The 72,089-nt window shown below is 37.1% G+C and overlaps 3 protein-coding genes across 3 annotated transcripts; 1 reads left to right on the forward strand and 2 right to left on the reverse strand.

Moving 5' to 3' along the window:
• Nucleotides 1-5,711: 5,711 nt before the first annotated feature.
• Nucleotides 5,712-17,869, reverse strand: LOC139726082 (glycine N-methyltransferase-like). The gene is made up of 5 exons (XM_071637164.1): nt 17,850-17,869; nt 13,406-13,524; nt 12,187-12,437; nt 9,260-9,375; nt 5,712-5,880 (listed from the first exon to the last, which is right to left on the reverse strand). Exons 1-5 carry the CDS (start codon nt 17,867-17,869, stop codon nt 5,712-5,714), a joined length of 675 nt encoding a protein of 224 aa, XP_071493265.1.
• Nucleotides 17,870-24,323: 6,454 nt separating this feature from the next.
• On the reverse strand, nt 24,324-49,302 carry LOC139726083 (glycine N-methyltransferase-like). The gene is made up of 6 exons (XM_071637165.1): nt 49,297-49,302; nt 47,901-48,049; nt 45,987-46,114; nt 44,300-44,532; nt 27,870-28,006; nt 24,324-24,483 (listed from the first exon to the last, which is right to left on the reverse strand). Exons 1-6 carry the CDS (start codon nt 49,300-49,302, stop codon nt 24,324-24,326), a joined length of 813 nt encoding a protein of 270 aa, XP_071493266.1.
• A 10,045-nt stretch (nt 49,303-59,347) lies between these two features.
• LOC139726084 (lactadherin-like) lies at nt 59,348-70,156 on the forward strand. The gene is made up of 7 exons (XM_071637166.1): nt 59,348-59,393; nt 60,931-61,035; nt 61,354-61,683; nt 62,568-62,890; nt 63,282-63,438; nt 64,737-64,951; nt 70,013-70,156. Exons 1-7 carry the CDS (start codon nt 59,348-59,350, stop codon nt 70,154-70,156), a joined length of 1,320 nt encoding a protein of 439 aa, XP_071493267.1.
• The last annotated feature ends 1,933 nt before the right edge of the window (nt 70,157-72,089 follow it).

A 72,089-nucleotide genomic window follows, 5' to 3' on the forward strand; every position in this document is an offset into this window, starting at 1 on the left:
GAGTGGTGGCGAATTTGAATGAACGTAGACTACCAGCCAATTTGAATGCCCTTTTTACGAATTTGAAAGTCACATGTGTAAATTTCATTGATCGAAATGCTAAACTGAACGCACAAGTTGCATTTTTGAATGACAGACTGTGCGATAACAAGATGTTTTTGCTGAATTGAATGAACTTTCTATCAAATGGACTGACAAAAGTGCGAAATTGGCAGGGAAAACCTATATTAAGGGTCAAAAGTAGGAAATGTTTCTTGTGACACCTATACAGTAGAAGAATACGTTTAATGGCCTAGTAATTCCAAATCCATATGCCAAAGGATGTTATTATCTTGTGGAAGAAATTCTCGTTGAAATGGCAGTTTCTGACTATATCTGACACACATGTGAAAGGAGAAATCCGGTAATTCTGCCAGAAATCAGGAGCAAAATCATGAAAAATTATACTGCCATCCCTAAAGACTACATATATATAAAATTAAGTGATTTAGATACTTTTGCCAGCGATGGAAAATAAAATGGTCTATTGGGAAGTACCCCTTTGAATGCGTGTGTGCACGTATACCTCTCCCTATAGGTGAAACCTCCGGTCGACTGCAGTTATGGCTGCGGTTCGATATGTTTGCCTATCTGTCTGTTCGTTTGATTACAAGATAAATGGAGGTCACTTTTCACAAAATTTCCAGGGTGTATTTGAAATGAGGCAAGAACGAAACAATTACATTTGGGGTCATGAGGTAAGAGGTCAAAAGTCACATGGGTCATAAAGTACTATTGATCAGTTTAATATTACAATAACTCAAGAATGATCGGATTTGTTTTGTTTTCTTTTGTTTTTGTTTTTGTTCTTTTGCCAAACTCGCTGGGTGTGTTCATGATATGAAGTAAAAAAAAAAACAAGAGTTAACTTGGGAGATCCCACGGTCAAATGTCATAGGTCAAAGCGGTCACAGAGAACATAAGATAATCTTAGTCTCCCAATACCTCAAGAATAGATGATCGGAGATCCACCAGATTTGCAGGATTTTAAATGAAGTGAGAAATACATGATTGTCTTTAGGGGAAAATGAAGTCAAAGGTAAAAGGTCATTAGGGTCATTAGCGAACATAAACTATCTAAAGCTTCACGTCCCAATAACTCCACGAAGTTTGATCGGATTTTCACCAAATGTGTTATGTAAAAGTCCCTTTACCTTTTATGGCTGTCTTGCAGATGCTGCCTGCAAAATGCAATATTCTAATCATAAATGGCTGCTTTGTAGATCAGGTCTGCTCTCTTGCAATGACCATCTAGTTGTTGTTGTTTTTTGTGCAGTTTGAAATTTTTGCAGCAAACATTAAAAAAAAACAAATAAAGAGAAACAACAACAAAACTCAAGAATTTTTTTCCTAATAATTGATGGCTCAACATAGCTTTTGAAACTGAATGGAATAACCGTTAATCGTTTAATTCGAAAATGAGATAGACTTTCTTACTCTGAATGAATGTTAAGGTCAATGAATGTTAAATATCATAGGATTTGAAAGTTGAGATTTGAGTGGCCTTTTGGAATTTTGATATTCATTGCATAGTTTGTCAAAAACATCACGATGAACAACTGTGCCCGACCAAAATTAAGTAGAATAATGTTAATTAAAGTCAAAGGAAATGATTTATAGAGTACCTACAATACAGAATCTCTGTCAGGGGCAGGCACATCGATTATCTCTGAAAAGATATGTTTGTAAGTTTTGTTTCCTTCGAAAGGGATTATTATCTTATCATGTTTATAGAGATACACTTCAATTCATACTATGAGGTAGTTTGTCTTTCTCTTTCTGATATTTGGGAGCATACTGTATACTGCTGGGCTCTGATACCTCAGAATGAAAATGAAAGAGAGAGAGCAGAAAGTACAACATATCGCATACGTTTCAGCTGAAAAAAAATCTCAATCGTTTAATCAGAAAACATATAGGCATGATTTGATAGCAGCATGATTTCATTGCAGCATATTTCGTGACAATAACAGAGTATGATCATGGTTATCCGAAATCATAGAGGAAATTGAACTAAAAGAGTTGCATCGTAAGAAAGTCAGATTTCGTTGATAAGTGCATAAAATTGTCTTTGTGCTTCTGCCATCGCGAAATGGAAATGAATATCTTTAACAGAGGAATATCTAATAATAATGACTTAACTACGTCTAGTGCTTGTACATTGTATGCGTATGAAGATTTTTTTTTTTCTTTATCCTCCTTCGAGGGACTTCATTTTCATATCAAATATTCAAAAAGGTTCACAGAAAACATACAGAGAGCAAGATGTACGAACATAGAAGATAAGAGTACGAACAATAAATTGTCAAAATCATAATCATCACATGAATTACGATTCCTCTGGAAAAATATTTTATACTTCAAATATATCCAAGATACTTCATAAGTGTGACATTACCTCAACATATTAATTTCCGCATCCACAGTTAATCAAATATAATTTATGTGATTCAACTTCTGCTCTAATTCATAAAGTTGCCTTTTCGTGAAATCAAAAGATTTTTTTTTAACTAGAAATTTTGAATTCATAATGGGCTCTGTTCTAAAGTCTGTCAATAATGCGTATACATTCGTTGCTTTTGCGGTATAATTGCTAAGATATACAAACGAAAATCGTACATTGGGCAAAAAATAATACCAAATTCAACAACATCAAAGATTTATCTCTAACATTTATTCCTCTTACTATCATTCGCTCATTTACAGTGACATCAATATGAAAATAAGCGCATATAAAATGTGATATTTATTCCCAATATAACTTCGTATCTGGGCAATGTAACAAAACATGCCAAATCGATTCAACTTCGTTGCATTTCTTACAAATCATATCAGACATAATTCTCCATTTCACTAAATTTTCTTTAAATGGTAAAATTCTATGTAATAACTTAAAACTATATTGCTTTATTTTATCATTGAATAATTTTCCAAACTTGAAATCAAGCAACACCTTCCAATCAAATTCTGGAGGTATATGTAATATCTTTGTCCAAAAGTATATTACACTTTGCTCGGATTTCTTTTCATCCAGCAGTAACGAATAAAACTGTTTTGCCTTTAAAACTATCAATTCAATTATATCCCCAGTATTTATTTGAAACAATTCTTTATGAAACAAAACATCTCTGGTACATTGCCTTTTACACAAATAATCAAACCACAGCTGTGGCATTTTTTAATTCTTTCATATTGAAATAATATTAATAAAGAATTAGAATTCATTGTCTCATATATTTGTTCATGATTTTCCATGATTCATTTTCTATCAACTGTTTGACATAAATGATACCTTTTCAACCCAGTATCTGTTAAATAAAACATCATTCATATACTTGCTGTTCGTATTATTCCAAATAGTTTCATTTGATATATCAGTCACCTGTAATATATTTGTATAATGTGTTTTTGCCCATGTAGAAAGAAGATCAGAATAAGATACCGGTAATTTGTATCTTTTACACAATAACATCATATCTGTAGCTGAACATTTATAATGTAAGCATAAATAAACCCCTCCGATTTTATTTAATGAAAATTTACATATACATTTCCCGGATTTATCACTAGTATCTAATAATTTCGGCAACCAAGAAAGCCTAAGTGACTTCATTTTTGCATCTAAATCAATCATTCCTAAACCACCTTTTAGAATTCCACAAATATAAAAATAATATCTTATTCAATTCTTTTACATTTTTCTGAGGAATTGTATAACAAGTTGAAAGATAAATCAACTGAGATACAAGTAAAGATTTAATTACAACTACTTTCCCCTAATACGTTAAATTTCTCATTCTCCACATTCTTATTATTCGCTTAATTTTTTTTTTCAATTTTTACTATCAATTCAAACGAGTAAATTCATTTTCTGTCTGACACAAAACAACACCAAGATATATAACCGGCTCTTCTGTCCATTCTAAATTTTCTAAACAATTTACTTCATTAATATCAATATTCAATTGTAATATTTTTATTTTTTGAAAATTTAACTGTAACTCCGCATATTCACCAAAAATTAATACCTCTTGCATTGCAATAGTACCTGACTCTATCGACTCAATGATTAATGTAGCATCGTCGGCTAACTGTGAAATATGTATGTTATAAGCATCGTGGGACGGGTCATCATAAACTGGTATACTAATACCGTGTATATTCATATTAGACCGTATACATGTTGCCATTACCTCTACTACTAAAACAAATAACAACGCTGATAGGGGGCAACCCTGTCTAATACCCCTTTTAATCTTGAATGCATTTGTAACCCATCCATTATTAATAACCTTTGCCATTACATCCGTATATAAAACATCTTTCCACTGAATAATAAATGATTCCTTAAAATCAAACCTTCTTAAAACCTTGAGATACACTTCAATTCATACTATGAAGTAGTTTGTCTTTCTCTTTCTGATATTTGGGAGTATACTGTATACTGCTGGGCTCTGATACCTCAGAATGAAAATTAAAGAGTGAGCAAAAGGTACAACATATCGCATACGTTTCAGCTGAAAAAATCTCAATCGTTTAATCAGAAAACATATAGGCATGATTTGATAGCAGCATGATTTCATTGCAGCATATTTCGTGACAATAACAGTACACATAATCATGGTTATCCGAAATCATAGAGGAATTGAACTAAAAGAGTCGCATCGTAAGAAAGTCATAGATTTCGTTAATAAGAGCCAATTGTCTATGTGCTTCTGCCATCGCGAAAAGGAAATGAATATTTTAAGTTTAACAGAGGAATATCTAATCCTAGGGCTTGTACATTGTATGCGTATGATGATGTTATACGTGTGCACACATAATATGCAAAATATTATTATATAGGAAATCATGTTTGCATCCAATTTCAATTCCAATCACTTTTTTAATGGAATAGATACTTAAACAAAATAAGATAATACATAATGTCCAGCTGGGATTAAAGAAAAAAACCCACAAACGTTGAACATAGCGGTCTTTGTGTAAGTTTTAACCAAAGTGAAAGAATAATACACAGAAATACGATGAATCTATTTAAAAGCAAGCTTGTTGAGTGTAGGTCTCAACTGAAACCTAGTGTGAAGCACAGGATGAGGAGCAGCAACTAAACCCCAAACAGCAAAAAAGTTTATTGATACTTGGGGTATAGAAGATTCCATGGGATAAGGAAAAACGAGGATGGATTTTGTTTAACTTATATTTAAATGCATCTTTGAACATGTTGAATGATTTCTAATACCCCTTCATCTATGAATACAACTGTCAGTATCATGTTCAGCGCTGACAGGTTCATGGTTGTCACATATACGATGGAAGTTAAACTAATTTTCAGTCACCTCCGTATGATAGCCTTTGATCTATCTGTGTGGTAATTCAGTTCAGTTCAGTTCAGTTTTTATTTCTGCATTTCAAAATCAATACAAATCAACAAATCAACAAAATACTTACATAGTCATTTACACAGCTAATATTCGTAACGTTTGGATCTTACATACATTTTCTTTTTTTCAAGAACGAATATCATATATGAAAGGAAGCAATAGGAAATGATAAAAATGAAATGCCCTCTTCACTATAAAATGGTCTACCAAGTCTACCAACAGATAAATTCAACCTCGGGAGAGGAAAAAAAAATAACTTCTTTGAACATAATATGTTGATTAAATCTCACATCAAATGTTTTCCACGGAATGCTGAAAGTATGCTATTTCCGTTTCTCCGTCAAAAGGCCGTAGGTCGCCATAGAGAGAATATTTGCACTTTTCTCCAAAGACATCTTTCAACAGGTCCCCGAATTTGTGCACCCGTAGTGGTGTCAGTGGCATTGTAACCATGTGGATCAGGAGAAGAGGGAGGAAATTCGTGCTAATCTTGTATACCACTGAATGTGAGTACACGTTACGAGCTAAACACCCACGACTCTTACAGCCCAAGACTTACACAGCGCAAGAGTCACACAGCCCAAATGCCCATCACAACTTCAATTCAATTCAATTCAATTCAATTCAATTCAATTCAAATTTAAAAAAAAAATTCCGTATAAAGTAATACAAACTAACATATATAACGATTACATGAGTACATAGTATTCAAAGGAACTTTGAATCACGTGCGTTTTCAACAAAACATGAATACAATTTTTAAAATGATATCAACTTTGGTTTGGATAACAAGTAAGCAATTCAATCTTAATTTATAGCTCTACATGGAAAAGAGGAACTCACAAGAAAAGTATAGCTAATTGTAAAATTTGTGAATTACTCTGGAAGGTGCGGGCATCTCAAGATCCGTCAAGGACTCCATGTATAAATGTTGATATTCCGATGTCAGGGGAAATAATCAGAAAATAAAAAAGGGACTATGACAAGGACAAGAACGAAAGCAGGGACGGAACAGGCAGAAAATAGAGCTAGGGATAGGCATGACAAAGAAAGGGAGTGAAACAAAACAAGATAATTTCTATATTCAGTTATCTGGAAAGATCACCAAGGCATGAGGAAGAACTTAAAGATTATACAAATGTGGCTTAAAACCCAAACTCTTGATAAATTTAAAGAATACTTATCATTAATCTATTTGTTCCATTTCATGAAAATAACCACACACACACACAAAAAAAACGTTTCTTTAATCTATTTGTTTGTTTTCATGAGGATGACAAAAGCTTCTTCTTTTTTAATTTTGATTGAAAGGAAGGAAAAGTCAGAGCATCTTTTAGAGTATTATTATCAAGGCTGTCTCAGAACCTCGGACCAGTGAAAAAGAATGCATTTTGGGCGAGAATTGTACGTAGTAATGGTAAATGATATTCATTGGAACGTCGAGTAGGATAATCGAAGACCTGAATATAAAAACGACCCAAGTCCAATTTTTGGCCAAATTCAGTTTGACATGGGAAATTGTAGCTTATGCATGGACTCATCTTGTGTATAAATGATAAATCCCAATTACCCCCGGAAGTGCCTGAAATGAACGAGTTAAATCTTATATCAATGTTAGAATGAAGGACTTGGGTCATTCTTACATTCATATTATAGCGCCCTCTATCATCCTTCTCTTATCTCTATAGCAGAATATCATGTATAAGAATCAAGGAACGACCCGAGTCCATATGATTCAAAGAACGACCCAAGTCCATCACACAAAATGGCCTCTCCACAATTAATGTAAATGTTAATTGTCATAATAATGTATGTTCTAATTTGTATATACAATGTTGCCTTCCCATCACAGTTAAACAGAACATTTTTGGAGAAAAAATATGATTTTTTTTTAAAGTTTACTCGAAATGGTCTTCCATGGACTTGGGTCGTTCTTACATTCATGTACTCGATTGTGTACCGCATCATTGCGACGAAAGATTTGATCAAATATTTGTGTTAAACTTTTATTATTATATTTGAACATAAATTGACCCAACTGAAATGAATATAAATCATTTATCTTGCATAATTTATTATCACAAAACAAATTATTAGAATGAGCACGCGGATTTAAGTTAGAGATTACTGTCAACGACTTTTTTTTTTTTGCAATAAACATTTTTTTGCCAAAAGGAATTGATACGTGTTGCCCTACACTAAAATTCCATAATTCAAATACGGTAAAATAAAACTGGAGTAAAGCACAGTTTATGTGGAAGATAGTAATGAAATATTTCAGTCCATTTATCATACCTATATATATTTCGTAAAATTGTTTTACAGAGAATATTGACATAATCTCTCCGTGTAAGTTTAGGATTGTCAACACAAATACCAAGACATTTTATACTATTGACTTGTTCAAGAGGAATATTTTCGATAAATATGTCCCCAGGCAGTATTTCTGTTGAATTACTAAAAATCATAAACTTGGATTTAGCAATATTAAGGGAAAGTTCATTAGCCTCAATCCAATGTGAAACTTCTATTAATTCTGAATTCAGAGTATGCAGAAGAGTATGAGGATCTGGGTAGGCGAAAAAAAATTAGAATTATCTGCAAACAGGATAAACGATCATAATTTCGAATATCTGTGCAAATCATTAATGTAAATCATAAAGAGCAGCGGGCCTCATAAACTACCTTGTGGAACACCACACCTTATAATAGATTATCTAACATCTGAGAGTTAATGTTATTAAAAACCACAAATTGTTTTCTGTTAGATAGGTAGCTCCTGAACCACTCCAAGGCCTTCCCACTAATTCCATAATGATATGATTTGCTGAGTAGTATTTCATGATTGATAGTGTCGAAGGCCTCGGAGAAGTCCAGGAAGATACCTACCATATGACAAAAACCTATCTACACAGTCATGATCTAATGCTTGTGTCGGCATCATGCAGAATATAAATTACGCCTGGAGCTGTACGGTCCACGAGCTATACGGTAGACAATAGGCCTTAACTCTCAGAGTATCTACCTTGTGTAACCGTTTTTTATACATAGTGTCTAGCACGTGGGCTTTATTGTGACTCGTTGGTGCATGACTCATGAACTTTTATTTTTCCAATGTTCAGCTCTGGAACCGTATGACTTGAGAGACCCCATTCAAATTTGCCGCTGAAGGTTGATTATTTTGCAAAGTATACTACCTTCACTCCTTCCAATTTTCGCCAATTTGTACATAATTGTTTCAACTTTGACACTCGATGCCAGCCTATTGAGGGGTAATCTATCACTTGGTCTACACCCACTTCGTCTAATAGCCTTTAGTCTCATCCCGCATGGTCTAATCCCGTTTCGTCTACAACCAGTTCGTCAAATGACTATTTAGTCCAGTAGCCACTTAGCCTCATTACCACTTGGTTAACTTCAGATGAGCTATGCCCATTTCGTCTACTACCCACAGTGTATTAGACCAGATGGGCTATGCCAATTTCGTCTAATACCCACAGTGTATAAAACAAAGTGGAAAAATCCAAGGAGTCAAAATTGCAATTAGACCATCTAGTCATTAGACATACTGATAATTAGCCAAACTGGACATTAGACCAAGTGATGATTAGACCAAACGGACGTCAGACGAAATTGACAGTAGACCAAATGACTTTAGCTGTCGTGGTGTTTGACGAACTAGGAAGTAGACCATCTGATATCAGACTAAGTGGCAATAAACCTATTCCAAACCTTTTGAGGTAGACCCTATGCCTGGTACACAACCCAACTTTATATCCTACTTTGTAAATGAGACTAAATGAAGTTAATGAACTTACTGTACTTCTTGCTCATCCTTGCTATTTGTCGTGGAACCTCCAGTGTTGTCAACGATCATGTCATAAGTCATTTCGACTAAGGCGGGTGAGCCATCCTTTTCTATTATGTTTGTTGATATGCTCTTTACCGTGTCAATCTGTATTGTATGAGAAACATACTTGAAGTTCATTCTCAGTTCATGAAAAGAATACTTTTTTTTTCGTTGTTTGTGCTCTTTCGCAAATCATTTTGTTATAACATGTGCCTTTTATATTCCAATGGGTTAAAAAGACTTGCTCTTCTCTTTAACAGATGATGGTCTGGTACAGTGTGTAGAACATAATATTTAGTGTGTAGAACATAATATTTAGATCTGCTCATATGTTTCCCTTATCACTATCAAAGGAACAAAAATAATGAATGGTGCGTATACCAAGTGATTAAATCCCGTAACTGGGACAATTCTTTCAAAGTCATTTGACTTCACATGGTGGATGATTTTCTTTTCAACTTTCTTATCAAATTCAAATGGATTCAAATAGTAGTTCCTTTTTGAGATTTTGAGACGACAGATGTATTGATTCAGATATAGATTAACAGCCTTTGTTGGCCACATACGTGATAGTTTATAGTGTTGGTTGTCTGTACCCAGTACTATACACTCTAAAATGAAATGGTAAATCTATTTTTTTGTTTATGTTGTCACTCCTTCAACCTTTGGGTAAATGTCACACAATGTTAGATTGAACATTCCAAAATAATCGACTTGTCATTTAAAGAGGTTCGAGGAGCGACAACATTTAAAGTATCGGATTTATCATTTGATTTTAGAGTGTATGCATTACAATATAATTCCGCAAACTAATAATGATGGAAACACAGACAACAGTAACGTATTAGCGGTGAAACATGAAAAATTGAACTACAATAACTCGTACCGGTACAGTGTAGCAATAGAGAGAAAATACTAACATCTATACTTAATACTACATACTTTTATCAAAGAGCGTAATACGGATTTCAAACGTTGTATCTTTTTGTTCAACCTAGCCTCAAAGACAAACGTTTATGAATTATGTCTACAGGATATTCAATGAGTGGAACTTCGTTTCTTCGTTTAGATAGTGTACATCGATTAAAAGATAACCGCATTAAGACAAAACAGAAAAAAAAGTTCATATCTAGAGAATGTACAGTGTGTACTGTGTCATGATGATGTTCGTTATTCCGAAGTTTCCTTATTCCTAAATAGAAATTAGGTACCTCATTCCGACGGCTCATCATTCGGAACTACACAAGTTCCGAATACCTATGAAATCCTAGTTGTAATCCGAAAATGAAATGGGGCGTTTATCAGAGCATTTGTGGCATTATTAACAAGTTTCGTTGAAATGAAATGAGGTTTGTTATTCCGAACGTACGGATGGACGCTCTCTAGGAGGATAGGCCTTAATATTACATCCTTTACTTCCTGAAATAGCTGATATTTGTTTGTTGTAAAGTGCCTTTGCAATAAACCTTCGGATGTTCGGATTAACGAACTTTTGGAAAAACAAACTTTCGCCAACATGAACTATATAATATAAGAGTGGGTTCAGGAATATAGCCAATCACATGAATGTAGCCAATCAGAAGGACTGGAATGAATTACATTCATGTGCGCTCGTTACTTTCTTACCAATATGACAGGCGTTTAAATGTGTGCAGCAAGAAAGCATTTTGATAACTGCACGCTCACTGAAGTCGGTACCTATACATTCCACAGAAGCGACATGTACGAGCTCGTGCTCAATCATTTCTTTACCGTAGTTCATGTTCAATGTGTTCGGAACCTTGCGTTTGAGAAAGTATTCTACATGAAGCTGACTGGTATTCATAGATAGAGTTAAATGAAAAAAAAAAGGTTCATAGACCCCTTTCATAACGCAAGTAATGCACAGGTCTACATGTAAGATCGTGACATGAAAGTGAAGATGCAGCTCACTCTCGGGTATTCACAACGTCGTGCAACATGCACTCAGTTGCTCCTCGTGCATGTTGCACGTTGCACCATTGTAACGATTAATACAAGTTTGTACCGCTTTATTATTTCTTATTTGCATAATATTACAAATGGAGGACACAACCATCAGACAGCTTACGCATGAGCAGCCACGTATGAACATTTCTTTATTGTCTGGGAAGCTGTCCTTGACTCTCTGAAATATTAGTTAGCATTTCGTTCGTTGCAAAGTGCGAGAATCGACCTCAGTTATTTTGATTGTAACAATCTGTACATCCAACGGTTCGTGGTCTTTCAGATCTACCCTTTTGTTCGTTTGTTTTGTTCACAAAAGCACTGGTTGTGCATTGCCTTCATGAAGTCAATGTGCATATCTGTATAGAAGCAGCTGTTGAGAGCACACTTTACAACGCCCTTGTAAAGTAGTGATAATTAGGTGCCTTGTATAGGGACGTTATGTGCATATTGGTGTTGAAACAAAAGCGTATGGGGGATTCGTGAGACAACATTTGCTTATATTATGAGATTAAGAAGAATGGATGGTAACGCGCAATATGGCGGAAGCAGCTGTCATTAAAACTGATCGTACCGACTGAGATTTTACTTGGTATGCAAGTGTTCACATTGTTTGACATAACCAATTGGTTCGTTCTTTTCTCGTTGATGATTAATCATTTTGCCATATTAATAGTAAGCATGTGAATAACCAATAACGAATTTTGTTTATACTGAATAGAGTGGAAGAACATAAAGTCAGTTCAAGATTCATGCAAACATTGTTAAGCCACGTGGTAAATACGTATAGAAGCATCTTGTGATGGGAATACAATGCATATACATACATACTGTATAAGACTACATACATGTGTATATATAGGCACTTTGTCATATAGTTTACACGTATGCGACCATTAATTCACAAGAGAGAGAGAGGGGGAGGGATAGAGGGATTATGGGTGTTGTTACCTCGTGATAAACATTTTTGTTCACTGCAAAACCACGATCAAGTATCGAATCCATGTTCCTATGATCAATCAGGAGAAGTCCGCCTGGCTTCAAGAAGTGCTTGAAATTTGTCAGACACTGACGATACAAGGGTAGCTCGGGAAGAGAATCAATCTGATGGAAAATGGAGCTTCCAAGACAGAGCACAGCGTCAAAGTCACGGTAACCCGGAAGATCTTCTTGCAAGGTCAGCCAGTTGGCACGTATTATGTCTGTGAAGAAAGTCCTGGCCGATTAGTCATGATTGCAGTCGTTGTTCGTTGACTGAGCAGTATGAAGTCTTAAATCGAACGTCAAAGTCCGACACATCCAAGTATCCTACCTTAATTCTGAATAATTTGAACACTTTTAAACTCTGGCAAAGCACTGTGATACAACAACTCCTATAGAAGGGTGTCGTGAAATAAATAGGCACGAATATTTAATTCAGAAACTGAAATGAAAATGTTAAAGGAAAGTTTGTACATAGAACAAAAAACAACAAACAATCCTATAAAACGTCAATATTCTTGATATCAAGTTGTGACTTTATACACTTATCAAATACATACATTCGTTATCTACCGCTTTATGCCTGCGTGAACTGACTTGGGCCTAAAACATCAGAGAAGAGAAATGATAATGGCGCGTTTTTTCGGAAATTCAGAGACAGTGTATATTTTTCACATTTACATTAGCTGAGAGCATTGCTTGATAGTTCTCTCATTCTATTGATAGCTCATGCAAAAAAAAAATGATAATAATAATCTTCAAATCAGTTTATGGCTGTTAATCACAACAAAATATTCAGATAGCAAATCATTTAGATTCATCCAAAAGTTCTGATTAGAGCTATATTTATTTCCCTATCAAAAAAAATCACACATTTATGTAATGTGACTACCGTTCGTATCAAGAGTTTGCAGAAATGTACATAAATATACATATATGTATACATACGTATACATAATGTATGTTGCGTGTTTGTGCGTGTGGTGTACGAAAATATCACACGTCTATCTTTGTATAAAGAAAGTGATCAACGCGAACTCTTCAATGATTATTTTCTTTTAGTCCTTCTTGAAGTCCATACATTTCAGATAAAGATATGTCCTCTCCTTCGATAATCCCGATCGATAAAATATGAGCTGCTAAGAATTACATCTCTGAAACTATCATCAAAACAATAATCATTACTGACCCCAGCTGGTAACATTTTTCATGCGAGTTCGTTCCTTCCTGGCATGGTAGAGCATCGCCTCAGCGTCGTCACAGCTCACTACTTCCATTTTGTTGTTGAGGAGAGTAATAGAATCCTTCCTATCAAAATTTGTATGACAAAATTATGTGGAGATAGTTTTAACATTTTTTTTTTTGTTAGCACTTAACGGTCATGAACACGAGAGCAACACATATCTTAAACTGTACACATAAAGATAGTAAACATGGATGATATTTCATAAAATGACAAAAACATGGATGATATTTCATAATATGACAAAAAGATTTAAGCCAGCCCCAGTTATAACAATTGAAAAGAATCTTGGAAATGGTAATTTCCTCCATCATCCTCAATGAGCAGTCAATATTTGTATAACATGTTCAGGGCCCCGTTTTATCAAAAGATAAAAAATCGATCTTAAAATTCCTTACCAGATAGGCTCCCATAGACTTGGAGTTTAAATCAGCTATATAATCAATTTTAACTTCATAAAACAGGTCCCTGGGATGGTATTCTGAAATCCTTCCTTGGAAGAAATTTCTTCCTATATATCAGGATTTTTTCCTAAGTGGCTTCCTAAGTTTCTTTCGAAGGCTTTTCCTGAGTTTTTTTTCCCCTATATGTAGGAAAGAACTTTGAAGGGGGCGGGAGTACGCATATTTCTGACTTTATAGGACGAAGTTGGTATTCTAAAATGCACTTAGGAAAGAATTTTAGGAAATATTTAGGAAAGCCCCACCACTGTCCTAAGTACGTTGTTAAGAAGAGCAAGCTACAAAACACCGTGATAGGCGCGCTTGTCATTCATGCGCGCAACAAGTACCAAAGATAGTAGAGATAAGTTAAGCGTCTTTGCAAGTACTTTGATGATGGGCGTGAGAAAAGGGACATGCAGCGCACACGTGTATTTAACCCACCCTATGCGATTGTCATTGGTTGATACGGCATTTCGTATTGGCTTAAGAAAGGACGTGGGCGGGGAAAAGGATGGCCTAATTTGCATAGATAAGTTCCTAGGAAGAAATTGCAGAATACCAATTCTGTCTTTCCTGGGTACTTTCTAAGTTTCTGACTTTACTAGGAAGAAACTTAAAAAGATTTTCAGAAAACCACCCCTCGTAATCATCCTTGCTAACAGAACTCTTTTGTTCACGTCATCAGCTTGCAGCTACGCGGCGCCTCGCCTGAGCAGAGCTTTAAGAGCAGCTTGAACTCTCAAGTCATTTACCCTACCCTCAAAGAGATAAAAATTCCTTCAAAAATCCATTAAAAATCTCCGATCACTGCTAAAATTCCCTGTTGTACGCGCGCCGCGTACCATGAGCTGGACTGTGTATACAGGGATGTAGCGCGCAATGTGGTGTGAAGCTCTAGCTGGCGCCGAGTGGAAAATTGTTGCCGTGAATTGGAAAGTTGCACAAAGTTTACATTGTTATGATTTAATTTACTCCTCAAGATGCCTGAAATGGGTAATAATAATGATAATATGTATCATGGACTGTCTACTTTCGGGGGATACGACATTAATTGCCCTCGTCTTCGTTTCGGGCACTTTGATTCTATTTCAGGCAATAAATGTTGTATCCCCTCAAGGCCAAACTTAAATTCACAGCAATGTATATGATATTCGCTAATAGCTATGACACGTCGTCTGCTGCTGTTAGATTGGCCCATTGGTATGCATTTCTGTTTGCTCTTGTTGCATTCTTCATTGTGGAACGAGAAAAAAAAATTGTCATTTCCAAGATTCTATCATAAACACAAACATATAGTGTGTGCGAAAATGTAATGTTCTTTGAATTTCCACTGTAGAAAAAGAAAAAAAAAATCCTGTATTGGCAAGTAAATTAAATATTCAATGTAGTAACGGAACAACGCTTTATAGACGATGATGATATCAAAGATTAGGTAAAGCATAAAGATGTGGATAATGGTGGCATGCAGCCACAAAAAAGGATATCAATAATGTAGGGCCTCTGAGAATGACAGTGTTTAGCCACTGACAGAGCTACCCTACTGAAACAAAACAAACAAATAAAAAATAAATAGATGAATAAATACATAAATAAATGAATAAATAAAAAATAAATAAATGAATAACGGCCAGTACACCTCAAATTCCCAACTCTTGCTCACAGGCGCAGGAGGGGTGATACACTGTCGAAGTTTTTGAATATTCAACCAAAAGTTAAAAGCCCAATCCTCATCTCCACCAATACTATACCATCCCTTTGACATGTTATCTTGACATCCATGTGTAAATATATGAGACAATACTGGTCTAAAAACCACGATCTTGTATGCACTAGTATAGACTGCATAATTTTCTCAGATAATGTATTTTCCCACACACTTAACTATAGAGAGAAGTTCCTAGATAAATGTTGAATATTGAGATGGATGCTTTGATCAATGAAGATGAATTGTTCGATATCATCTTTATACTTTTTCTACGTAAAGTATAGAGTAAGTGAAGCAAAAGCAGGCTAGCTAGGGTATGATCGCAGCAGCTTGCGAATCTAGTCTAGACAGCTAGACTGGCCTAGGTGGTGTGCTTGCATCCCCCATCATACTTTGCGCTATAAGGCTATTTAATACCCCTATATAATAGGAATGTTGCGATATATTGATCGTGATGGTTGTCGGGTATTTTCTGCCCCTTTGCATGTTATGATATCCATACTCAGAGTCTGTGGTGGTGACAATGTATGGGTTCAAGGAGGTAATGGTTACCAAACTTCTAACCTGAAAACCAATTAAATACTTTTCACATATTTCCATAACATGAAGAAGACAATAGAAAATAGTTATGATATTGATGAATACATGTACCTCATATTCTTCACGCAAACTTAAATAACTTACAATACACGCGCGCATGTACCGCACACTTACTCACTTTTTTTTTTCAATGATATTTTATTGATTTCATTCAAATCAATCATAAATCAACCCATTCTGGGTGTAACATGAACATAAAAACGGTACAAATGCCATTCAAAAGATAAATCCATTACCAACTTATACTGCCCATCATCCCCCTTCAAACATAACAACTCGATTATAAATCAATCCTACTGACCATTTCTTCACGAGAAAGTATTGACATGTACAAAAAAAATGTATATATATCTTTGACTATGGTATACTTATACTGCCAATCATCTCTCTTCAACATAACAACTCGATTATAAATCGAGTATGTAAGGGTATATATATACAAGGGTATATACATAAAAAAGCAACAAAAATACGTTATACAAAACTAGAATGAAATCATTTCATCGAAATCAAATCCCCATCCCCCACAACCCCGATGCACTCAAACCTATCCCACACCCCCACCACAACCCCAAACACATACATCCACAACCACCACACACATACACCCCAAACACCAACACACATACACACCAACACCAAAAACGCACATACACACATACACCCCACACACAAAACACACCCGAAGCGATACCACCTTCCTTCCTAATGAAAACGACTTCTGATATATAGTTTTTGAAATATCAAGAATCAAAAGTGGGATTTTTTTTTTTAACACTTAGTACCTCTGGTTCCTTAAACCAATCCGTTGGGCCTCATTTACCTCAACTGCAATTTGTGATTTTTTTAGAGTACTTTCAAAATATTGATGATTTTTTTTTGAAGATCCAAACAAACAAAAAAAGAAAAAAAAATCATCATTGACTTTAGAGAGCAAGAGGTACATGCGTTTATTCCATAAAGTGTGTCAAATTTGTTATTTCCTGCTTATCATTTACTTTATTGCAGATGTTAAATACATTTGCATCGTCAGGCCTCAATCAGTCACGCGCAAGATGCGTATTGCAGTATCGCACAGCAGGATATAATGACATCCCCATGACCTCAGCAGCCGGAGTTCTTTTGCGGAGGCGATAATTTCATAAACGATCCATGGTTGTATACAGATAAAACTAGCTATACAATGTGTCCATCTATACAATGGTAAACTACATGATAATTTTAGTGCAATTTTGAAAAACGTGAATGCAGGAGACATTCGAAAGTAAGAATTAGGCACCTTATTTTCAGTATGATCCAATTTTGCCGGAATGTGGAACTACCCAAACTCGAGTCCCAAGCGAAATTCTAAGAGCAGACTATCTAATTTGCATAAAAAAAGACTCCATCCAAGAACATCTCTTTTGTGAAGCTCATAAAGTGACGTAAAGTTCATGATAGCACAATACAATAATTTGACGTTAGTTCTGGCTATCACAAACTCACGATATTGGTAAATATGTGTATTCATATATTTAAAAAAAATGTATTTCATTTGCAATTCAACTTGAAGTGTACGACGGCATATTTAAAGCCTTTAACACCGTACAAAAGCTTTTGTCAGAAAAGTTTGGAAGTGTAATTCTTCACTTGTGATACCTACCTCGCATTTCTATCTGTCATGTTTGTGCCAAAAGTTTAATTCAAAGAAAATATACCGTACAGATTAGATTTTCCGCAACCGCTCCGCATATAGCACGCAAAATTATATTACGTCAAACCCAATTCACTTTACTTTCAAAATGTACTTCTCAAAAGTTCACGGTAACTGAAATTTCATGATAACCAGATCAAGGGAAATGGTGAATTTACACCAGTATAACTGATTAGGGGACACTCTCACTGAATTGCCATTACCCAGCACATTGTCACTGCAACCTTGCTATCATCCAGCCAATTGTCACTGCAGCCTTTCCCGGTCTATTGTTGAAAAAAAAAAAAAAAAAAAAACTTGAAGAGACAGATTGATGCAACAGGATACAACCACAGCCTTTTTCCTTCTAGCCTAATTTGTTTGTTTGTTTGTTTGTTGTTGTTTTTTGTTCTCTCGGCAATATTTACAGACAGGGATAGATTCGTACAACGGGTTAAAACCAGATAGGTTCTCCTTAAGTTTTATTTTGTTTCTCTCTCTCAGCATCAACAGAGTTTATCAAAATTCCTTTTGTAATCATGAAGGATAATTCAGGTTCTGAAGTGAGCATTGAACCTCCATGAAAAAAAAAAATCTGCTTTAGAAAGGTATCTTTTCATTTTCCGGCTTAAAGTAGCATAACACTCGTTACCATTGCAATAACAATTGTATATTTTATCGCATAGGGACTTAGACACCATGAATTTCGTTCTACAAAGATGCTGATTCTTTTCATTTTTCTTTTCATAATCATTAAATAAAGAAAAATGAAGATACATTGTCATACAGTAAACCATATAAATAATGCCATAATAGGCTTTAATAGTATCCCTACCTCCATTCCAGGGGCTTATAAGGTGTGTGGTTTTCACTGTTGAACTAAACCAAATTCAGTGGTAAAAGCCAGCTGCCTCCCCCTTTCAAGTTACTTCTTCACACTATCGAAACGTTGCCTGCACGACTGCTGTCCGAACAAAAGTCTCGGAAAGGAAATCCTGAATTGATCATCACTGTATCTTGTATGACAAATACGTTGATATGATCGAGAACCGCACTTGCCAACCAGCACAACGCCGTGTGTCCATGAACTTACTATGGTACGTCATTAATTGTCACGAGCCATCCATAGTACAGTCAAGGTCGAAACAAACAATTAGCCTTTGGTCAAGGCCCTCTTGCTGTAACGGGCGAGTGAAGCGAGCCCAGCCGCGCGCCCGGCTGGGCTCTCATCACCATACTGCGAGAGGGCTTTGACAAAAGGCTAATGAAGAACGCCATTCAGAGTATCGATAATGGATTTCGATATAAGCGGTTATTTTTTTTTCTATCATAACGAGAGCTATATTGCACTATCATTGCAAACTGAGGTAAGGTCTCATCTTTTGAATGCCATTAAGTTTTAATGTTCATATATATTTACATTTGCGGTTGTCTAATTGTAATACAGTCAAACCAGGAAAGATTGTCATGAAGACGCGTAAGCTTCGTGACATATTTGGAGGCATTTCGCTGTGGCATTACAAATTCATTACAAATCATTGTTTCTTGCCCCATCTTCTGATATAGCCGAATTAGTAGAAGAGTACGAGGATTTTCTTATGTGTTCTGCTGAACAAGCATTCACCTGAGATACTAACAATTACTGCTCGTCCACATCCACCTTGGTATGATTCTATTCGTGCGACAAAGAAGGAACTTCGGAGATGATGGGAACGTCTTAAAAATTGTCAGAATCTTGAAGTGTACCAACAAGTTTTTCGAGATCGGCGAGCTAGATTTAAGCCTTCGTTAGAAGAAAACAAACAAGATGTGGAATACCACAAGAAATCCTTCGAGGATTGCAACACTCGGCAAATGTTTCAAAAGTTCACCAAACTCTCCTCGTCACCGTCTGACAGGGTTCTGCCATCCAAGTATGGTGGGTATTCTCACTTGGTAAACCAGTTTGTGCAGTTCTTCTCTGAGAAAATTCAAAACATAAAGAATGAATCGGCAAATTTATCAAACAACCAGTCATCACTTTCACTTCCTTGCACGTCACCACGGCCAAACCTTTGCAGAATTTCAACCCGTCACCGGGACAGCGGTAAGGAAGCTAATGTTGACTTCACCATCTTCGTCCTGCAACCAGGGTCCAATACCCACATGACTGTTGAAGAAATATGTTAATGAGCTGACTCCGGTATACTCACACGCATTATCAACCTTTCTCTGGTGAGCGGCTGTTTTCCAGATTCCTTCAAACATGCACAAGTTGATCCTCTTAGGAAGCCATAGTGTAGATTCAAAATTATTGGGAATTATAAACCAATAGCAAGGCTTAAATTTGTTGCAAAGTTGGTAGAGCCAGCATGTGCCAATCAGATACAATCATATCTGGAATCAAATAAGATGAATGGCAGAACACAATCAGCACACAGGAGAAATCACAGTGTTGAGACAGGTATGATATACGTGTTTTAATGACCTACTTCTCGCAGCAGACAGGGGCCAGGAGACACTGTTGGTGGTGCTAGATTACTCGTCTGCATTTGACACTATTGACTATAATTATCATCATGCTCCATCGTCTATCATCAACTTATGAATTGTTGGTACTGTATTTGATTGATTTCAGTATTATTTTAAGCAACCGTTACAGACGGTTCGGTTGTGAATAATTAGCACATGATCATGAGCTTGCCTGACCATGCAGCTAACTACAGAGCAAAGGGTGTTCATCAGCGGAATGTTTAGGAGGGTGGGGTGGGAGAAACGGACCGAAAAAAAACACCTTCCGAGCCCCCCCCCCCCGAAAAAAGACGACTTTCTGCCCTGCACTTGCACCTTTGAAATGTTAGAAGCGCAAGTTCAGTGATAAATAAAGTGATGTACCCTTCTCTTTCTGCTTCACCTCCCCCTTCAAAAACTTCAAAACTCTGTCAGTGATGAAGGACCAACCACGCGTGAGGGAAATGTAGAGAGGAATGAAAACAGTGAAATAAGTTTGAGGTACAAAATCATCAAAATGTGTATCATTGTTGTAATATTGTTTCCCATAGCCATTGGACTGCGTGCAGCCTGAGCATACTCACGATATTAGTCTTCAATAATTTTGGTTATGTCTCATAGCTTATAAATGACATTAAAATGTGGATTATATTATAATAACTCTGGTACATTATATACTTTTTTGATAATAGAAATTAATATCAAAAAGCTTACATTTGTGTTTCTCCTTAGGAATGCATTATAACAACGTATGTAATGCGGTAGTATACATTTCAATAACTTTTCGGTAATTCTATTTTTGTCTCTTAACAATGTCACCAACCCCATTAGTATTTTGATAGTTGCCATTGGCACGCAATTCGTCAAAAACACAAACAAACAAACAAACAAACACACAATCTGATATGTCGATGAATTGAAGGTAAAGAGCACAGTGCTTCAGTCTCACACTATCCGCACGTCGGATCTGATAAAAGAACGGCGCCCGTTTGCAGATGGGAGATTTATTGTGCAGAACCCACCTATTCACAGCATAAAAGTCATGCACTGTAGATATGAATCCATGACAATAACTATTTTGATAACGATGAGTCCATACAAAATAGCGAGTACGTTTAGTAATTCAAAAAAACAACCTCAGTAAACAACAAAGAATCAGCATGGGTTTAGCAGTACGTGCATACAAGACCAGCATCACTAACGTTGTGTATGGGTGTGTGTGTGTTTTGTTCAGATATTCTCATTCGCACAATTAGTTATGAAATTCAGTTCCATGTTGCATATGCATCCCAACTCACTCAAACAGGAGCAAGTCACAGATTTTTAAATGGTTTTCCTCTCTCATTCATTACTGACCCAACCTTTGAAATCTTTGCGACATTTCTCCTCATAAACAGTTGACTGTTATGTTGTAGAGTTAAAACAATCACAAAGTTACTTTCAACGGAGTTCACAAGTGGAATGTGAATGTTTATAGATATTTGTTATGGCACTATGGTGATAATGCATCCATTGGAAGTTTCGTGCATTATCGAAGCGACACTGCCGTAACGTGCTCTGACGAATTGAATCAACACTAAAACAACTCGGTTTATTTGATGTGCTTCCTTCCGAAAAGGCTTTGGAATTCCACATCCCATTTTTATCTCTGAGAAAGAGGAGCAATTCGCGAAGAAAACTGACACTTCTTTTTTTATCGATTTTGAACATTGTTATATATTCCATTTACTCCATGAAAAAGGCAATAACTTCCATTAAAACGTAATACATTTGTGGTTACGTTGTATCTTGTAGTCGTATAATTATGCATCTCAAGCACTGTGCAAAAGACAGGCCAGTGCCGAGTACGAACGTTCATACAAAGAATATCTACTCGACCATAGTCGACCATAGTATGGTGGTATTGAATCAGACTGGATGACAACAGGGTGAATACTACAGACTCACTGAATAACTTATCAACTGAAATCAATGAGTACAGTTGATACCTCTAAATGAGTACCAAATGGATTAAATGAAGAATGATTTAAATTTGTTTGCATTAATCATGTAAAGGCCGTCACACCTTTCCGGGCAAGCCTTGCGTGTGACTTGCGGAGAGTAATTTCTGCTACCCGGAGATCCCCGCAGATGACACGCACATGATAGTACCTAGCACGTATCTCGCCCGCAGTTGCCCGGAGGTGCGCACACAAATCGTATTTACCCGCAGCCACTATGTTTAGGCCCTGTCACACCTTTCCGGGCAAGCTACGCTTGTTGCGTGTGGGGATTTCTCCAGGATACGGGACAATTTTTGCGGGCGGACAAGGATTTGGCATGTCTCTTACCTACTGGACGCGTGCTACTTAAGTTTTACTTGCGGGTATTCTGTGTGACCTGCGTGTCAGGCGCGTGGGGCTTGACAACTCAGTGAAGGAATCCCTGTGAAGGACTATTGATTTGGCAGAGGTTCCACAGATTGTCATTATCTTGGTCGCAGCCGACTCTCAACTAAGCAGCAGCAAGGCTATAACTGACCCTATGAATAATTATGCATCCACGCAATGATTATTTACTCGTGTCTCGTTCCACGCCCGCAGAACTGCCCAGCTACACGAGCGTTGGTAGCATCGACACCATTCCTTGCCGGTAAAACACCCGTATTATGCTCGTAGAATGCCCGCAGATTAAACGTGTATCTGACGCATATAGGCATAGATCCAAGAGCAACCTTCGTACTTCAAGTATGTTTACTGCCTGTGACTTGCGGCAGCTGTACGGGCCTCGCAGAGATGCCAATTTCAAAAAAAAAAAATTATGAGTGAGACTTTCATGACTGGGCGTCTCGGCGCTCACTCGCATGCGCGCGCGAGGGAGCGAAGCGACCGAGCAGGGGAAGGGTGGAGTCCCCCCTCCAGCGGTAGGGACTTTTTTCAATTTTTAGCTCTTAATGGTGCGATTTGGTGCATACTTGAGTGACTATTTTTTTATTATTTTGAAAGACGAAAGGGAAATACCTTCAATTGCAACTATCACTTCAATCCTTTGAGCTATGTCCCGATGCGTGAGAAAAATGGGTACCATGCGTGAGATCGTGAGACGGACCCTAAATTCGTGAGTCTCACGCAGAATGCGTGAGACTTGGTAGCTCTGGCCTCGATCCTACTGGTGTTCCGCGTGGACCTCTGCTGGCAACTCCCGCGAATCACCCGGAATTAGTTTTGAGATGCTCAAACTTGGCTGCGGCTGAATAGGACATGCATGCACACCTCCGGGCAACTACGGGCGAGATACGTGCTAGGTACTGTCAGGTGCAGACCCTCTGCGGGGACCTCCGGGTAGCAAAAGTAACTGTTCCCCTCAAGTCACAAGCAAGGCTTGCCCGCAAAGGTGTGAGAGCAGGCCCTTGAGCATGCTCAAAACCTGTTCCAGGTGATTCGCGGGGATTGTCTGCAGAGGTCCACGCAGAAAACTAATAGGAGGTCCGCAGCGGCAGTATTTAGCAGCAACTCCCACGCAACTTGCCCGTACATTGTAACTAGAACGTTAGTAGAACGTATTGTAGCACAAGTCCAGCAGGTAAGACGCACGCGAAACTCGCCCAATCTTTGTCCGCCCGCAAAAAAAAAAAAAAATAATAATAATAATAATGAATAAAAAATTATGCTGGAAAATTCAAACACGCAACAAGCCCGAATAGCTTGCCCGGAAAAATGTGACAGGGCCTGTAGAGTTGCAGAAACATATACTACACTACAATGCAGTGTGCATGTTTAGTAAAGTGAGTAATGGTATGGACAGCAAGAAGAGTGCGTCATTAGTGATGATCAATAACATTCACAAAAATGACAAAATGAAAGCTAAAAGAAAAGGACAGAAGTCCTTGAGGAAAGTTCGACCAACAGATAAATTCAACCTCGAGAGAGGAAAACATTTTAACTTCTTTGAACACATGTCGATCCGAATCTCACATCAAATGTTTTCCACGGAATGTTGAAAGTATGCTATTTCCTTTTCTCCGTCAAAAGGCCGTAGGTCGCCATAGAGAGAATATTCGCACTTTTCTCCGAAGACTTCTTTCAGCAGGTCCCCGAACTTGTGCACGCGGAGCGGTGTCAGTGGCATTGTAACCCTGTGGATCAGGAGAACAGGAAGAAATTCTTGTATACCCCTGAATGTGAGTGCACGTCACGAGCTAGACACCCACTACTCCTACAACCCACGACTTACACAGCGCAAGAGTCACACAGCCCAAATGCCCATCATGACTTCGGCATCATGCACCATGTTCGTAGCCGGGCAATTACCCCCAGAGGGCAATTACCCCCGGCTAAATATTGTTAGTGGTAAGGTTAGAGTTAAGATTAGGGTTAGGGTTAGGTTTAGGGATAGCAGTTTGGGTTAGGGTCAGGTTCAGGATTAGAATTAGGATTAGGGCCAGGGGAAGGGTCTGGGGTACTTGCCCAGGGGGTAATTGCCCTAGACCCCAATGTTAATTACGCCTGGAGCTGTACGGTCCACGTGCTGTGATACGGTAGACAATAGGCGCCTTAATGTCTTCAAGTATCTACCTGATGGTGTAACCGTTTTTCATACACGGTGTCTAGCACGTTGGCTTTCTCTGACTCGTTAGTGTATTGATGACTCATGAACTTTTATTTTTCCAATGTCCAGCTCTGTGACCGTACGACTTGGGAGACCCCATTCAAATTTGCTGAAGGTATTTTGCAAAGTATACTACCTTCACTCCTTCCAATTTTCGCCAATTTGTGCATAACTGTTTCAACTTTGACACTCGATGCCGGGCTATTAATTGAAAGATGGCATATCACTTGGTGTATACATCCACTTCGTCTTATAGCCTTTAGTCTCATCCCGCATGGTCTAATCCCGTTTCGTCTACAACCAGTTCGTCTAATGACTATTTAGTTTTGTAGCCACTTAGCCTCATTACCAGTTGGAGTCAAAAGGGGCCTGAGCTTTCGATCCTAGCAGAATCTTCGTCCGAGGCAAATGACAAACAGGCAGGGAAAGCAATCACATTAGGACTTCTCACAACAAGAACAGTCAGGGACAGGCTAGGGACACAATTAAAGAAAACAAAAGGAGAGGGTAGGAGGTCATGGGCAAGGAGCCCAACAGGTAAAGAGAGGGGATTAGAGCGGGAGGGTGGACAGACAAAAGGTGGAATAAAGCATCAGTAATGACCCTGCATGAAGACCATGGGGGCAACCATTGAAGGAAAAGGATGAATAGGGAGGCAACATCAAACAAGATAAGGAACAACAGAGGGATAAAGAAAGGAGAAGAGTGAAATAGCAACAGCAAGGGGAAGGGGGGGGGGGGGGGGGGTGTCTGAACAAACAGCAATCACCATATCCTCACACCTCTGATCGTCTTTTACAGGCCGTTCCAGATACTCCCATCCTGGCATACCGACGCCCCCACAACCTCAAGGATCTCATCGTTCGTACTGAAGTACCCTCCCTCACTGACAATTCTTCTCCTTTATAGCATGGCACATTCAAATGTTGAGGCAGTAGGTGCATCATTTGTAATATACACATCCATGAGAGTGACTCTTTCACCAGCAACTCTACCGGCCTCTCTCACCACACCAAAGGCAACATGACTTGTACTACCACTAATGTCGTGTATCTCATCACTTGCAGAGTTTGTGTAAGGATCCAGTATATTGGGGAAACCAAGACAACACTCAAAAGACGCTTCTATGGACAGAGATCTACTGTCAACACAGCCAAGCTCGATACTCCAGTGGGCTACCATTTCAATCCTGCCAATCATTCCATCACTGATATATAATGACTATACAGGGCATTGAATCTTTTAGGCACTCGTCCAGACACAGTCCGAACCAGCAGAGAGAAGCTCTGGATGAAACGACTTCACACCATCCAACCCCATGGCCTCAATATCCAGGAGAGAAATTATTTAATATCTATATATATATATATATATATATATATATATATATATATATATATATCGAAAACTTTGCTCAAAGTTTTCGGTATTTATTATTACAATTGTTTCTGGTCAGTTTTTCCTTCCTTGTTTCAATATATATATATATATATATATATATATATATATATATATATATATACATATATACATATATATATATATATATATATATAACTTTTTTCGTTATTTTCTTTTCTTTTCTATTTTTAGGTGGGGTTTTTTTTTTGTTCTTCCTCTGCGCCTTTTCCAATTGCAGACCCTTCTATTCCCGATTGATTCCTTCCTCTTATTAGAGTCTCTTTTATACAGCCTGTTTTTTTCACCTACACATACACACACTTGTTTTGATTTGTGTTTATACATATTTGTGCTCACCATGCCCACTTATGCTTGCTTATCAACATATACATTTTTCTCTCCCTTGGATTTGTGTCCTCTGCCTTTTTCATATGTGCTTTATTTATTATTAGTTTTTTAATTTCTTTTACCAATATCCTTATCATTATTGCTACTACTATTATTATTATGATAATTGTGTGTATATATACTTTGATATGTTTGATTACTTGCATTTGTTGGTTGACTCTCACTTTCATTTTGCCTCCTCTTGGAACACCTTTTTAGGGCTTGCTGTTTGCTCAGACCCCCCCCCCCCCTTCCCCTTGCTGTTGATATTTCACTCTTTTCCTTTCTTTATCCCTCTGTTGTTCCTTATCTTGTTTGATGTTGCCTCCCTATTCATCCTTTTCCTTCAATGGTTGCCCCCATGGTCTTCATGCAGGGTCATTACTGATGCTTTATTCCACCTTTTGTCTGCCCACCCTCCCGCTCTAATCCCCCTCTCTTTACCTGTTGGGCTCCTTGCCCATGACCTCCTACCCTCTCCTTTTGTTTGCTTATATTGTTCTGTGTCCCTAGCCTGTCCCTGACTGGTCTTGTTGTGTGAAGTCCTTATATGTAATTGCTTTCCCTGCTTGTTTATCATTTTGCCTCTGACGAAGATTCTGCTAGGATCGAAAGCTCAGTCCCCTTTTGACTCCATTTTACTCCATTGGCTCGCTACTATTGCATAAGCAGTTTTCAGCTGCTTTTTTTGCTGCACTCATTACCAGTTGGTTAACTTCCTGATGGGCTATGCCCATTTCGTCTACTACCCACAGAGTATTAGACCGGATGGGCTATGCCCATTTCGTCTAATACCCATAGTGTATAAAACAAAATGGAAAAAATCAAAGGAGTCTAAATGGCAATTAGACCATCTGGTTATTAGACATAATGATAATTAGCCAAACTGGACATTAGACCAAGTGATGATTAGACCAAACGGACGTCAGACGAAATTGATAGTCTACTGGTAGACCAAATGAGTTTAGCCGTAGTGGTGTTGACGAACTGGGAAGTAGACCATCTGATATTAGACCAAGGGGCAATACGCATATTCCGAACCTATTGAGGTACCAGATACACAACTCAACTTGGCACATTATATTCCACTTTGTAAATGAAACTAAATGAAGTTAATGAACTTACGGTACTTCTTGCTCATCCTTGCGATTTGTCGTGGACCCTCCAGTGTTGTCTACGATCATGTCATAAGTTATTTCGACTAAGGCGGGTGAGCCATCCTTTTCTTTGATGTTTGTTGATATGCTCTTTACCGTGTCAATCTGTATTGTATGAGAAATATACTTGAAGTTCATTCTCAGTTCATGAAAAGAATACTGTTTTTTCCGTTGTTTATGCTCCTTCGCAAATCATTTTGTCATAACATGTGCCTTTTATATTCCGATGTGCTAAAAAGACTTGCTCTTCTCTTTAACAGATGATGGTCTGTTACAGTGTGTAGATAACATGTTTAGATTTGCTCATGTCTTTCCCTTATCACTATCAAAGGAACAAAAATAATGGATGGTGCGGATACCAGGTGATTAAATTCCGTAACTGGGACAATTCTTTCAAAATCATTTGACTATGGTGGATGCATTTTTTTTAAACTCTCTTATCAAATTCAAATGTATTCAAAAAGTAATTCCTTTTTGAGATTTTGTGACTAAAGACGTAATGATTCAGATTCAGATTAACAGCCTTTGTTGGGGACATACGTGATAGTTTACAGTGTTGGTTGCCTGTACCCAGTACTAAACACTCTAAAATGAAATGGTAAATCTCATTTTTTTTTTATGTTGTCACTCCTTCAACCTTTGGTAGGTATAAAACAATTTTAGACTGAACACTCTAAAATGTTCGACTTAACATTTATAAGAGGTTCGAGGAGTGACAACATTTAGAATATTGGATTTATCGTTTGATTTTAGAGTGTATGCATTACAATACAATGCCGCAAACTGATAATGATGGAAAACACAGACAAGAGTAACGTATTAGCGGTGAAACATAAAAAATTGAATTACAATAACTCGTACCGGTAGCAATATAAGGCATGAGAGAAAATACTAAATATCTATAATTAATACTAAATACTTTTATCAAAGAACGTAATACGTACTTCAAACATTGTACCTTTTTGTTCAACCTAGCCTCAAAGACAAACGTTTACAAATTATGCCTACAGGATATTTAATGAGTGGAAGATCGTTTCTTCGTTTAGATGATAGTGTACATCGATTAAAAGATAACCGCATTAAGAAAAAACAAGAAAAACAGTTCATATCTAGAGAATGTATACTGTGTAATGATGATATTCGTTATTCCGAAGTTTCATTATTCCTAAATTGAAAGTAGGTACCTCATTCCGACGGCTCATCCTTCGGAACTACACAAGTTCCGAATACCTATGAAATCCTAGTTGTAATCCAAAAATGAAATGGGGCGTTTATCAGAGCATTTGGGCGTTATTAAGATGTTTCGTTGAAATGAAATGAGGTTTGTTATTCCGAATGATGAGCGTTCTCTAGAAGGATAGGCCTTAATAACATATCCTTTACTTTCTGAAATAGCTGATATTTGTTTGTTGTAAAGTGCCTTTATACATTAAACCCTCTTAATAACAAATCTTCGGATCAACGAACTTTTGGAAAAAACAAACCCTCGGCAAAATGAACAATAAGATATTATAATAAGAATGGGTTCAAGAATATAGCCAATCACAAGAATGTAGCCAGTCAGAAGGACTGGAATGAATTACATTCATGTTCGCTCGCTACTTTCTTACCAATATGACAGGTTTTTAAAATGTGTGCAGCAAGAAAGCATTTTGGTATTAAACTGCACGCTCACTGAAGTCGGTACCTATACATTCTTCAGAAGCGGCATACAAACAACCAGTTGTACGAGCTCGTGCTCAATCACTTCTTTACTGTAGAAAAATCTAAGTTCATGTTCAATGTGTTTGGAACCTTGCGTATGAGAATGTATTCTACATGAAGCTGACTGGTATTCATAGATAGAGTTAAATGAAAAGAAATGTTGAAAAAACAGTTCATAGACCCCTTTCATAACACAAGTAATGCACAGGTCTGCATGTAATATCGTGACATGAAAGTGGAGATACAGCTCACTCTCGGGTATTCACAACGTCGAGCAACATGCACTCAGCTGCTCCTCGTGCATGTTGCACGTTGCACCATTGTAACGATTAATTCAAGTTTATACCGCTTTATCATTTCTTATTTGCATAATATTACAAATGTGACCGTGCATCACAAAACAAACAAAAAGTCGCACCCCTTGATTTTACGTGAGGACTCAAGAAAGGTGAAACGTGTCAACAAAGTCAATTTTTAGTTTTTCTTATTTTCTTAAAGAGCTATTCTTCTTCTACATTATTCTTGAGTTTGGAATCATAAACTGAATGGGAAGGTGGGTTTTCAACAGTTTTTCTACAACCCTTTTTCGGTAGAGTAGTGTGATCAGGGTTTTTCTTTAGAGGCCCCTTTTCATTTCTTGAAAATCCTTTGTGCACACTTCACTTTCAACTCTAATAACTTTCTAAAAGATGGTGCTACTGCTTTGAGAATTGAAATCTATCATGCACAGAATGTGTTAATAGAGCATGCTCAATTATAGTTTGATTTGATAATTCCTTCATTGTTGTTGCTACAGTGGTTTACATCATTTTTTGTCCCATTCACGGCACAGGTAGCACGGCTTAGTAAAGGTTAAGTACTTGAATAAACCCTGTACTTCAGAGCTTCTTTTCTCAGTTCAAACTTTTCCAGAGTGTGGGCTTTCTTTCCAATATTTATATGAGTTAGGAGAATCCATTTTGAGTTGAATTATACATCATTTTAAAGCTTAGAGTGTGCTCTTTCAGAATCTGCCCTTAACTAAAAATCCATATCTGGCGACTTTTTGTTCGTTTTGTGGTGCAGGGTCACAACTGGAGGACACAACCATCACACAGCTTACGCATGAGCAGCCACGTATGAACATTTCTTTATTGCCTGGGAAGTTGTCTTTGACTCTCTGAAATATTAGTTAGCATTTCGTTCGTTGTAAAGTGCGAGAATCGACTTCAATTATTTTGATTGTACCACTCTGTACATCCAACGGTTCGTGGTCTTTCAGATCTACCCTTTTGTTCGTTGGTTTGTTCACAAAAGCACTGGTTGTGCGTTGCCTTCATGAAGTCGATGTGCATATCTGTAGTCAGAAGCAGCTGTTGATAGCACACTTTACAACGCCCTTGTAAAAGAAGTGATAATTAGGTGCAAGGAAAAAATGAGCAGCCTTGTATAAGGACGTTATGTGCATATTGAAATAAAAGCGCATGGGGGATTCGTGAGACATTTGTTCATAATGAGATTAAGAAGAATGGATGGTAATGCGCAATATGCGGAAGCAGCTGTCATTAAAACTGATTTTACCGATTGAGATTTTGCTTGGTATGCAAGTGTTCACATTGGGTGACATAACCAATTTGGTTCGTTCTTTTCTCGTTGATGATTAATCATTTTGCCATATTAATGGTAAGCATGGGAATAACCAACAACAAATTTTGTGTATACTGAGTAGAGTGGAAGAACATAAAATTAGTGTTAGACCCCGTTTACAGTGCGAGGCTCGGCCTCGGCCGATCAGCACACCTTCATTTCAGTGTAAACGCGCAAAAGGCCAAATGCGAGGCAAAAATTGGCCTCGCATTTGGCCACGCTCTGGAGGTGGTCTCGGCCACGGCTCGCCCGGCCTTTTCTCAGTGTAAACGCAAACTGGGCCAAATGCGCGGCCAATTTTAGTCTGGCTTCCAAACCCTCTGCCTGTACTATTTCGCTATTCAGGATATTAACCCCTCAACGTCGAAAACTACTATAATTTAAGGTGGTTTTGTCCTGCAAAGGATTTTTTCCTTCGGCAAAGGCCTTTGCCCGAACGGCGACTTTGTCGCCACGGAATTCAGTAGGCAAAGGGTCTGAAAACCAGACAATACCAAACTGCGTTTGTTTACAAGCAGAGCGCCACTACGACAAAATATTGAAAGGTTTGAATCAAAAGCGCGGCCGAGCCTAGTCTAGCGGGCGACGTAATTTTAGCCTAAATCAGTGATTGGCAGTCAATAGAGGGCGCGACGATGTGGAAGTCAAGTTGGCTAAAAATCCGTCTAGTAAGAAACCTCCGAATAGAGGCGTGGAACCGGGTGTGGCAAGACATTTGTCAGTCGTCAACTCTCGAAGTTTTATTGGCTGAGCATCGGATGTCAATCAAAACACGTCGCAGAGCCCGAAGAAATGCTAGTCTACTCTCCTAGGTATACTACAGATAATCTTTCAATAAAAATACAGTTTGCCTGTCTCTTTCAGCTTACTACAGTATTTTTTCACTCTTCTCTATTCTTTTTAAGGTGTATTACATCTTACCTTACTTCAAATAGAAAAGAATTATGGTAATCAGTGCAACTGACATCAGTTGTAAATCTATGAGGGTTTTACACGTGGAAACTACTCCCAAATTACTGCCGAATGCAAACCTTCAATTATTGGAGTAAAGTCTACTTGATATTTACTTCAATTGTACGTTTCGGAAATGTATATGATATCACCACTCCCCTTTGTTATTTTTAACTTTGAGTTAACATATATTTTTGTATTAAACTTTGAATGATATTTGCTTAACATGAATAAAGCTGCCGTCAATACATCAACCCCTATATCGGAGCACCGTAGACTTTAGACAGGCATTTTCTGTCGTGTTCACGCGTGATTACACTGTCACGGGTAAGAACTCGTCCGCGGTATATGGGCGTCCAAAGAGGAAACAAAGAGGAGCTGCGACACAAAAAGATTCCTGCAAAGCCAAAAGCCCAGGGGAAATATGATGCATTCTTTGCAATCACGAAATTGCGAGATGCCATCTATGTGGTCCTGGCAACAAGTAATGATAAACCAATTCTGATTCACATTTCATTACAAATGCATATGAGGACATCTTTGTGGCCATTCTGTATGCATATGTATGGCTAAATTGAGTATCATCAACAAGCGAACAACTGTGGCAAAATACACATACAAACACGCACGCACAACACACACACCACACACACACACACACACACACACACACACACACAAGACGTATTACGCAACTGAGGCACAACATGCAAGAGTTGTGTCCATGTCCAAATCGCTAGAAGTGACACGTGTGGCTCTGCTAAATAGTCTTGTACCATTGTGGTTGTTAAAATAACATTCACTTGATTCGACCTGTCAGAAATGAATTACACTCGTATTTTCTGACAAGATTTCATAAATGATTATATTCCTTCATGTCCTTTCTGGGATTCATCGCCCAAGGATCGTTAATCTGATAATAGAATCAGGTTCGTTATTCCGAAAACGAAATATTCTTCTTTTAGTTACAAAATACGTCGATGTGACAGCAATGATAAAAAGGTTGAATATTATGCAGTAAAAATTGAATTAAAACACGCACACGTATTCATGCCTACACACGTGCATACACACGCATTGACACACACAAAGACAAGTATAATGACAAACATACACAAACTAAAAAGGTCAAAAATAAAGCACTCGTATATGATTGTGCTGATAATCCCCTTTGAAATACGGCCCAAATCATAGATCAGCCCCTTCCCACTCCCATAACTCAAATGCATCAGACATGCAGTTGTAAACCAAGGATGACAGAAAAAGGCAGCAACGGTGACGAAATTAAATCAGCCCACAATGTGCTTAGCTAATACCTCAACTTATTTTCCACTTTGCTTAGAGTAGCACGCTTCTGAATGTGGTTTATCAAGACGTTTTGTCCAAGACACACTTGCTTTGGATTGCAGGGGTCAAATACCTCAGACAGTTGTAAATAAGGGGTGACGAAAGAAGGCGGCAACGGTAACGAAATCGATTCAGCCACAATATTCTTAAATAATCCATCAACTCGTAATTCAACATTGCTGAGAGTTGCATGCTTCTCAACGAGCCAAATCAAGACATTTCATCCAAGAGACGTGCCCTTTGGATTAGAGGCTCAAATACTTGAAGACGTTGTAAATACAGGATGACGAAATATGGCAGCAGGGTGACAAAATTGATTCAGCCAACAATATGCTTAGCGAAGACATCAAATCATTCTGCAACTTTGATTAGAATTGTATGCTTCTCAATGTGCTGTATCAAGAATATCTCTCCAAGTGGCATGAGCTTTGAATTAGAGGGCTGAAATGCATCAGACAAATATACAGAAAGGGTGACGAAAAAAGGCAGCAACGGTGACAAAATCGAATCAACCTACAATGTGCTATGGTAATACAGTATCATACCAATTTGCTAAGGGTTACATGCCTCTCAATGTACTATATCAAAAATATTCTTTTTTTTCAGGATACATGTGGTTTCGATTAGAGGGCTAATATACTGTACATGAGGAGGTTGTAAATAAAGGGCGAAGAAAAGGAGAACGCTGACGAAATCGATTCAGGCAACAATACGCTTGAATAATACATCACATCGTTTTACGACTATGATCGGAGTTGCATGCTTCTCAGTGTGCTTTACAGTGCATCAAGAAGTTTTCCCCCAGTGACGTGTGCTTTGCATTCTAGGGCTCAAATACATGTACATGAAACTAATTGTACATGAAGGGTGGTGAAATAAGGCAGCAACGGTGTCTAAATCGATTCAGTCCACGATATGATTAGCTAATACGTCGAATTGTTCATTTTGTTCAGAGTTGCATGTATCCCAATGAGCTTTTGCTATGGGGGCTCAAATGCATCAGAAAGTTGTACATAAAGGATGAAGATAAAGGCAGCAACTGTGAGAAAATTTAACTAATCCGAAATGTGGTTAGGTAATATATCAACTCGTCATACCACTTTGTTGGGAGTTGCATGGTTCTCATTGTGCTACAGCAAGACGTTTTCTCCAAGAGGTATGTGCTTTAGATTAGAGGGCTCAATTGTATCAGGAAGATGAAAATAAAGAGTGACGAAAACAGACAGCAACGGTGACGACATCGATTTGGACCAAAATTTACTCTAGTACTACTCTTTATACCTTTCTACAGAGAGCCGAATGGTTCGTATCATGCTTTATCAAGGCGTTTTTATCCAAGACGAATGTACTTTGGATTACAGGGCTGCATGCTTCTCAATGTGCTATATCAAGAAATTTATAAAAGAGACGTGTTTATATTAGAGGGGTCGAAAATACATGATGAGGTTGTAAATAAAGGGTGACGAAAAAGGCAATCAGGGTGACGGAAGCAAACAATGTGTCTAAATGATGCTTCAAATTGTTATACCAAATTACTTAGTGTTCCATTCTTCTCAATGTGCTACATCAAGACATTTTCTCCCAGAGACATGATCTTTGCATTCGAGGTCTTGAATACATGATGCCGTTGTACACGAAGGGTTACGAAAAAGGCGACAACGGCGACGAAATCGATTTAGTCCTGGATATGATTAGCTAATTCATCAAATTGTTATACCATTTTTTTACAGTTGTATATCACAATGTACTTTATCAATATTTTTTTCAAGTGGCATGAGCTTTGGATTAGACAACTGAAATGCATCAGAAAGTTGTACGTAAAGGTTGACGAAAAATTCACCAACTTTGACGAAATCAAATGAGATCAAAATGTGGTTACGTGATATATCAGCTCGTCACGCCACTTGCTTGGGAGTTGCATGGCTCTCAGTTTGCTAAATCAATACGTTTTATCCAAGAGACGTATGCTTTGGATTAGAGGGCTTAAATGTATAAGACAGTTGTAAATAAATAGTGACAAAAACAGGCAGCAACAGTGACGAAATCGAATCAGCCCACATTTTGCTCAAGCAATAAGTCAACTCGTCGTATCACTTTATTGAGATATGCATGCTTCTCAATGTGCTTTGTCGAGATGTTATATCCAAGAGATGTATCCTTTGGATTAGAGGGATCAAATGCATCAGCCATTTGTAGATAAATGGTGACGGAAACAGGCAACAGCGGTGACGGAATCGAATCAGCCCTCATTTTGCTCAAGTAATAAATCAACTCGTCATATCACTTTACTGAGAGCTGTGTGCTTCTTATTGTGCTTTATGAAGACATTTTATTCAAGGCATGTGGGCTTGGATTAGAGGGTTCAAACGCATCAGATAGTTGTAAATAACGAGTGACGAAAACAGGCAGCAGCGGTGACGGAATCGAATCAGCCAACAATATTCTTTATTACTTGTACATCAACTCGTTATGCCGCTTTACTGAGACTTGTATACTTCTCAACGTGCGATATCAAGACGTTATATCAAAGAGAAAAGTGTTTTGGAATATATGGCTCAAGTATATCAAAGAGTTGACAGACAGGGGAAAACCCCACAACGAAGAGCTGTAAGGTTCATATGCAGTGACTACATTTTCCGCGATCCAGACTGTACAACGTGCATGAGGGAGAAACTGAACTTGCCAACTCTTACCTTGGGATGCCAGATCCGGAGATTAAAATCATTCTTCAAAGTGGTAGAGGGGTTGGTCCCAGCCCTACATTCTGAAACTGTTTTCACTAAAGTAAGACCCAAGCGAACTATTACAGCAAAGAAATATAAAGAATGTAACGTAAGAAAAAAATGTCGAAAATTACGTTATAAATCAAACTAAATGTTACACAGTAAGGCACTGTAACACATCAGTATACCGACCGAGTTTCACTCTTTTTTTCTTTTGTGAAACCGATACTGGTTTGGAATTAACTTCCAGCTGAAGTCGTTAACAGTATAGGAGGTTTTCAAAGCAAAGATGGAGTAAGTCTTCTTCTTCACTTTGACTACCAACGCTCCCAACGTGCCCTCTCTCACCCGGTGCCTTATAACGCAAGGTCCTGCACCGTACTACATCCAGAACCAGACAGGATGACGAAAAAAGGCAGTAACGGTGATGAAATTTAATCAAGCCCCGAAGTGTAGGTAATGCATCAACTCGTAATATCACTTTGCTGAGAGTTGCAGGCTTCCAAATGCTCTAAATCAATGTTTTTTCCAAGAGACAAGTGTTCTAGATTATAGGCTCAAATACATGATGACGAAGTGAATAAAGGGTGACGAAAAAGGGCAACAGCGGTGACGAAATGGATTAAACCAACAATATGCTAAAATATTACATCAAATCGTTACACCAAGTCGTTTAGACAGACATGATTCTCAATGAACTATTTCAAAACGTTTTTGTCGCAGAGATATATGCTTTGCATTCGAGTTCTTCAAGGACAAGTTCACCTTACTAGACATGTGGATTGAGTGAATGCATTTATATTTATGCATAATATTATTTAAGCATATTGTTGCCTCAGTCGATTTTGTTACCTCTGCTGCTTATTTTCGTCACGCTTTACTTGCACCTCATCATGTAGTATAGCCTCTAATCCACAGCACATGTCTCTTGGAGAAAACGTCTTGATATAGCGTATTGGAAACCAGGCACCTCTCAGCAAAATGATACAACGATTTGATGTATTACCCAACCTCATTGATTCATTGATAAACACTGCAATTTTGTCACTGTTGCCTCTCATTTTCGTCACCCTATAGGTCTATGTACAACTGTTTCATGTATCTAAAGGACAAGATCACCGTCATAGACATGAGGGATCAGTGAATGCAACAATATTAGTAGAACACATCAGAGAACATTTGAGGAAAACTTGACAATCCGTTTAAAAGTTATGAATTTGTAAATTATCTGCACAATCACTGCTACATGAGGAGACTATGATGTCATATGCATAGAACCATAATTATGACGAAAATAATTAGAGAATTTCATAAAACTTCGCTTCTTGAATAAAGTGCATATTTTCTGGACTTGTTACTGACGTATGTTATATGAGTAACACTATCCCCCTCGCCTCTGAAATAGAGAAGTCGATTGTTCTTTTGTTATGCGAGAAAAGTGGAAATATGTTTGATTTTCTTCATACTTTTTTGTATTGTTGTACACATGTGACATCACAAGCCATAGTAGTCTTGTCATCCAGCCATGACTGAGCAATAACTTCAAAAATTCATAACTTTTGAACGGATTGTCCGGTTTTCCTCAAATTATCACTAATGTGCTCTGCTAATATTGCTGCATTCACTTAACCCACATGTCTATGAAGGTGAACTTGTCCTTTAAATACATGAGACAGTTGTACATATAGGGTGACGAAAATGAGAGGCAACAGTGACAAAATCGATTCAGCCCACAATATGCTTAAATGATCCACTAAATCGTTATGTATAAAAGTTTTCTCCAAATTACAAATGCTTTGGATTTGAAGGACACGCATGAGATAGTTGTAAATGAAGGATGGCCAAAAAGGCGGCACGGTGACGGAATTGATTCAGCCAACATTATGCAAAAACTAAGCATCAAATCACTATGTAACTTTTTGGAGAGCTACATGCTTCTCAATGTGCTACAAGAAGCTTTCTCCCAGAGATATATATTATGCTTTGCATTCGAGAGATCCAAAACATGAGAAAGTTGTATATAAAGGGTGACGAAAGAGGCAACTACCGTGAAGAAATCGATTCAGCAAACGATATGCTTACATGTATCGAATTATTATATCACAGTATTTAGAGGTGCATGGATCTCAGTGAGCGTGTCAAGAATTATTCTCAAAGTGACATGTGCTTTAGATAAGACGACTCAAGGGCATAGGACCGTTGTACATAAAAGGTTACGAAAAACGCAGCAACAGTGACGAAATTGCAGTGTTTATCAATGAATCAATGAGGTTGGGTAATACATCAAACCGTTGTACTGTATCACTTTGCTGAGAGGTGCCTGGTTTCCAATACGCTATATCAAGACTTTTTCTGCAAGAGACATGTGCTGTGGATTAGAGGCTATACTACATGATGAGGTGCAAGTAAAGGGTGACGAAAATAAGCAGCAGAGGTGACGAAATCGATTGAGGCAACAATATGCTTAAATGATAAATCAAATCGTTATACCACTTTGCTTAAAGTAGCATGCTCCTTAGTGTGCTTTAGCAGAAAGTTTTCTCCCAGAGACATGTACTTTACATTTGAGTTCTCAAATTTATCAGTCAGTTGTAAATAAAATACATGGTGACGAAAAAAGAAAGCATCAACGTTGACAAAATCTATTCGGCCCACAATCTGCTGAAGTTATACGTCAACTCTTCGTACCACTTTGCTGAGTGCTGCATACTTCTTACAATGCTTAATCAAGACGTTTTCTCAAAGAGATAGGTGCTTTAATCGGATTAGACGGTTCAAATACATGCTGAGGTTGTCAATAAAGAATGAAGAGAAAAGACAGCCACGATGACGAAATCGATTCAGTCAACAATATGCCTAAATAACAAATTAAATCGTTAAATACCACTTTTTCAAGAGTTACATCCGTCTCAATTTGTTACATCAAGAAGGTTTCTCCGAGAGACATGTGCTTGCATTTGAGGGCTCAAATACACCATACAGAGGTAAATAAAACATCCTCAACCCTTTTGGAGACATATTTCATTGAAACGTCAGGACAGAACCAGCATCCCCATTCAAACAAATAGGAAGACCGAATTCATGACAGCAAAACTAAGGCTCAGATGTTACTTAAAGAGTTCAAGTCCTTGTTCACGAGAGTGTCTTATCTGATACCAGACATAGTTACTCTACCCTCCATGAACAGCGCACCGCTACACAGTCAACGGTGTGGAAACCCTGTTCGGGAGAATAGAGGTTTCGAAGCCACAGGTCCCGACCCATTACCTAACACAGTGCAAAAAGAATGTGCAAAGGAGCTGGCTCCAGTGCTGGGGAGTATCTTTCTCTTCAGTTGTCAGTAGATACAGGCAACTTGTTATCTAACTGGAGGTCTGCTCATGTCACACCATTGTTGAGGAAAGGAGATACACATCAACCAGGAAATTACAGACCTGTCTCCCTGACATCCGTGATGTGTTAAAAACATGAGCAGATGATATGTAAGCATTCTTGCAACATTTGGAGAATCACAACATCCCGTCGCCCTTTAATTATGGTTTTAGAATAGTGATTGAACAATTGCCCAGCTCCTCACAACAATGTATGATCTTTTTCTTGCCCAGGGCAAGAAGATCCAGACTGACACCATCTTTTTGGATGTCTTCAAAGCTTTCGATACGTTACCGAACAGTTCTCAGGCGGTTACTATGTTTGTGTTGAATAAACGACCTACCAAATACCTTCAAGTCCCAACTCATTACGCCTTTTGGTAGATAACTACCAATTTAAACAAAAGTCAAGTCTCAGCGCGATTATCTCAAGTTACAAGATTTATTTCAACTGAAAAAAAAAAAATGGGCATCCGACTGGGGAATGAGGCTCAATGGTGGCAAATGCCAAGTTATGAGCACTGACGACAAATCCTCATACTTGCCCCAGGCCATCATAGACAAAATTATCACTGAATGCAATGTACATATGACCAAGAATGAATTTCTCAGGAGGTATCACTTTTCATGTGCTGATATAGCGAAGTATACATGGACACTTCATTACACTTCTCTTGGAAGAAGTGAAACTGAGCCTTTATCAACAGAGTACATTGAACTTGATGATCTCATGTCTGAAGATGGCTCAGATGTTTGGCCTATGAACGAGTATGCTGATGCACAAGAAGGGAATAGTGACAGTGATGATGACTAGATACGGGAGTAGATCAAGTTCAAGAAACTTTACTGAATTAAAGGCATTACTTACCATGTCCAGATGAAACAAAAACCCAGCTTAAGTGCTTCAAAATAGCCCTAAAATTTGAATTAAGGATAGAAACGACAAATGTAAAAATTAAGTACTATGTATTGTTGAATATACAAATTGGGTACAATAGTTATGATAAAAAATTTAGCTAGACTAAACCGTGTTAAGTTATAGTTTATTGAGAAAGGCTTTATTGGTTGGGGCTTTTTTATACAACGCATCAAAATTGACATGATAATTCGAACATTTTTAAATCACTACTCTCAATGGTAAACAATGCCTTTGATAATCTACATTGCCTCGTTAAATGTTTTTTACTGTTACTAATAAGTATTTCGTCTTGTGCACAACATCCATCTCTTTGTCTTGGATACACAGCATTTCGATAACATTTTCTATAATTTTAAGGACTCCTTTCAAATCATCTGCTCTTATCGTCAAGGTTCGCTCGCATCTTAATAAAAACCGTGTTTAATTGGTCTTCTTGTTTTTGAAGGGATTATAAGCAACATTATTATGAATTATGATCACAATGCACTTCAATACTCAAGGCCAGCGCACTGGAGCAAACTGCAACCCACTGGTAGAATTAAAACTAACTAATCACACTGTTATGTGTAGTATGACTGAACTGCAAACCGAATTTAGTTCACGTGAGTGAACATGTTTTACACAATATAGGCCTATTTGAAAATGTAGGCCTATTGGCATAAATTTCCACTTTAGAAAATATGAGCAAAAATAGCAAGATTGAACAACCTTATTGCTTTTCTCAAAGCCAACATAACTTTGATCCCCTTTGCTTTCTAATATAAATGCTATCTCGACTATATCATGGCCACTTGAGATGAAATATTTGTTGTATGGATAATTAGACTGTAGTCCTGTTATTATTATACTGACCCGTTCGCCTTGCACGTTATGGTGGTAAAAGCACTTGTCACAGGCAACCTTATTTTCTCAAAAGAAGGGCAATACAGAAAGCATTTCAGCGCCTCTGTCACAAATTTCCATCATTTATCCATAAATTACAAATATATTCATCTCCCAAATTGATATGTTATAATGATTCTCATAGACTTAAGTCATTTTCACCATGATCATAATATAAATCGTTGATGCTATTTCTCCATAGTCATTAAACGACTCTTGGCGTTTTATGACAGCATGTTTTACAGTAGTCGTTGAGATAAGTTGTCGGTCTATTTGCACACATATAGAATGCAAGGTTTCACTTCATATCTATTACTCGATAAGTTATTACTCTATTGAGGCAATTCCATCATGACTGGTGATGTATGTGTCGCTGGACAGAATCTATAGCTTTAGAGAGGATCGCATTTCCATGTTTCGCTATTCGAACAAAGTCACTTTCTTTGTCAGCTGAATTGGACATTGTGAAAAGTGTCTTTTTTTCAGGCAAACGTACATCAAAGCAATAAAAATTCTGGCTTTCGTGCGCTGACCACTAACGCAAGTTATTTATACAGATATTTGGTTGAATAGATGCAGAAAATCATGGTGGATAAAGCTTGATAAGAAAACTATAACAGTTATTGTGCTGATAAAAGAGATAAGAGGGTCTTTCACGAAGCGTAAAAGCGGTATCGTGTTTAACATCTACGGAGTGAGAATGGTGAATCTCCACATGCAAGCGAAGTTTCTATCTGAAATCGTTCGTCACTGCATTCAGAGCAACAATTTTGAAAATTCCAATTCAGATGTCCTCATGCTCACTCGAGGTGCACCCATATTTAAAGAGTATGTTTTACCCATTTACGCCTATACTTCCTAGTCATATTTCACACTTTCAACAAAAATTAAAAAAAATACCGCTGGCGCTCGCGCATTTCCAAACATTTACCTAATGTCTATACTTTGTGATACCACGTTGACCTGCTGTACACCTGGAAATAATACTTTAACTTTTCAACCAATGTATAACGTCCCTCGAAGCACTTTCTGAGACTATGAAAACCTGGAAAATAAGGTATAGGAATTACCATGAGCTACCAACTATATAAGCATGTATAAAAATTATTCGTGGATGTTTGATTTGACAACCGTGAACTTGGATCAAAAATTACCATCACTTGTCTTTTCCGGCGCTTTGGCCATGGTCACATATCGTGCGTGTTATGCTTCAGTTTCGTAAAGTAGGTCGTGCTTTCTTTTTCTTCCTTTGCGTGTGTGTGTATATGCATCAACCACATTGATTAGCTTAATTTGCTGCATTGGCATGCATTCGAAATGGTCAGAAAGATGTCATCATTTGCATTTGTAAAGAAATGTGAAGCAGATTGAATCGGTTTCTCCTTACTTGTTGCCAGGACCACATAGATGGCATCTCGTAATTTCATGATTGCAAAGAATGCACCATATTCCACCTGTGCCTTTGGCTTTGCAGGAATCTTTTTGTGTCGCAGCTGCTCTTTGTTTTCTCCTTGGACGCCCATATACCGCGGACGAGTTCTTCCGTGACAGTGTGATCACGCGTGAACACGACAGAAAATGCCTGTTTAAAGTCTACGGTGCTCCGATATAGATATTGATGTCTTGACGGCAGCTTTATTCATGTTAAACAAATATTATACAAAGTTTAATACAAAAATATATGATAACTCAAGGTTAAAAATAACAAAGGAGAGTAGTGATGTCAAATACATTTCCGAAACGTACAATTAAAGTAAATATCAAGTAGACTTTATTCCAATAATTGAAGGTTTGCACTCGGCAGTAATTTGGGTGTAGTTTCCACATGCAAAACCCTTATAGATTTACAACTGAAGTCAGTTGCACTGATTACCATAATTCTTTTCTATTTGAAGTAAGGTAAGATGTAATACACCTTAAAAAGAATGGAGAAGAGTGAAAAAATACTGTAGTAAGCTGAAAGAGACAGGCAAACTGTATTTTTATTGAAAGATTATCTGTAGTATACCTAGGAGAGTAGACTAGCATTTCGTCGGGCTCTGCGACGTGTTTTGATTGACATCCGATGCTCAGCCAATAAAACTTCGAGAGTTGACGACTGACAACTGTCTTGCCACACCCGGTTCCACGCCTCTCTTCGGAGGTTTCTTAAGAGACGGATTTTTAGCCAACTTGACTTCCACGTCGTCGCGCCCTCTATTGACTGCCAATCACTGATTTAGGCTATAAATACGTCGCCCGCTAGACTAGGCTCGGCCGCGCTTTTGATTCAAACCTTTCAATATTTTGTCGTAGTGGCGCTCTGCTTGTAAACAAACGCAGTTTGGTATTGTCTGGTTTTCAGACCCTTTGCCTACTGAATTCCGTGGCGACAAAGTCGCCGTTCGGGCAAAGGCCTTTGCCGAAGGAAAAAATCCTTTGCAGGACAAAACCACCTTAAATTATAGTAGTTTTCGACGTTGAGGGGTTAATATCCTGAATAGCGAAATAGTACAGGCAGAGGGTTTGGAAGCCAGACTAAAATTGGCCGCCCATTTGGCCCGGCAGTGTAAACGGACAAAATTGCGGGGCCCGGCCTCGCAATAATTGAGGCTGGGCTCGGCCGCGGCTCGGCCGCGGCTGGGCCCAGCCCCGCACTGTAAACGGGGTCTAAGATTCATGCAAATATTGTTGAGCCACGTGGTAAATACGTATAGAAGCTTCTTGTGATGGGAATACAATGCATATACATACATACTGTATAAGACTACATATACATGTATATCTAAATAGGCACCTTGTGATATAGTTTACACGTATGTGAACATTAATTCACAAATCAGAAAGAGAGAGAGAGAGAGAGAGAGATAGAGGGATTGTATATGCGTGTTGTTACCTCGTGATAAACATTTTTGTTCACTGCAAAACCACGATCAAGTATCGAATCCATGTTCCTATGATCAATCAGGAGAAGTCCGCCTGGCTTCAAGAAGTGCTTGAAATTTGTCAGACACTGACGATACAAAGGTAGTTCGGGAAGAGAATCAATCAGATGGAAAATTGAGCTTCCAAAGTCACGGTAACCCGGAAGGTCTTCTTGCAAGGTCAGCCAGTTGGCACGTATTATGTCTGTGAAGAAAGTCGTGGCCGATTAGTCATGATTGCAGTCGTTGTTCGTTGACTGAGCCGTGTGATGCTTTAAATCAAACGTCAAAGTCCGACACATCCAAGTATATCCTACCTCAATTCTGAATAATTTAAACACATTTAAACTCTGGCAAAGCACTGTGATACAACAACTCGTATAAAAGGGTGTGAAATAAATAGGCACGAACATTTATTTCAGAAACTAAAATAGAAATGTTGTAGGAAAGTTTGTATGGAACAAAAAGCAACAAACAGTGCTATGAAACATCAATATTCTTGATACCAAGTTGTGACTTCATACACTTATCAAATACATGGGTGCTGTTCGTTATTCCGAAGGTTCGCTATTCCGAGGTTCGTTATTCCGAAGGTTCGTTAATCCGAAACACACAAATTCCCTATACCTAGATGTTCGTTAATCCTAAAATGAAAAAGGGTTTGTTAGCCCGAACATTTGTGGCATTATTCCGAAGGTTCGTTATTCCGAAGATTTGTTGATCCGAAAATGAAATTCGGAATAACGAACCTTCGGAATAACGAATCTTCGGACTGAAGAGCCTTCAGAATAACGAACCTTCGGAATAACGAGCTGTAACCAAATACATACATTCATACATTATCTACCCCATGCCTGCGTAAACTGACTTGGGCCTAAAACATCAGAGAACAGAAATGATAACTGCGCATTTTTCCAGAAATTCAGAGACAGAGGATATTTTTCACATTTGAATTAGCTGAGATCATTGCTTGATAATTTTCTCATTCCAGCTTATGCAAAAAAAAACCCCACAATAATCTTCAAATCAGTTTATTGCTGTTCATCACTACAAAATATTCAGATAGCAAATAATTCTTTATATAGATTCATCGAAATGTGATTTTTTTTTTTGTTCTGATTGGAGCTATATTTGTTTCCCTATCAAAAAAATATATATATATCACACATTTATATAATGTGACTACTGGTATTATCAAGAGCTTATATAATATAAATTGTTATAGATACGTGTGTATTGTACTATCATTTCTGGGCACTTAATTGTTCCGCGGAGGAATATGTAAATAAAGAGTTCGACAAGATGACCGACATCGACCAAACACCTTGTTTGAGAGTCTGGGTATTTTTGGTGGTTATGATGGTTCGTTGGGCCAAGTTAACCTCCGTAACAATATATATATATATATATATATATATATATATATATGTGTGTGTGTGTGTGTGTGTGTGTCTGTGTGTACGAAAATATCACACATCCAATTTGCAAAGCAAGTAATCAACGCGAACTCTTCAATAATTATTTTCTTTTAGTCCCTCTTGAAGTCAACACGTTTCAGATAAAAATATGTCTTCTCCTTCGATAATCCCAATCGATAAGATATGAGCTGCTAAGAATTACATCCCTGAAACTATCGTCAAAATAATAATCATTACTTACCCCAGCTAATATCATGTGATTCATTTTTCATGCGGGGTCGTTCCTTCCTGGCATGGCAGAGCATCGCCTCAGCGTCATCACAGCTCACTACTTCCATGTTGTTGTTGAGGAGAGTAATAGAATCCACCCTATCAAAATAAGAGCGACACATATCTTAAACTGTACATTCAAAGATAGTAAACATGGATGACATTTCTTGAAATTGCAAATAGATTTTAAGCCAGCCCCATGCAGTTATTACAATTCCCCAAATAGATTTGTGCAAGATACATGTAGAGCCAGAAGAATACCATTGTCCTTTCCATTTCGAAAACTTAATTATTTGATGTCAACGAATGGACTCAGCAAGCAAAAGCAGACTACAATTTCCTATAGAGGTGATAGACACTCACGCACAAATTCTAAGGTGTAATTGTTTTCCTAGATGAGCCTTGTATCGATATCTAGCCGAGATAAATGTTATTGTTTACCGATGAAAAGTGAAGGTAACGCTTTTCCGTGTCATTTGAATGATCTACTTAAAAAAAAAACCATCAAGTCAACAGTAACGGCAATCTATCAAACTAGAAAAACACTCGTACAGAGCGCAGACCGACGCCGAGCGGCTCTTTTCCACCCATTATACATGCATGCTGAAAATCGCCCGATTTCCCAATAGCCCGGGCTCTTTGACTTCTCAAATCTCATTTTCCCTGCTCTGGAAGGTGAGCACGCCCACCTCCTCCGCTTGGTCGAATTGCTCCCTTGCCTTGACTGTACCGCTTCCTCAAAAGGAGCGGCATGCACGCAGTGAGTGCACACATACACATATACCTGTACGTGCAAAACTATAGGTTGGATTTATAAGTTTGATTTCAGATTTTTTTTTAAAGAAGTTTATGAATACAGACTGCCTAATAATCAAGGGGAAATTGATCCACATCTTTGATGCAGAAACCGTTGAGGTCCTGTCAAAAAATGGTAATACGTGTCATTGGGTATAGCGGAATTGACAGTTGTCATTTGAGAATCTGAGATTTCTGCGTTCTGTTGATAACTATTTTCATTTTCCTTTGATTTTGTAAGCTCTCTGATCTCCTGGGAAGAGCATTCTCAACATTTCATTTTCATTTCATTGGTTTTTTTTTTTAATTGTCTTGTATTGGATTATATCATATTTCTTTTATTGCTTGATGGAATCCCATTCCTTTGCTCAATTTTCCAATAATGATTTATATTCATTTCTTGTCAGTTTTCCTCTGTTTACGTTTGTTATATTTTTATTTACAAATACAAATTATTTATCTTATGACTCAGTGCTTGTTTGCGTTGGGAACAAACAAAAGAATATTTAGCAATTAAAACGAGGAGTACATGTATAAAAATTGGTGATCGTTACACCTACACTGCAAAAAGTCCGGTGATAAATATGAAACAACGAGCTGGTGTTAAATTTTCGGTGCTCATTTATGGTGTTAAATTAACACCTCCGGGTGTCATTTCAAAATATAAAAATGTTTTTTGAAGAGTTTCTTAGTAACTGCACTTCTTGTTGATTTTGATCTTAAACAAGCCCATCAAGAAGTTTCCAATAAAGTACTAGATTTTTGAAAAAATGTGTAAACGCATTTACACCACAGTACCACCAGCTGATGTGGTCTCCTATAGCTGGACGGGTGTTTAACCATTGATATTAACACCAGCAATATTAAATCAACATCATAAGGTGTCATTATTGAATTAACACACAGTACAGTGTCAAAATATCACCAGGTATATTGTCAAATTAACATCACGAAGTGCCAGGTGAACACTTTTCAACACCCTCACAATGCATTTTCTACACCTGTGGGTGTGGTCCTCTATTAACACTTGATCGGTGTTAAATTTAACACCCATGGTGTTAAATCTAACACCGATGTTTTTACAGTGTACCCTGTTCCGCAGGCTACATCAAGAACCTTCGTGCATCCCCTGGATTTGAGCTGATGCAGCAGCCACTCTTCGTACTCGGAAGATCGTCTGGCCAGTGCTCCCAAATGAGAAACCGCTTCTGAGTCATCGAACGGGTTTCCTGTCCAGTTCTGTCGCAAAGGACAGTGTATATTTAACCGAAACAGAGCGGAAGAGTGGCGAGGGGTAATTCATTGTGACGTATTCTTCTAGAATATCATGATTACGGTCGTCACTATATAGAGTGTGACTAATTTTGTTGTGGTTTAACGTTATGAATGTATATCTCACTCATAACCATCAACGGCAGTTACAGGATAATCAGGGATAGAAACCGAAAAACAGACTGAAATCATTCAAAGCAAATAAGAGCATGAACCATAAGTTGGTTCCTTTCGTCCTCGATTCAGAACTATCAAAATATTATTCGATACTGGCTCGGGCAATCGTCGGGGATGTAAACAATTAGGAGAAAGATGTCTTGCGAGAAACGAATGCTTGTCTTTGTTTCTAAGCTGTTGCAAAGCGGGATACGTGACTTTTATTAAGTATTATAAGATGTGATTTCAGCTTATTTCAATTCAGTTCGTTTCATAGTTACCAGTGTACTTAAACATGGGTTATAAAATTATGGGGTCGTCATGGGTCGAAACAGTGTCAGCGACTTATAAGTCCGATTTATAATTCGTCATACACCTGCTGGATTTAGGGGTAGTTTCCACGAATATGTATGGATTGAGTGATTATTCACCATGGTGTTAATAGTTTTAAAATCGATGAAGTTTGAGGAAAATTTCAAAATCACGAATTGTTGGTGTTTTAGTGCGCCAAGAAGACTACAACAGTCCATGACGCCTCTGCAGAATAACGACCGAAAATATAAATAAAATTTCACCAAATAAATCTGTGTGTGTGTGTGTGTGAAAATCACACTTTTGACTTGGACATTTATGACACTGTTATATGTTAACTCGAATTTAGTTCAATCCCCTTTGTTTCTAAAATTGCTATTTTATCATTTGGGAAAAAAATGTGTTGAATTCTCTTTATTTTTATTTTCTATACTTCTCATGGTGGCATATAAACTTGACAAACTCCTAACTATTGAATGGATTGTTTGATATTTTTCTCAAATTTCACTGAAGTATTCTACTGATGTTGCTGCATTCACTCAATCCACTTTTTTTTTTTGGGGGGGGGGGGTGAAAGTTGCCAATTTCAGAAAAACCATGCAAACGACAAATGTTATCAACAATAATGAATGACAACTCGGGAATATACCTATAAGAAGAAATTTAATACAGATCCTTAAAACGTATAATCTTAATTACGAATGCTTACAGTACATACATGCAGTACGTCGGTTAAATCACTTTACCTCCATATTGCCGAGCTTCAATGCGTGTCCTTCGATACCGTTGACTTTTCACTAAAAAGATGAAGAGTCAGACCGCTACGACCCCGTTCGAGTTGATTGCATACGTGCATGCACGCTGGCAGTAGAACGACAGACGAAGTCACTCTTTCGTCATTGCGTTGAAAACTCAAAAAACAAGCATACATTTACAACTGTGATCACAATAAGACCTGAATTGCACTTAATGCATTGATAACGAGAGTTGTGATTGGTCAAATTGGTAATTCATTGCCGTATGTTGATGCTTTCGTAGTTCAAGTTCATGATTTCCAAAATAAATGCATGATTACACCGCGTGCATTGTATTTCACCTGTATTTTCCCACTTGCTGAAAGAAAAATCGCACTTTGGCTCGAAAAGTGCATTTAAGAAGATGAACTGTTCATTGTTTGTTTGTTTGTTTGTTTTTTGTACACACACTTCTAAACTTAGTAGGTATACTGTATCTGTGTACAGTCATGTACGAGTCTTCTCACCCGTTTATTCTTTTAAAAAAGGAAGACTTTTTTTCTTATTGCAAAGTTGACTAGAATACGTAGTAGTTGGCATATGCTTTTTGAAGTATTGCACAATTATTTGTTTGCGTGTTGTTGTTGTTTCTTGTTCACCTTCAGAGCTCTTCCCACGTAGACTTAGTAGGTATACTGTATCTGTGTACAGTCATGTACGAGTCTTCTCACTCGTTTATTCTTTTAAAAAAGGAAAACTTTTTCTTCTTGCAAAGTTGACTAGAATACGTAGTAGTTGGCATATGCTTTTTGAAGTATTGCACAATTATTTGTTTGCGTGTTGTTGTTGTTTCTTGTTCACCTTCAGAGCTCTTCCCACGTAGTGTCAAATAATTTTGTAAATGCAGTAAGCATGGTAAGTGCACATTTTTATTAGTTTTTTAGTTAACCAATAATGCATGTATTGTGTATGTGTGAATGGGTGTGTGTGCGTGTATGTGTGTGTGAGCGATTGTGCGTAAGTGTGTGTATGTGTGTGTAAACAAAATAGAACATAAGTACTAGATGTTTCAAAAAAAATTTCACACTTTTGATCATTAATAGTTCAAAAAGTATTTATCCGATAAAACTGTCATTGATATGAATAATAGCTGAATAGTGTACAATTTTGTTGGAGGTGATTTGAATGTGAAAGCATAAATCAGTTTCATTTAAAATCTAAGATTGATTTTGAAGTAAGGTTTCAGATTTTGGTCAAATTTTAAACCTCCGTACAAAAATTGAACTTTGCACAGGAACCAATGATGTGTAAGTGAGTGTGTGCTGACGGTGGCCCTGAACAATGGACATGCCTGAACCACCTGTTGACGAGGCGTCAGTCTCGCGCTCCCAGGCACATGAATGCTTAATCAATAATTCAAGTGGATTGCCCTGGCTAATCTGGATTCATGCACGGTAAAGGGTAAAATGCATGCACATGGAAAAAGTAAGCACATGTTTCCATGTGCTTGGAAACACTACATTTCATTTCAGCTGGCAATCATTTTCAAATTTTACCTCACATATCACTAAATTTGGGATTTGAATAAGCATTTTTTTTGTCGCTTTTTCAATAAAAAGAGATCATTTTTGGTAAAGAGTTCAGCAGCATTTTTCATCGGGACGATTTGTTTCACAGTAGATTTATTTAAGGCTCCATGTACACAAGTGTGTACTCTAATTGATTCTCATTGCTTCCTGTCACCACGTTTACGACAAAACAGAAGGTATTAATTGTAATTTCGTTTTTCAGAAGTAGGGAGAGCACTGTCGTGACTCAACGACAGTATCGGCAGGCGTTTGACTTTACGCAGATACTGCCAGAGGCTAAATAAAGACTAGTTGTGATAGTGGAATTTCTCATGGATAAATAAGCATTCAAACCCTGACCATCGTTCAAGACCATTGTCAGGATGTTAACCACACACTCCCATACACACCCATTAGGCGTTTTCACATCAGCCCGATAAAAATCCAAGCTCGAGATATTTTTCGCAGAAAATAGTCAGCAAAATAGCGCGCTATTTCGAAATATCGGGCTGATGTGAAAACGCCTATTGACCCCTGTGCTAAGTGAAAGTTTTGTACAGAGGGTTGAAAATAGAGCAAAATCTGAAACCTAACTGTGAAATTAATCATGGATGTCATGAAACTGATTAATGCTTTCATATTTAAACCACCTCCAACAATATTGTACACCATTCAGCTATCTTTCATATCAATGAAAATGTTATTCGATATATAGTTTTTGAATTATTAAGAATCGAAAGTGGGAAATGTTTGTGGAAAAACCTTGTAGTTGTGTAATGAATTGGGGCCCTCCATGTATAGGGCGTAAAATTCGTCAACGTGATCCACTTTCACCTCATTCGTTTTTAATCGTTTTTAATTCGTTTGTGTTCGTTCGTTCGTTTGTATTCGTTTGTAATTCGTTTGTTTTGTTATTGAAATTTTAGCACATGTTTTGAGAAGAGAGATAATTTTGCAAGGAATCAGTCGATTCTGACGTATAACAGATATTATATACTGGTGAAATGACTTTTTGGAGAGACAAAATCTCAATAAGGATGTTGAGATTCTTATTTCAAGCTTTCTTTGAAGTAAGTGGTTTAAAGGTTGAAATCCGTAAAATAAAGATTTTGTTGATCGGAAAGACTATGGAGAGTATAGGAGAATTTGAATTCGGAGGTGCAGTTGAAGAAATAAATATTTTAGAGATTATCATTTTTTTAGACATCAGCAAAAGGGCTGAATTTCATTATGATGAAATATCGAGTAAAATTAAAGATTAGTGGGATGGTGAAAGCAAAGAGACCTTACTATGGGTAAAATACCTTTACGTAAAGCATAAGCATTATCTAAATTGAATTAGGTAGTTTCGGCATTTGTAGTTCCAAAATGGCTTTTTGCTGAAAATCAAAAGCTTTGTTTTGATTTTTTTTTGGAAAGGAAATGATCGGTTAAAAGAGTTATAATGTATCAGGTTTATAAAGATGATGGTTTGAAGATGGTGAATTTTGAATTGCTTGTAAAAATCAGAGAGTAATGTGGTTGAAAAAAATATGTATGGAGAACAAAATATGAGTTTAGAAAGTATATTTTGATTATATTTTTAGGTAAGTAGGGGTACAAAACATTTTGCTTTGCAGTTACAAAACTAAAATAAATATCAATTAAGACATTTCTGTTTTATCAAGAAATGTTACAGGCTTCGCAGGATCTGCACAATTGCCAATATTTTTGAAGATTGGAAAAAATAACCCAATTATATTTCATAATATAGGAGAATTTCAATTCGGAGGTGCAGTTGAAGAAATAGAGATTTTAGAGATTATCATTTTTTTAGACATCAACAAAAGGGCTGAATTTCATTATGATGAAATATCGAGTAAAATTAAAGATTAGTGGGATGGTGAGAGCAAAGAGACCTTACTATGGGTAAAATACCTTTACGTAAAACATACGCATTATCTACATTGAATTAGGTAGTTTCGGCATTTGTAGTTCCAAAATAGCTTTTCGCTGAAAATCAAAAGCTTTGTTTTGATTTTGTTTGGAAAGGAAATGATCGGTTAAAAGAGTTATAATGTATCAGGTTTATAGAGATGATGGTTTGAAGATGGTGAATTTTGAATTGTTTGTAAAAATCAGAGAGTAATTTGGTTGAAAAAATATGTATGGAGAACAAAATATGAGTTTAGAAAGTATATTTTGATTATATTTTTAGGTAAGTAGGGGTACAAGCATTTTGCTTTGCAGTTATAAAACTAAAATAAATATCAATTAAGACATTTCTGTTTTATCAAGAAATGTTACAGGCTTCGCAGGATCTGCACAATTGCCGATATTTTTGAAGATTGGAAAAAATGACCCAATTATATTTCATAATAAAGTATTTTATTAAAGAGGAAAGTGTCATTTGATGCAGATTTATACAGGCGAAAACGTAAACTGAAACATTTGTGTGACAAAAATTGTATGATACCGATAGCTTATTTTCAAAGTTTGGGTTGAACCAGTACGGAATTTGTGTAAGTCTATCTTAATAAGTGGAAAATATGATGGTACTTTACGTAGTTGGTATGAAGTAGATATGTGTGATTACAGTAACATGTTCTGTTTTGTTTTAGATTTGTGGGCAAATTATTACGCTGAAAGACGTGCATTCAAGAAAAACTTATGAACATTTTGTGTCTGGCTTACAAATCTATGATTATTGCTTCGAAATTATATATATTACATATACATATTGCTGATGCACTTACTCATATATTCAACCTCTCCATATTGCCTGTAAAATGTCCAAATTCTTAAAAAATTGCAAAGGTAAATCCAGTCTTCAAGAAGGCTGATCCTTGTCAAATTAGTAACTATAGACCAATTTCCATTCTTCTTAGTATTTCCAAAATTCTTGAAAAAATGATATATGATAGGTTTATTAATTTTTGCATAATTGTACAGTTTTGAATTTACATCGATATGGCTACCGAAAGACTTATTCTACAGATTTGGCTTTGGTCCAATTGCGTGATCTAATTACAAACACAATGGCAAAAAAAAAAATGTAGTAGGAGTTTTTATGGATTTATCTAAGGCGTTTGATACGTTACAACATGATATTTTACTTAAAAAGTTACAGTTTTATGGTGTTCGCGGTGTTGCACTCTCGTAGTTTAGGGATTATTTATCATGCAGACAACAATATGTTGTACATAATGATATGTCGTCAATTTTTTTTTTTACAGATAAAATGTGGTGTGCCCCAGGGCTCAATATTAAGTCCCCTTCTCCTTTTTGTTATATATCAATGACATCGTTAATTCGTTGTCTGTGTTATCATTTATAATCATTATTATATGCCGATGATACCAATATCTTTTATTCCCATGATAATATAGAAACGTTAGGGTCCACACTTAATGCAGAGTTATCAAATGTATCAAACTCGTTTAAGAAATAAATTATCACTTAATATTGATAAAACTAATTATATCTATTTTAAGCCCATGAAAACTCACACAAATGATTTTGTAAATAATATGAGGATTGATAATGTAGGCCTACTTCTTGAACGTGAAAGGTCTATTACATTTTTAGGCATTTTCATTGATGAAAACTTAATTTGGAACGATCACACACGCTATGTTACAACCTGTATTTATAGAAATATAGGTATTCTTTCAAAGATGAAAAGTTATCTACCTGAACATACTCCTTTTATGCTTTACAATTCTTTGATCCTGCCATATATCATGTATTGTAATCTAGAGTGGGCTAGAAGTGCAAAGACTAAACTCAACTCTATTTATCTATTACAAAATAAAGCCATTCGCACAAGGGCGCCGGAAGCGGGAGGGGGGGGGGGGGGGGGGGGCAGGGGTGGCACTTGCCCCACCCCAATAGTTGTTTTTTTGGGAGGGGGGCAAAACGAGTTTTTGCCCCCTCCCCCCTCCCCCAGTGCCCCCTGTAACAAATGATTAATCAATTATACAGATTATAAAAAATTAAATTCATTAATAATATACATTATAAAATCTATACACTAATATACTTATGAGTAAATTTAGTGTATAGATGGTAGCCTCGCGTCCTCGAGTGTACCCCCTGAAACACACCTGGCTTTAGTAAACCTTACATTTTCCCTTTCTTCTATGCTTTTTAGCAATATAAGACAATTCTTATTGCTCGAACAATGCGATCACACTGTTTTTACAAAAAAGTCCCTACCGTGATACCCCCCTCCAACACCCTCGCCGAGGATCTCACACAGTCACATAATGTTCCCCCGTATGTTATAATCATAGTCCTTCACACTAATTTTTTTTCGCCATGTTCAATTCCCTAGAAATTTGCTTTTGAATGCTCTATAAACGCGACTTTTGTACTCTGTTTTTACAAAAAGTCCCTACCCTATTGCAAACCCTCTTTCCTTTTTTTTCCAGATTAAGAAACCTTCTGAATAACGAACTCTATTACATTCTCTGAATTCGAACAATAGGAACAACGAGGAGCAATGATTGTCGCAGGAGCAAATGCCAAGCTACCGATCAAATAAACATCCCCTATCACTTTTCCTGTCTGTTTTATCTGTTCAGTATTCAGCCACGTGCATACATGTATTCCTGTGTTGAATATTCACCTTGATATCAATATCAAAAGTCAGAGTCATAAAACAAAAGCAATTTCATTTTCCAGGAGCTGCGCATGTTGAAATTTAACTGTATGTGTTATGTGTACTATCAAAACAAGCGGTATCTTATAGACAAACCATGACCTTTGGCATGTTTGGCCGCGTTTATAAGATTTTGCGTGCCTAGAATCACTGTTTTGAAACAATGATTCGGAACACTGATTTGAAACATGGTTTTGTCAGGAAAGCGTTTATAAGATTTGACTGTGCCATTGCTCAACTCATTCTCCGCAGTTTGTTCCTCAGCAAAAGGTCAAGCAGGGCGCGCGCAAGGCATTGTGACGTCATTTAAACAGTGTTTGAGATCGCGGTTGCGTTTATAAGATTTTTGAATCACTGTTTCTACAGAAACACTGTTTTGAAACGCACTATTTTGTGCGTTTCCAAACAGTGTTTCAAACCACTGTTTCAAATCACGGCTAGCGTTTATAAGATTTTTTTTTTTCTTGCTAGAAACACTAGTTGGCCAGAAACAGTGTTTCAAAACACTATTTCTGGCCAGAAGAGCGATAAGTCAATTTAGTTCTGAAGCCTTTATGATCGTGTCGGTTATACACCACGGCAGTGTCGGAATTTACATGGTCGGAAAGTGTAAAGAAACAATCACACTCAGTAGGATCTGAAATACGTTTGTGTTGTCCTTTTTTTCACCATCTCACAAGATTTCCAGTAGCAGCTCAATCTTGAGGGAAATCAAACCAGTTTTAGTGGACAAGTAATACACACAGTTGTTACCTTCGTTGGCCATCATCTCAAAATAAAATAATCTTTGGGACGTAGTAGCCCATAAGTTTATCAGCACGTATAAAATATATTTTCGCTTTGAAATGTAAAAACAAACTTTTTTTCTGATTTTTTAAAAGTCCTGGACAGAAAGCCCATTATAAGAAATCACGAGCAAACTTGCCTGACGAGAAAAGATTGGATCATTAGATAGAGTGCAATAAAAAGAAAAAATGCCCTCGAAAAATGCGTGTGGTATTAAGGTTCACTGGTCAATGCTGGTATAGTTGGAACGTCGACGATACTCTACAGTATTTTAATTATCGTTCACGTTACAACTGAATGACGACCATTGTGTCTTTTCTGTGTTGAACGTAATAATGCCTCCATCCTCGTCTACGTTTATTGTGCAACGGATGAATAGCGGTTGATATGTGCATGGCTTACACTGCGTAAAAGTCACTAGTCCCTGAGCGTTCAGGATATCAAGGTTGAGTTCATACAAACGTGGTCAGTGCAAACTTGTTGTGAAAAGAGTGACTTTATGAACAGATTTTGTAGGCTTTTGTTTCGTGGAGAAATAAATGCCGTGGGGGGGGGGGGGGGGCGAAGGGATATCTTGGAAGGCCAAAATAACATGAAAACTAGAGAAGCACTCTGAGGGTGGTATTATGAAATCCTTCCGAGGAAGGAATTTCTTCCTTTTAGCCAGGATTTTTCCCTATAATTCTGCTCTTCCTGGGTTTGTTTATTACTTTTTTCCTAGACGTAGGAAATTATGCAAACGAGGATGAATTTTAGTTTTGAAGCTTATCACGCATATATATATATATATATATATACATGTATATGAAGAGTTTGTTTGCAAAAACCGAAAAGTCCATATTTCCCAAATGGAGATATTTGCGATTAAAGGTCAAGAAAAATAAAGAGAATAATAAGAACAGTTTTGCTTCTTTTGACCATAACTTCAAAAATATACATTTATATGTAGTGACCAATATATCATTTGAAAAGTGTTATTTTGTACGTTATGACAGAGATCGTACTTCAAAATCTTCAAAAATGGACTTATCGGTTTTTGCAAACAAACCCTTCATATGTTACACACCACTGCAGTGGTGGAATTTACATGTCAGAATATGGAAAGATACGAACAAACCGACTCGGGTTGGACAAGGTCTATCTAGTAAATACAAAAACCTTTCAATAGCAGCTACCCGTCTCTGGATGAAAAGTCATGTCGGTTGAGTTGGAAAATACATGTAAATGGTACAAAACAGCTATAAAAAAGGTTTCTCCTATGAACATATATCTTATAAAAGGTATTTGCGTATTGGGAAAAAAATAAACACGTATAGGGAAAGAGTTTTGGTAACATTTCGTATAGTCAAATAAAAAATAATTATGAAGGCAGAAATATAGAAGATATTAAACAGGAAACATACACTGTAAAAACATCGGTGTTAGATCTAACACCACGGGTGTTAAATCTAACACCGATCAAACTTCAATAAAGGACCACACCCACACGTGTTAAAAATGCACTGTGATGCTGTTGAGAAGTGTTCACCTGACACTTCGTGGTGTTAATTTGACACTGTACCTGGTGTTATTTTGACACTGTACCGGTGTTAATTCAAAAATGACATCACATGGTGTTGATTTGATATTTGTTGGTGTTAATATCAATGGTTTAACACCCGTCCAGCTTCAATAAGAGACCACACCAGCTGGTGTTACTTTGGTGTAAATTTATTTTCACATTTTTTCAAAAATCTAGTATTTTAATGTAAAATTCTTGATCGTCTTGTTTAAATTAAAAATCAACAAGAAGTGCAGTTACTAAGAAACTCTTCAAAAAACAGTTTAAAATTTGGAAATGACACCCGGAGGTGTTAATTTAATACCATAAATAAGCACCGAAAATTTAACACCAGCTCGGTGTTCACTATTTAACACCGGACTTTTTGCAGTGTAGAAAGAGAAAAAAAAAACCTTCTGTGTAGAATAATAACCCAATGCTACATAAAGTAGTAACTAAACGTGTGAGAAGGATTCTTTTTTGGAGGCCGCAGTGAGTGGCTGTGCACCACATTAGAAAGCAGACAAGCAAACATACAAACAGATAGACGATATATCTAGACAGATAAACTCTCACACATACACACACACACACACGTGATATTTATATACTAAAGGACGTTTTATATATATGTGTGTATATATATATACATATATATATCATGGTTCCATGACATTTGCTCCTGCAGTGCGAAAATTGCTCCCATGCAATATATGCACTCTAAGTCAAACATAAAACATACCCACAAACATACCCCTAGCCCTAATCCTAATCCTCAGATTAAACTAAACCAAAAACCCTATATACGTCCTTGGAGAAAATAAGACGAGAGCAATTGTCGCAGGAGATGTCTTGTCACCACATACGTGTACTAGTGTTACATATAACATCGATGTCGACCGCTGCTATCTAGTAGGCAAAATGACAGATTGAATGATTAGTTAATTACATGTGGTATTATTTTAGTTTTCAGGTTACAAGTTACTGCATTTGACGAGAATGTAAAGTTTTCCCTAAATCTTGCAAACATAAATTTAATCGAATGCGATATCTTCATCGCAAAAATCGAATGGCCAAGCTATGGAATGCACTACAAACCACTCTTCTACCACCATAAAAGACGGAAAGACACGTTTATGAAAATAAATCAGCGAATAGCCCCTAGTCATTTGCCTTCACCCAGCACAATCGCTGTTTCAACGTCTTCCCCTTCCCCCAGTTTTTGGCCCGGGATAATGTGCAGTGTATATATAACTCTCTTGCAACGTACCGCATTTAAGTTAAAGAATATGTTAAAGCAACATTTTTGAGCTGTGATGATTCTTACAAATTCTTTGCTGATAATTCAGGTCAATGTTTGTTCTATTTCATCTTCTTCTTTTTTCAGCACAATACAGTCCGGCAGTGTGCCCCCACCTCACCAAAGTCCCATGCCCTTCTGTACTGTCAGATAATGGCGCCGTTATTCAGTACATACCTAAACCCGTGAAGTCGCACGCTTACACTTTACCGCAGCTGCCACCAGGAATGAAACTTCCCGAAAACCCGACTGGATACATCTGCACGAGACCAGGTATAGTCCTTTAAGGGGTGACATACATATAGTTTTGGTTAAGGTGAGATGTCAGCCCTTAACTTTTTACTATACAGACCGCTTTATGAAATGTTAGAGACCCTGCGATTGTTAAAGGAATTCAAAATGTATTTGATGAAAATTGGTTTCAGAATGGTTGAGACATCCCCAAGCAGTGTAAAACAAAGCGTTCCTAATAGACGGTGGGTCTCGTTTTTTTTTTATTAGAATCGTTTTGTTTGCTTTGTTATCTTAGATATTTCGAAACCAATTTTCAACAAATAAACCTTGAATTCCGTCATGTCCTCTGAGGATTTTATTATGCTCTTACATATTTCACCACAGGTTTTTCTTTGTCTCAAAGAAATTAAGATATCATCAAAAACTTAGAAAAACCTGAAGCTGTAATTATCTCAACCGAAAATGTACCAGTCCTTTAATCTGAAGTAGGATTTTTACATACTATCAGTGACTATGGTGTGCTAAGTGTCGATCACTGTTCCAATGTGCAGCTTGGTACGATACCATATTAACAAGCTGTTTCTCTGTACTCTTTGGTATTTATCCAACAGCTCAAGATGATGTGATTGATGTGAAGTCAAATTATTTGTTTCCTCATAACTCATCGCATAGCTGTTGCTGAAGTTGTTGAGGAGGAAGAGTTTATATTAGAATAACATAATTTCACTTAAAAGACTAATGTACCGTTGTACTGACATACAACGTAAATGATGCATCTGCATAGGTACCTATGCAATTCAAGCTGTGCTTGTATAGGTTGCTCGCATTTCATGTTTGTGAAATTGTCTTTTCTCTTCAATGATTACGACTTTAAGCCTTTTTTTTTACCAAAAACTTCCATTTTATTGTAGTCAGTGGTGTTGAGTATTTTTCTTTTTTTTAAAGCACCAACTCACTGTTTTGTCATTGTTTTTTTCTGTGTTTTCTTGAGGAAAACGTGTTTGGTATACATAGTTAAGATTAAGAGTTTTATGTGTAGGTTTATTGGTGTTGTATCATATTCGTATTTATAAGGTAGGGCCTCATCCACGTCAAGGTCTGCTTATGATGACGAGCCCATGTATTGATTTCGTCTTTGTTCACATATAAATATAGAATGTCCTAACCTGCTGCTTTGTAATGTTATTACAGACTGCTGTTGTTATGAAATTGATTACTGTTATGTTGATTAAAATGTTATACGTTCCCTGTTTTGTGTAATCTATATCACTTTGTTTTCATTTGTTATTGTGCTTGGAGAGAGAAAATGCAGCTATAGAACAAAACCAAGACAAAAATATCTTGTCTGATGTTCTATGGATTGTATTGTTATGTTGTTTTGTATCTGTATACTGTATCATCAAAATATTTGTGCTTGGGAGTTGGAACAATAAAAGCAAATAAAAAACAAAGTCAACTGCAAGACAATCAAGTAAAGAAATTTTAAAACGAAGTTGCCTTTGTAAAAATAATCAGAGGAAAAATATATACTGTACATGTTTAAACATGTATCTTTTATACATTCTTGTGAAAACAGCCTGCCTGTCTGACCCGTGTCTTCATCAGTCCCAGTGTACTGAGACGGACGACGGTTTCAACTGCACGTGTCTCGATGGTTGGCAAGGCAAACGATGTGAAAAAGGTGGGAAACAGAATTTCTTTTGTGGTAAATTTAGTTAGTTATCTTCTTGTTAAATAACTTTATGCAGAAGATTACCTCATGTGGTAGATTCCGTTATATTGATATTTTGATTCTGATCTTTTGTTTTAATCATAAAACGTGTGACAGAAAGGGGTATCATATTTATTTTATGTTCCGTTAGTTTTGTTGTAATCATATACTAGTTTTAAATTGTAACCTACATAATAACATGGTCGAGGATTTCTTTCTGTAGTTTTCATATCTATGTATATTTCATTTGAGATATTCTTTTGTGGGACTTCTGATCACTCCTCTCAGCTACTTTCATCGAAACTGTGAGGATCCTTGGAGGAAACAGGAATGAAGGGAGAATCGTCTTTGCACCTCGTTACAGCCCAGACAAGTTTAGACTTATACACCAAAATGGGTGGACGGCTCATGCATCTCGTCTGGTCTGCCAGTACCTTGGATTCCAAGGAGCTTACGGAACAATAAATGGGAACCTCTACGGCGAATCGTCACAGGATGTGTACGCAAAATTGGGTGTGGTCAGTTGCCCAACAAATGCCGCGAATATCACCGACTGTTGGGTAGACGAAGAGACAGATGATGACGTGAATGCTACCATCGGCATTGTGTGTTGTTCAGGTGAGAGGTTTCATATTTACGTATGACTTTTATGTTTGCGTGTTTGTTTGTATGTTCTCAGTTTCCATTTGAAAATATGTCTAGATAACCCCATATGCAGCTATCATATTTGGGTTTACATCGTGTCCATGCAGTTGTATGTACTTGAGGAGGACCGTATGTCCTATGTGTTAGTATACATACAGGTTAATGTCTATAGGATGAAATACTATTAAAGTTATTGAAAATATATCCACACACGCACACATACCAATTGCATCTGGAATCTCTTTCTCTCTTTCTCTCTCTCTCTCTCTCTCTCCATATACACTATTCAATTCAATTCAATCATAGTTTATTTCCAATCACCGAAGATCAGAAACATAATAGAAAGTATACATATCATGAAATGATATTGTCCAAACATTTACAAAAAATTCATGTAGTATATGAAATAAATTACAACAACATATGTACAATAATTACGAGGAACAATGCATGTATACTTCGTGAGCGTTCGGAAAATAACTTCAATCATGGAAAATAGCGATCCACTAAGAAGCAAAGCTTTGAGTGGGACGTGGATTGCTAGATAAATACTGAGTAAACAATATATTATTCAAGTTTTTTTTTTACAGCTATTGTATTAAATATAGATTGCTCAAGTCATTTGTAAAAATATAGTTATTTTGAGATATACTGGCTTCGGCAGTAATAAGAAATAAGAATGGAGTATCAATGCTAATAATTACTATTATAATTATACTGTACATGTATGTGTGCGTTTATATGCATAATACTAGTATTTTCATTCATGTATATTCACTGTTTATATATATTTGTTTTTCTTTCTTTTTACTGAACTGAATTAACGGTAAGAATGTTTGTCTCATATTTTCCCTCAGAGAGTCCCAGCATGTGTCCTGGTAGTCCTCTTGGTCTCGAAAATGGCGCCATTCCAGACTCCAGCATCACCGCTTCATCCTGCCACAGGGATGGCCTTTGCACCCAACACGCTCGTCTCAACGGACCCACCTCGTGGAGTACCAGCGTCCTAAACACATCTCAGTGGTTACAGGTTCAGTTCAGATCGAACTTTCTGGTGTCTGGTATAATCACACAGGGCAGGGCGTCATATGACCAGTATGTCACGTCATATAAACAGTCCTCCAGCGTAGACAGCATGGTTTGGACCGAATATAAGGATCCTTTCACAGACAGCGTTAAGGTGAGTTTGATGCTTCTGAAACCAGTGTGTTCATGCTGGCGACACACAAAAAATTGAGATCAAATATAACCATCTGCATCATGCAGATGACGAATGAAGGATTCTCTAAATAAAACCAAATTAATATCATGAATGATAAGGTAATAACTTTTAAACCCAATTTATCGTGATACCATGTATACCTATCGCAAATTCGAAGTTATTATAGTGTGATATAGTAATAATGCTTATAAAAATATTCATGATTTAAAATTTACGTTCGTGTGAACAGCTAGCTAGTTTGAGTTCGTCTCACTGTATGAACTTAACAGATACCTTTTTTAAAGTAATTGTTTATAAATTGTCGCCGTTTGTTCACTAGTGTTTTTCATAACTTTTTTTGCCATCGAAGGTATTCCCGGCTAATTATGATAGGACTAGTCAAGTGAGACACTACTTCAGGAGAGCCATGACTGCGCGATATATTCGACTCCATCCAAATACTTACTACCGGTACAAAAGTCTCCGACTGGAGCTGATTGGCTATGGACCTTTGCAAGATGATAGCGGTAGATATGCTTGAATTTTAGACGTGTAAACACACACTCATAACAGTTTATGCACGGTCCCATCTCTGTCGATGGTTATGTCGAAACCGGACAGCGATGTTAAAACACACTTGTTTTGAAGGTGTGTGTGCGTCCAAATAGTGTGTATATCAATTTTAACAGAACCACTTCCTCCAGCTGGGCAGTCTGTCAAAATTCGTGTAGATTGAAAAAACAAGTCCATCATTTTAAATTGATTGACCGTAGAAGGCATATACGAATGTATTACAGATTCTAATTGTTGGCATAATTGTAATGGGAATGCCTTAAAAAGTTTGCTAGAAGTGGTTCACTTTACCTGTAGGGGGAAGGCATATTAGTTTTGAAATGAAGGTAAACATTAAGACACGATTTGACACACATTCACACACAAACACGCTAATTCCACGTTTTCTAAACTCTTTGCTTTGATTGAGGACAGATGTTTGAAATACAGCTTATGACGATTTTTATTTGTGCAGCATTTCCATGTACTTACTCTGGATTACATTGAAAATCTTACACCCGTGTATTCACTACGTAGCTGTGTTTGCGTAACTGAGTCTTTGTGCGATGGTCTCTGTGTTTTGTTTGTTTGCTTTGTTTATTATTGTTTATTCCGGTTGCCAAGTCTTAAGAAAATAACAAAATAATATGTAGATATACAAATAACAATATATGCATGCTTCGAAGAAAGGCAATTAATCTTATATCAGCTAAATTACCACAATTTACGTCATAGGTATAGATACTGAAACTGTATGTTCGTCTTTATGAGGCCATTCGCTAAATAAAGATATCGACATATGAGGCACAATTTTTGTGAACAAACATTGACATGATAATGGAGCTCACAGTTTCACTTTGTACATGGTAATTAGAAGGTCATTTGTATAATCAGGCATGTTAGTTTTTAACATCACTGGGATAACCATCCTTAATGTAACAAAAATGGTCATGCAATCGCTATAAATGGTGCTTTTGAGCCCATCCGCCTTGCAACCGTGCCTCGTACTTGGTATACTAATAGATAAGGTCGTTAACGCTAAAAACAGTGGCATGAATGTTTACCGAATTTGCAATTTATTGATGACCCTTTCTGGTCACTTGGTCTACACGCAAGCTCGCCCTTTGCTTTGAAGTAGTTCCATAGCTAGTTAAGTGAGGCAAGCTTGTGCATTATGCTACTTTAAAAAGTAGTTAAATGCCTTACCAACTGAGAAAAAAAAACATAACTGAATTGAGCTAACAGTGAACTGGCTAATGGTTATTGATTCTAGCCGCCATTGACCACGATAGCGAGCTCTGTCCACTCGATCGGGGCGTCCCTCTCGGGGTCGAAGATGGTCGGATTCCTGATGCCAGCATGTCGTCTTCTTCTACGTACAACCACGTTACACTGGCGCGGCATGGCAGGCTGAACACAGAACCTGATTTGAGTGGTAACTCGAAGGCATGGACACCACAACCTACTGATCAAGACAAGTGGCTGAAAGTAAGAATCGGTTACTCCCTTTACTTTCACGAGACAAAAACTGGTAGCGGGTTCTCTTAACAAGTATTGTAGCATTTAGCGTTTACCTTCATTTTCTTTTTCATCCACTACTTGATTAGAGCAATTGAAGCGAAAAGCAAAAAAAAAAAAAAATGCACCGGTGAAGTTGCAGGTAAACACAAATGCACCTATATATATATATATATATATATATATATATATATATATATACCGGGTGTCCCAAAAAAAGCGGAACGGTGGATTTTAAGTACCTTGGGGTCTAAAAAGTTATATATCTTTTGACATCATTAGAAAGAGCATCTTCCGCAAAAGACTATGATACCAGAATCATTAAATTTGGTTCAGTACTTTTTATTCTACGCCAATTTCTGAAAATGCAGTCATTGTCAAATTTCGCCGGATTTTTGTGACTTATGAGATAATAATTTGAGCGCGACACGCGATCCATACGGTGAACACTGTGCAAGCTCGGTGATCCATGTCAACAAACGATACAGCTTTCACATTGGGCACGGGCCAGGAAAAAACAGTGTGTGTGTGTGTGTGTGTGTGTGTGCGCGCCCAATATGAAAGCGTTATCTTTTGTTGACATGGATCAACGAGCTTACACAATTCACCGTATGGAACGCGTTTCGCACCCAAATTATTATCTCATAAGTCGCAAAAAATTGAAAATGACTGCATTTACAGAAATTGGCGTAGAATAAAAAGTACTGAACCAAATTTACTGATTTTGGTATCATGGTCTTCTGCGGAAGATGCTCTTTCTAATGATGTCAAAAAAATATATCACTTTTAGAACGCAAGGTACTGAAAATCCACCGTTCCGCTTTTTTTGGGATACCCGGTATATATATATATAGGAGGTAAAAGCATGCTTGCAACGGATAAAAAAAAATCGCCAGAAGTTAGGAAGGATTAGGAACTTGACAGGAAAGCAGAGCCTAATATATATGACGACAAATCCCGAAAACATGTACAGAGTGGACAACATCAAGAGTCTAAACCTGTTGCAAAAGCAAACATCAAAAAAGTATTCTATGCAAGCATACAAACACACACACACATACATACAAATATCTACACAGCGGATATTTAATGATAATGATAGAAACAATAGAATATAGATAATGATGATGATGATAATAATGATAATAATAATGAAACATTTATAAAGCCCATTTACCCTAAAACACCATACATCTTGAAATGTGCTGTGAATCAAACATGAAACAAGTGAGAAATTAGAAGTTATTGAAGACGATGAGAGATTGCTGGTTGCTGAGAGTTTGGAGTAGTTGATTCCACAGTATTTCACAGTTTCAGAGCAGCAGATGAAAATGCTTTATTACCAAGTGTAACATACATAACCTTCGCTGTGGATTGGTAGAGGGGAATTCTAGGGTGGATTCCTTGTGATTTGTCCCTGATCAAAGAGAAATGGTAAATATTTTTAGAAATTTGCGCCGTGTCAATCTGAACTTCTCGAATCCTTTTAGAATCCGCATTCCAAATGAAATTCATTATTCTGAGACGGAAAACATTCACACACAATGACGTCATTCTTTGCAAGTTAATTGGCGATTTGGTCAATTTCGAAAATGAGAAGATGCTTGTCTCCTCTGAGCATAGGTCATACATTTACACCCAACAGCCAAATTGTATAGTCTCGAATGTCAATTACGACTGACCCGTTCATCATTTTGATTCAAATATAAAATTGTAGTTTTCAAAGCTAAACGCTGCATAAAAAAATAATTGTTATCATCAGAAGAAGAATTACAAACTCACATGACTGACTGAAATTGGAAAGTATCGTAATGGAATGTTTGTTGATGAATAAGACTAGACGTGTATTTTCGGTCAATTTCATTTGCTTTTCCTTTTGTTCATGTGAATTGTACTTTCTTTTGTTTGTATGTTTGAAAAAAAAATGGTAATTTAGATTGACCTCGGGAAAGTGTTCGTGGTCACAGGTGTTGTTACCCAAGGCAGACCAACATACAACCAATGGGCAACGTCTATGTACATATCCATGTCCCTAGATGATACTGAATGGGCTTTTGCAATCGACCCGATTTCCCGTGGACGAAAGGTAGTTCATGTAGTTTGTATTTTCGACTTGCACAATAACTGTCAAAACTAATGCATGCGGTTATTTTATACCCATTATACGCGTGAAATTACTTGAAAAATAACAAAGTATGAGCTGTCAAACCTCAGAATACCGAGGCGAATATGTTTTTAATTCAAACTGAAAACAAAAATTTGGGGTGTTCCAAAAAGTAACCAAAGTTCAAAGATCAGCTATGTCAAGGATATATGGTTTATTCATATAGAATTTTTATTAAAATACAAAGTGGCTAATCCGCTTTAATTTGACACCTTGCTTGCGTCACCATTGTCACGGATCACATAGTTACGGTCCTTCGAATGTGAAAGGTACGAAACTTTTTTTTTCAAGTTTTTTGGTTTGTAAGGTACGAAACCATTTTCTTTTTCTATAAGTTTTTGGTTTCATCGTGTGTTTATTTTTTTTTTTCACACCAATTTTTAATAAAATGATTTCCTTTCTGTTAAGATTTTGCGATTGACTGTTAATTTCCAATCTCTAGTGAGCACATTATTCAGCCCTTACCTTATATGCACCAACACCTTCGACGTGTCCCCTTCCCCTGTCGACACAAAGTGTGTGTGATCGAAGCTGCATGTCTCGCACTGCTCGATAACCATTGCGGGATCATGGCGAAGAACATCCATCTCATGGCGAATACGCGCCTTCAAGTTGTCCAGACCAGGTGGTGGGAATGTGAATGCCCTGCTCTTTAGGTATCCCAGAGGGGAAAAAAAAGTCACAGTATGTCAAGTCATGAGATCGTGGAGGCCATTTCACCTTAAGATAAAGGGCTATTATGCATTAGCAAAATAAAGTATACCAGCGTCTAACGGACAGCTCGAAGACGGTGAGCTGCAGCACCATTCTGTAGACCCTTACCCACCAAAGATGCCGGAACAGTCCTCGATCCTACCTTTCAAAGTTTCTTCCAGCTGGGGCACAATGTCCTCATTGATTAAATCTAAGTACATGCTACCAGTCATGATTCTGTTGAAGAAAAGTGGACCAATCATTTGGCAACCTCTACACAGGCCAGCCCACACACCCCATCTTTGTCTGCTCATGTTAACGTCGTAATTGGATGTCCTGAAGCCGCATATTCCACGATATTGTGGGTGTTCACTTTCCCGTCCATGCTAAAAGCAGCTTCTATGCCAACAAGGTTTTGCAGGAGCAACCTCGAAAAGTTGAGCTTCCTCTGGAAATCACATCTCCGGCAGTTGATGACACTCACTCACTTTGTAAGGATACATGTACTTTACAAACCAAAACTTGAAAAAAGCAGGTTTGTACCCTTCACCTTCGAAGGACCCTAATTCTGTGATCCCCATCAATGTTGACGCAAGCATGGCGTCAAATTAAACCGATGAAAACTTATGTTAAACTGAAATGTAACTGATTAGTTACTACTTTATATGGCATACATTCCACAAGAATAAATTATATATTCTTGACTAGCTGACCTTTGCATTTCTTTAAGAACACCCTTTATATTATATGGTGTTTTTTTTTATTGCAGTGAGAATAAGAATCATAAACTAACTTTGCAGAACTAGGTGTACAATATTCTGCCCTGTTCGAAAGGCAGGTAATGACGTCTTCTTCAATAACATCATATGATCACTTTACATAAACAGTCTCACCTAAGATTATTTTCTTTGCCAATACGTGTATGCATGAGTGAATGCTCATTAAATATGTAATAAGTAGGATCACAATATTTTAAAATCTCAAGTATATCTAAGAAATCAGTTTAATTACTTTGATATGAAAGAATATTTTAAAAGAATTATGCCAGTTTTCCAAGGCATATGCCAATCAAAAACCGAATGCAAAAGTCCGCGGCCATTTTTTGCATCTACCTGATATTTTACTGGTTTCTGACCCATTTAGAATACTCGAAAAAAAAAAAACAGGCGTCGATGAGATCAAAGGATATAGGTGGTTCTTTACAGTGCTGTATAATGATGGAAATGAAATCATAGTATATTATTCAATCAATGTTTCAGCTGTAAACCTGAAAAAAAAAACACCAAACAAACATGTCATTCAAAATGAAGTGTCCCCTATCAGCTGTCATGCTCATATTTTGAACACAAACCATTGTGATCATGAGCTATTGCAATTTAAAAAAAAAAAAAAAAACCGGTGTCTCATCTCGTCAAATATAATGCAAAGTGGACATAGAAGTCTGCATGCATGGAAATCCCATGTTTCTGCCTTATTGCCTCATTATCTCTAGTGTTGCGGTCTGACTATTATGCAAAAGTGAGTCTTTGTGTGTGTGTGTGTGCGTGTGTGTGTGTGTGTGTGTGTGATATTTTTTTCCTTAGCTATAGGTTTCGTCAACCTCAGGGTTTATCATCCACTCACCAATCATTCAATCACTGAATTCATTATTACGTAAAGAAGTAGCCATCACAATCAGCGCCAACTCTATGAAGCACATTCTCTACCATCCCCTGTTCCATTTCCCTTGTTCAGCGTGTAGGCATTCTCTCTTTTTCTTTCTTTCCTTCCATACTTTTCATCTATTTTGGCAAGTTGTGTCATGTTGTTGTGTTTCTTCTGTTTTGTCCCGTCCTGTCGTATATCATATTTGTCACAAGTGTTTGTAAATAAGTAATTCATAAGTTTTATGAGTGGTTCACAATCTACAAGCTTTGCTTTTTAGTTGACCTCTCTATTCTATCTTCCTTTTTTTCTTTCAACTGAAGCATGACTTTGTATTTTTTTTTTTTTTGGGGGGGGGGGCCAGTATGCGCTTTTAGGTTTATCGATATCATTTGTTTATTGCAAAGGGAAATGTTTTTTGTTTATGATGTATGATACCTGATTTATCTTGTATTATGTTTTTGTTGAAAGAAAAAAAAAGAAGAATGAAAATAAATTAATTGAATTGAATTGAATTGATATCATCCAAGGTGTACCCAGCTAATTATGACAGAGAATCCCACGTGACTTCGTTACTACCTAAACCGGTGAGGGCGCGTTACGTCAGGTTCCATCCAATCACGTTCCTGAGCCATCCATCGATGAGAGTCGAAGTTTTGGGACATGAGATTTGATGACTTCTTTGTATAATGATCCCTCGCGTAAATTAATTTGTTTTATCTATTTGTTCGTATTGTCTCCTTTGTTTGTTTTTTGTTTTTGTCCGTATACGTCCTTTGTTGACAACTCAATCGGCCAAACATGGAATTCTATGGATATGCACTCTTTTGTGGAGTGGACTTGGAACGATTATGTTTTCTCGCCTATGATCATTCATTATGAAATTGTATTTTTATTTTTTTTTAATTATCAAATCATTCTTTTCATGTCTATGAATTTTTGAATTTCTGTAGCATTATACATGGAAATAATTGCATGTCTGTCATTGTCATGTTATCAAATCAATTTCTATAGCATCATAATATCACTTTGATATCATTGATACAACTATTTTTCAGTTCATATAATCTTTCAACCTATGGGTATACGACCTTTTGTTTTTCCCATTTCCTCCCCATTCAGAACAATGTAAAATAAATGAACTTAAAACGAAACAAAACTACATGCAGCAAAGTTTACGAGGTTTATTTAGATCATAGTTTACAGTTTCTCTGGTTAATTTTCACTTAACTCTCGTCCTCCACAAAAAATATGGTTATTGACTTGAAACCGTAATGCCACCATGGTAAGAGATTCATTGGTGATAATATACGCTCTTGCCAACTATTACCATGGAGCTGCCATGCTTCTCACTATATCTTATCGTTATTGACCATTGAACCTTTTACTGGCATCACTCTCTGTGTTTTTCTAATGCATTTTTCAAATATATATATGTTCGACAACTGAGTGGCCAATTGCCACTTAGATCAGATATCGTGTTTCTTCGAAAGTACTCATAATATCAAATTGTGAGTGACGTAACAGGCCATGATTATGGTGGAGCAAAATAACTTTCCCAAATTTTTCTGGCTGAACCAGAGTATAGAGAATACATTTTGGCAAAACCCGTTGTGGTAAGCAAGTAAAATGGTCGAGAACTCAATATAATAAAAAAAATAATTGCAATATGATATAATTATGATTCTGGAATGGCCGGATGGGGAATGTGTGCATGTGTGTGTGCTTATATCATATCCCTATTAAAATGACTTGAAGTTTGTCATATTGCTGTTAAATAGTAGACTCTAACGAAAATATACTCCAAGTCTCTTGTGTCCTACTGATCATTCTGATTACACTGACTGTATTCGTCATAAGCAACTGTTATAAGATTATACAAACCAATGGATTGACTTTCGCGTTGTTAAAACAAGTTTAATCAGTATCACGTGCGTTTTAAAATGGCGAAACCTATATTCTTTTTTCTTGCGGGTATTAAGGTTGAAAAATCTCTATTCTTAAAATAAGATAAAAAAACTCTGAGAAGATGAAATTCATTTTTGCTCTGGTTTGAACTTTTTGATGTTTGCGTGGTATTGCAATGACAGTTCCCTGTCTTTAAATTAGTACGCAGTCATTACAGTGAAGGAATGATGCAGCTAGTATAGGATATTTAAATTACACTTGCTACACTACTTGACAACACGATATCTGAGCAACAAACTTACAATAAGTAGATATACAATCATGTAAAAATTGTGTTAAATTCTTTGTAACTAAGAAAAAAGGTGGTATCGCATACATCATAAAACTATTGAATGCAAATATCTGCGCCTATATAGGTTGCAGAATCGCTGTCTGAAAAAAAAAATTGTCAGAGAATGTAATGACTTCTTGTTTCGAATTTTCTGTCAGGCATTACATAAATAGTAATTATGATGTTGTGAAAGACGCTATAGCGGTACTTTAGAGGACAATTCTTTATCTATTATTCAGCGAGCAGTGAATGAGTGAAGCAGATCTTACAAGCTTTATGTTAACTTGCGCTTGCTATGCTGTTATATGCTGTATGCAATATGCTGTTTGAGCAAAAAGAAAAAAAATGCCATAAGGAGACAAAAAATT

This window comes from Diadema antillarum, unplaced genomic scaffold, assembly GCF_040938485.1.
Source record: "Diadema antillarum isolate AM-2024a unplaced genomic scaffold, OU_Dant_1.0 seq00000079_RagTag, whole genome shotgun sequence".
Classification (NCBI taxonomy): domain Eukaryota; kingdom Metazoa; phylum Echinodermata; class Echinoidea; order Diadematoida; family Diadematidae; genus Diadema; species Diadema antillarum.

Excerpts from the sequence above, each read along its gene's own strand:
- LOC139726084 (XM_071637166.1), top strand. The coding sequence starts at position 59,348 with ATGAAACTTCCCGAAAACCCGACTGGATACATCTGCACGAGACCAG. Across the intron at positions 59,394-60,930 it reads ATACATCTGCACGAGACCAG|CCTGCCTGTCTGACCCGTGT; the intron begins GTATAGTCCTTT and ends TTGTGAAAACAG. Across the intron at positions 62,891-63,281 it reads CTTTCACAGACAGCGTTAAG|GTATTCCCGGCTAATTATGA; the intron begins GTGAGTTTGATG and ends TTGCCATCGAAG.
- LOC139726083 (XM_071637165.1), bottom strand. Across the intron at positions 28,007-44,299 it reads ACAAAAATGTTTATCACGAG|ATTGACACGGTAAAGAGCAT; the intron begins GTAACAACACGC and ends CATACAATACAG. Across the intron at positions 24,484-27,869 it reads AAGGATGAGCAAGAAGTACC|GGTTACAATGCCACTGACAC; the intron begins GTAAGTTCATTA and ends CCTGATCCACAG.
- LOC139726082 (XM_071637164.1), bottom strand. The coding sequence starts at position 17,869 with ATGACAGATAGAAATGCGAG. Across the intron at positions 13,525-17,849 it reads ATGACAGATAGAAATGCGAG|GAAGGATTCTATTACTCTCC; the intron begins GTAGGTATCACA and ends AAATTTTGATAG. Across the intron at positions 9,376-12,186 it reads ACAAAAATGTTTATCACGAG|ATTGACACGGTAAAGAGCAT; the intron begins GTAACAACACCC and ends CATACAATACAG.